Source organism: Dermacentor albipictus, unplaced genomic scaffold, assembly GCF_038994185.2.
Source record: "Dermacentor albipictus isolate Rhodes 1998 colony unplaced genomic scaffold, USDA_Dalb.pri_finalv2 scaffold_28, whole genome shotgun sequence".
NCBI lineage: Eukaryota > Metazoa > Arthropoda > Arachnida > Ixodida > Ixodidae > Dermacentor > Dermacentor albipictus.
The window spans coordinates 3,186,365-3,258,453 of NW_027225582.1; the positions used below are offsets into that span (position 1 = coordinate 3,186,365).

Here is a 72,089-nt window from a genome sequence, read left to right on the forward strand (position 1 = left end):
CTGATGCGCGGCATGTGAGATCTCGCACAGCAGAGTGAGCTTGCTCGTTAGGATTGCAGCCACTGGGGCTGACCGAGTGGCCCTGATGAGCCGGAAACCAGACTAGGTGTGAGCTATCCAGTTGGTCGTAATTATCAGTATTAATACTGTGTTTAAGTAACTTGTGTGCTTCCGCTGAGATGAAGCCGGCTGAGTAATTCCTAATAGCTGTACGGGAATCGGAGAAAATTGTGGAGCCTCTCCTCATTGTAATTGCAAGTGCTATGCTTGCTTCTTCGGCGGCATGAATGGAGCTCGTTCTTAGTGACGCCGCACTTATTAATTTACCGCTCTCATCGACCACGGCAATAGCGTAGCGGTTGCCCGATCCATAACGAGTCGCATCGACAAAAAGAGCTGAGCTGTGTTGTTGGTGCAGTTTACCCAGAATGCATTTGGCCCTGGCGTCCCTTCTGCCTTTGTTGTACACAGGATGAATATTTCTAGGTATGGGGTCCACAACTAATTGTGTCTCCACCTCCTTGGGTATTTTGAGCTTAGAGACGTCTCCTCCTCGAGGCAGTATTCCGACTTCATCTAGAATTTTACACCCTGACTTAGTGTTGGAGAGTCTTGCAATTTGTGACATCGAATGCGCCTCAATGAGCTCATCTATAGTGTTATGTAGTCCTAACTTGTTGAGGAGTTCGGTACTCGTTCCGTGCGGGAGTCCCAGAGCCCTTTTGATCCGGAGCGTATAAGTGCGTTTAGCTTAGCCTTCTCTCCTTTTCCCCAGTTCAGGTATGATGCAATGTACGTCACATGACTGATGAAAAATGCATGATATGCTCTGATGAGATTGTCCTCCTTGAGGCCTGCATTTCGGTTTGAAACCCTGCCCAGGAGCTTTAAAGTACTGTTGGCCTGACCTGTGAGCCGGTTCAGGGCTGTAGCGTTACAGCTCCTTGCGTCAATGAGAAGACCCAGAATTTTTATTTGCTCTACTCTGGGTATGACCCGTCCTGTGTTGTCTGTGATTTTTATTGGCAGAGTTTCTAAAGGCACAAGGTTTCTAACACCTTGTCTCCCCTGTCTAAAAAGCAGCAGCTCAGATTTACTAGGTGATAGCCGGAGTCCGGTGCCCTTAAGGAAGGATTCTGTGGTGTCTACCGCTGCCTGTAGTGTCTGCTCTACTGCTGCGAGTGACCCCCTTGGGACCCACACTGTGATATCGTCAGCGTATATGACGTGCCCCAAGCTCGGAATTTTGGACAATTCCTCCGAGAGCCTGTGCATGGCAATGTTAAAGAGGAGTGGGGACAATACTGAACCTTGTGGTGTGCCGTTGTTGCCTAAATTGTATGGACCGCCTGTGACTATCCCGAGTTTGACCCGAGCTGTCCGATTAGCTAGAAAGGACCTCACATAATTGTAAAAATTGCTTCCCAGGTTCAAGGTTGAGATTTCATGTAGGATATGTTTATGTGCAACCGTATCAAATGCTTTGTTAAGATCCAGACCCAGGATGCCCTTTACGTCCCTGCTAGGGTCGTCAATAATAGCCCGTTTGATCATGAGCATGGCGTCCTGTGTGGATAATGCCTTCCGAAAGCCTATGAGATTGTGCCTGAAAAGCTCCTGGTTTTCTATGTGTTCTATTATCCTGTTATGAATAGCATGTTCGGCTACTTTGCCAATACAGGATGTAAGTGATATGGGCCTGAGGTTCTCCTTTGTTAGTGGTTTCCCGGGTTTCGGTATAAACGTCACCTTGGCCTCCCTCCATTCCGGTGGGACAGTGCCGGATCTCCAGTGACTATTAATTTTGACCGTGATTATGTCTATGGCATCATCATCCAGGTTTCGCAAAAGTTTATTTGTGATGCCATCCAGACCCGGGGCAGATCTCCCATTTAAATTAAAAAGTACATGCCTTACCTCAGCTGCAGTGAAGTCACTGTCCAAGTCCGGTTGCGATATTCCGGAGTAAGGTTCGCTTACTTCTTCTTCGTTTTCATATTCATCTTTAAGTGGCAGGTACATGTGTGCGAGGTCGTTTGCGACCTCTCTTGCTGTCCGCCCTATAGCTATCTGTTTATTGACGAGTCTGTTTATGGCGAGGTTTGTAGTACCTCTGGAGAGCTTGTCATTAAGTAGGCTCTTCAATAGATTCCATTTGCCTCCTCTGCGCAATCTGCCGTCTGTTTCTGAGCAAGTTTCGTCCCATTGTTGACGTGAAAGCTGAGCCGCGTATGTCTCGATATCACGATTAACTTGGGCAACCTTGGCTCTAAGTCTTCTATTGAGTCTGTGACTCTTCCATCTGGTTAGGAGAGAATTTTTCGCTTCCAGCATGTGAGCTAGCTTGGAGTCCATTTTTGGGACTTCGATTTCTGTTGAGACTGCTTTAGTAGCTTTCTTAATCGTTGCCTTTAGTTGATCTAAGAGCTCCTCATAAGATTCGTCATCTATGCTGGTTTCCTTACGCAACTTACGGAAGAGATCCCAGTCCACATACTCATATTTCCTTAGTGGTGGTGGTTGCGTCTGTAAGATGACTTCAATTATGTAATGATCACTTCCTAAATTCTCCTGCAGATTGTCCCATGAGCCTTCAATTCCCCGAAGGAATGTAAGATCGGGGGTTGTATCTCTGGTAGTAGAGGTACCAGTTCTCGTGGGGAAGTTAGCATCTGTAATAAGAGCAAATTTTAATTCACTTGCCGTGGTTGCTAAATTAGTACCCTTGACGCTCTGATGACCATAGCCCCATTCTTTGTTAGGAGCGTTGAAGTCCCCAGCCACTACAAGTGGGGCTGTATCTGCCTTACTGGAAATGCGGCCCAAGAGGGTCTTAAAATCCCTTTTCCTATCTTGCGGAGAGCTATAAACGTTAGCTATATACACGTTAGCTGCTTTTTTGTTCTTCAGAATGAGTTCAATCATTTGTGCTTCTAGACCAACCTTGTACTTGGGAAGCTCGTGAGTTTCATAGGAGGTACCCTTTCGAACCAAAGTCGCTATTCCCCGACCCCCTGGAATGGTCAAGGTTTCGGAGTTGTAACCCGGTAGAGAGATATCCTCCTTAGCTAGTGTTTCCTGTAAGAGAATAACGTGCGGCTTAACTTTGGCCGATCTAATAAGCTGCTGCAGGGGAGCCTTGCGCCTTCGGAAACTCGCACAATTCCACTGCCATATTTTAATGTTATTGTTGTCGTTTGAAGCCATTATGATACCACTGGTTGATTGCCCGAACCCCTAGAGTCCGCGCTCGGGCTGCCGTTTGTGCCTCCGTGGACTGCCGATGCAGCCGCTGCGCTTGCCTTTGCCTTAACTTTGGGCCTTTCTAGTTGACCCACTCGAGCATCTAGATTAGTGATGAGCTCCATGATTTTCGCCAGAGTCCTGTCTATTGTGGCTAACCTTGCGGCTATTCTGACTTTTTTGTTCTTGGGGGGTGCCTCACCCTCTCCCATCTCCTCTGCCTCAGAGGTTTCTAAATCTTCTTCCTCTGTTTCGCTAATGGGAACGGGGTGGGGGGCTTTACGTTTAGGTTTGCCGGCCAAGGGTTTTGGAGCCGTTGTGTCCATCTGACTACGGGGTGTTTCGGACCTTTCTTTAAAGGATTTGAAAGCCTCCCTGAGCTCAGACAGTTCTTGCCTTAATTTCTGGTTTTCTGATTCTAATGCCAATATTCGGGGATTTGACTCACGTTCCGGCTGTGCCCTACCATTAGTACTCCTGGACCTTGCCCTTGTCGGTTGTGCTGGTTTCCCAAGGCCTCCGTTCTTGACTCGATCGGCCCAGGTTGCTCTTGGGGTCGACTGTGAACGGGACCTCGATCTTGACCCAGGTCCTCGGGGTTGCGGGTCAACACCAGAAGATTCTCCAGAGCTGGGTTGTCCTCTGGATCGAGAACGCCCCCTGGAGTGGGAGCGCCCTCGTGAGCTGGAGCGTCCTCTCGTGCGAGAGCGCAAGTTGGCGTCGTTTTCTAGCATGACCCCTTTGCGCTGGGAATTGTTGCTGTCTTCAATGTCTTCGGCCACCTGTGTACAGCGTGCTTGCTGTCGTTGGCGCCTACGACGCCTTTGCCTCACAATGTAAGGCATCTGGAATCTTCGGCTGCATTTTCGGTCCCCAGTTGGGTGTGCGCCACCGCAAATAGCGCACTTGGGATCGCAATGATGATCTTCAGGTGGGGAAGTGATTCCACAGCCCCTACACTTTCTAACACTTGCCGGATTGGGACACACGTCGGATCTATGTCCGATTTCACCACAGCCGTAGCACACATCTATCTGTCGTCGGTAGAGATAACAGGGCATGAGTACGTTACCACAAATAACGTGGTTTGGCACTCTTTGTCCTTCAAAAAGTACCACCACCGTTGTAGTCTGCTTGATCCGACGTACCTCGACGAGGCCCGGATTTCGGTGATTGACGAAAAGGGTTTTCAGTTCCGCGTCGCTAATGTCCAGGTCGATAGCGCGAACAACACCCTTACATGTATCTTCTCCTGCTGCGGTGTAGGCCGCCACTTCGAAGGGTCCATCCCTCGTATGGATCTTGCGTACCTTGGCGTAAGCTCTTGCGTTTTCTTCCCGCGGAGTTGATACCACCAAGATGTTCTGACAGCCGTTCGGACAGTACGTGTCCTCCGTCGTGTCTTCCGGCGCTAAGGCTGCTGCCATGGCCAGCGCTCTGGAGAGATGCACCAGGCTGAACTTTTTAACGTCGAGGCCGCCACGGGGGCGGACAATTATCTTGATGTGATCCCTCGGTAGCATCGGGATCCTAGAGGCGGTAGCGACGCGCTTAAGCACGTTCTGCGAGGTGGCCGTGCGGCGACTACCTTTCCCGCCATGGTTGGTATCCTTTATAGCCACGGATTTCCCGCCAGCGGCTAATGCGCGTCTCCTTCGGCGAGTGATGGCTGTCATCCATCCAATATCTTCCTCCGGGGTGATCTCCATGCCTTCAACAGCTGAGCCGGAGGCCATGCCTACACTCCGTCGTGCGCGTGAGGCCTAGGCCTGCAGCGCGAGCCAGGGGCTGGCACCTTTTCTACGTGGCACGCAGAAAACAGTTTCCAACGAAGCGAAAAATGGACCCACCGGTAAAAAATGGGCATCCACGTAATCCTTGTGATACGACGCGTCGATCGCCACCAGGTTCTCAGGGGTGGCACAACAATTCGGCGCAAGAACATTGATCGAAGCGGGAGCCGATGTTTGCACGACCGCACTAGTCGGCTTCTTCTTCTTCTCTCTTCACACCAACAGTCTTGGAAATTTTGGGGCACAAAAGACAGGGCAACCTAAGGTGTGGCTGTATCAGTAAGGACGAAACTTGTTTATTGCCCAGACAATCTCGAGACATTCTTTTTCACTTACCGAGTAGTTGGAGTCCGCCTTGGTAAGGGCACGGCTACCATAAGCTACAACATAGTCAGAAAAACCTCGTTTGCGTTCGGCGAGTACTGCACCAAGACCAACGCCGCTGGCGTCCGTGTGTATGCTTTAGTTGATGCAGTTGGGTCGTAATGGCGCACACTTGCTAGGTAGGTATAGCAGATGCCGTAATCTAGTGCAAGCGTGGTCGCAGGCTTGAGTCCAATTTGAAAGGTCACCAGGGCCAGCAGGTAATTTTGTAGGCAATGGAGGCAAAGTTCTGGACAATGCGACGAAAATACGAGCATAAGCCCACAAAGCTGCTCAGTTCATTTACGGTTGTCCGCTTAGGAAACTCCGCGATGGCGCGATGTTTGTCAGGGTCAGGAAGAATATTGCGTTTTGCGACTACATGGCCGAGTAGTGTGAGCTGGTGAGTCCCGAAGTCACAATTCTTCAGGTTGAGTTGAAGGCTTGCATTGGTAACGCACTGGAGAATCGTGCGCAGATGGGCGAGATGTGTGTCGAAGTAGGGGGTGAACACGACAATGTCATCTAGATAACATGGACATATCGGCCATTTTAGACAGCGTAAGATGCTGTCCATCATTCGCATTGCATTGCAAAGTCCAAAGGCATGACTGTGAATTCGTACAGACGATCCAGGTTGACGAATGCCGTCTTTGGACGATCACAATCGGCCATCGGGACTTGCCAATAACCCGAGCCCAGGTCGAGTGAAGAGAAGAATTCGGCATGTTGTATACAATCGAGGGCGTCGTCTATGCGGGGATGAGGGTAAACATCTTTTCTAGTAATTTAGTTGAGAGGCCGGTAATGCACACAGTACCTAATTGAACCGCCTTTTTTCTTGACCAGCACAACGGGGGATCACCGAGGACTAGAGAAAGGCGTGATGACTCCACGCTGAAGCATGGCGTTAACTTGCTCCGTAATTACACGAAGCTTCGCTGGTGATACATGGAAGGAACGCTGTCGCAAAGGGGTGTTCGTTCCGGGGTCAATTCTGTCAGCAACGGTGCTCGTTCGACCTAATGATGCTTGGTGAAAGTCAAACGAACGGCATGCGCACGTTGATCCGGAGTGAGGTTGCTGTCGATGGAAGGGAAAAATACGTCCGAGGACACGTCAGCAGATGCGAGGCGCGGTGTCAATGCGTTCAACTCGGGCTACGGAATTGGCTCGAAGGAATCAATAGGCACGGTAACGTCATCGACGAGTGACTGAACGTGTCTAAGCGTCTCAGTATAGCGTAAGGTAAGAGGGCATGAGGAAATAAGTATTCCGGTAGCATCCTGGTGTAGCACTAGGATGGCGGCAAATGGCAGCCACGCATGGTGGTGGTGACTGAATACGTCAGACGGCGTGAACCGAACTGTAGTTTCAGAAAGGGCAGCACAATAAACAGGAACAATGACGGCAATGAAAGGGGGAAGGGTAGTGCCAGCAGCTACGACAAGCTCGTCAACACCAGGCGCGGACACATGGGCAGAAGGTGCATCGTGAAATACAGACAGTTCCACCTGAGCGCGAATGCAGTCTGTAACGGCGTGATGACGCGATAAGAGATCTCTCCCAAGGATCGCATCATGTGAACACGAAGTCAACAGAATAAACGCAATTTTGTGCGATACGTCCCCATTCACGACTTTGGCCGTGCAGGCTCCAACCGGCGCTTGTCCTGTGTCGTTCTCCCCTCTTGTGATCGTCTTAGTTGGCGCTGTTCCTTCCTAATCCAACCGGATGATTTCGCTGTGCGCTTGCAGTACTGAGAGAATACGCTGTAGGTGGCGTTGTCACTTTACGAAGAGAGCGGCAAACTTTCTGGCTAATTACGGATTTATTGGCAGCGGTACCGACGAGCGCAATAGTACGAGCGCAAAAGTTTGGAAGGGGATTTATTAACGTTGGACGGCAGGCGGAAGGCCCGCACGACGGGCATAGCAAAGACAAACTCAGCCGGCGTCCACAGCTCGCGATCTGCGCTCGCACCTCCCGCCCAGACAGTGTCCCACTGCTGCGTGCGCTGCTTCATCCCCACTACACGAGGAACTGTGGCACGACGAATGTCGGCTATCAGAGTGCACGAAACCATAAGTGGGAGGCTGCAGCGAGCGCTAAGCAGCACCCCCCGAGGCTTAGGTCACCCGGCGGGCAGCCAGCGCGCTGCGACAGCGAGGTTTCGGTTGTGCGCGCTTGATAGCCGAAATTTGTCCTGCCAAAGATCCTCGAATAATGGCAAATTCAAAAGTTGACGTGGCTTGTACGGGGAGCTCGCTTCAATCTTCGAATTACGCTGAGCTCGCTGAAACGAAGCGTTTAAAAGTTAAGGAATTGATTTTTGTTAATTAACGACTAATTACCCCGCATCAACCATGATCGCCACCACTGACGGCATGTCTCCGAAGGAAGTGTCATTTTTTTTATCAACACCACTATTTTTAAATATTACATCAAATCTTCTTATAAACACCCTGTATGCAAAGTGTCTCAGTTAACGCTAGCCAAGTTATCAAAAAAAAAGAATGGTACAATATACAGTTATGAGACCTACGATGTTGGGTCATGCGTTCTCTTCTGCCCCTAGGATTATTTTTGTGCGGTAATTTCGAGGCTAGTTATAGAAGGTTAATTAAATCAGTATTTAATTTATAAATTAGGGTGTGACCTGTTCCGGAAAAGCTGTTAATTCGTCCTAAAACGCCCCGGGCATTCAGCCCTTTTCAGTGCGCCGTGTCCTGCATACTTAAATCTCTTCCGCGCTGTACTGGTAGTGCGCGAAACACATGAAATGACGCGCGTTTCACGTCCGCGCGCCGCGGCACCAGGGGTCGACGTCTCAAAACAGATTTGAAAGAACTACGTAACTCCGGTCGCAGCCTGAGTCAGCAACACCTGCCGCCATTCCGGCTGCGATTGTCGCGCGGAACACGCTAATCGCGATCAGCGGAAGCGGGCGCCAACAACGACAGCTTGCCACTTCCAGGTGGTTGACGAGTCAGGGAGTGAGCGGAGTTTTGGGTTCCTGCTATTTACATTTCGTGCCAGTGGTGTCGCGGCGCGCAGGGACGCGTTGTCGCGCAACACTTTTTTGTACTTCACGTGCTTCACGCTCCAGTACTGCGAGTTAAGCTCAGAAAAACATGATTACGCTGGACCTAGCTCGCAGACAACGACCGAGTGTGATGTTGTGGAATGCAATGGCAACTTTTCGCTGAAAGTGACGTACTTTCAGAATAAAAAACAAAACATGCGTAATAAACCGTGTCTAATCAGCTAAGTGATTGGTACGCAACAATTATTCTGGTGGCAAAAGAGAACTTATAAGAGAACAACATTGATGCCATAACCGTATATTGCATCAGTTTTTTTTAACGCAGTGGTTAATCTTGGAAGTCATGTATTTGTGATTAATACATTATAGTCAGTAAGAGCCACGGCTGGCGAATGGCTTACCGGGGTTGTGCCGCTACTGCACAGCCATATTTGCTTGCACAAACAAGTTGCACTATACACCTACTCTCCTTGTTCACAAAACGGTTTCAGTGCGCTGTATATAGGTAGGTCCAGAAATTATTAGATCGAAAGTCTAAGCTCACGTTTGAAGTTTAATATGCAATATAAAGGTATGTAAAAGCCTCTCAAGAGAGCGGGATTTTATGACTGGCATTTAGCGTCTATACTCTGTGCAAGAGTGCGTTTATTTATGTCAATTAGTCACAGTGGACAAGCATCCGGTCACGTGGAGGAAATATTGCAGAAGAATACAATAATAAAAATACATCTTGCGTACGGAAGGCACTACGAAGTCATGAGCGACAGCGTACCGCTATCATTGGAAAAAAGGCGTACACTCATTGCCTTCTCGTGGTACTTACATATGGGTCTGAAACTGCAAGGTTAACAAAAAATTCTGCAAAGCTAAGGGCTGAGCAACGAGTCATTGAACGAAAAATTATTGCCGCAGCGTCACGAGACAGAAAGACAGCGGTGTGAAACAGAGAAGAAAAGGGAACAGCCTATCTCCCAGTGGACGTTAAGAGGATAATAACGGAGCTCAGGAGAATATTTAATGCAATAAGCAGTGGTGTATTAGAGTTGCAGAATGGGTGCCAAGGTGGGACGGGAAGCGCAGTCGAGGTTGGCAAATAAGTAGGTGGTGTGATGAAACTGGGAAATTAGCACTCCGATATAAGGAGGGGTGAGTTGGAGCAAGACAGGGGAAGTTCAAGATCCCTAGAAGGGCGGTCGTCCTCATTGTACATAAGCTAGGCTGATTATCATCGTGAGTGTGGCCTATAGGTTTTAATATGACTTGCTTTTTTTTCGCTTCCGTTTGGCTACAAAATTAAAAGCGTGTCCCGACCCGCCGTGGTTGCTCAGTGGCTATGGTGGTGAGCTGCTGAGCGTGAGGTAGCGGGATCGAATCCCGACCTCGGCGGCTGCATTCGTGTGGGGGCGAAAACACCCGCTTACTTAGATTTAGGTGCACGTTAAAGAACCCCAGGTGTTCGAAATTTCCGGATTCCTCCACTACGGCGTGCCTCATAATCAGAAAGTGGTTTTGGCACGTTAAACCCCTTAATTTAATTTTAAAAGTGGGTGACGAAAATCTCTGCTTGAATGCTGCAAAAATTGTCCTAAAACGCTCTTGGTTATTGCCACAAGCGTGCATACTCTTCTCGAGCGAAAGAAAACACGGAACTGGGCACGTGTCATTCACGATAGCGCGAGTATGTGAAACATACGGCTGAAACTGGTGTACTTTCTTTTTTTTCGACCCGAAGCGACAAGCGTAATCGTTCCTCGAAAGCGGAGCGGCACTTGACAGCCATCGCGCGGATGTCCCGCTGAACGCGGCCGTCTGGAGAGAGTCTAATCTTGGCAAAAACCCACCATCTCAATTGTGGGGGAGGAAAGAAGAAAAATAGCGCACGTCTGAGTGCTTTCATCGCCTACCGACCTCGGGCATTCGCGCACGGCGGAACATATAAAGCTGCCGCGGGAATGGTGCGCTCTCGCATTTCGGGAACAAAAAAGCGTTGACCGCGCTGAAGCACCGGCGCTTAGAGATGAGAGGTCCCAGTCTATTGTGCGTGGTGCTGCTCGCGTCTTCGCTGGCGCTCACGGTCGCAGCCGATCGACAGCGTCGTTCCAGTATCTTCGGCATGGCGGCATGTGTGACGAGAAATGCGGCCTTTCTCCTTCCCGCCGACGGCCGGTGCGCTGCGGGAAAGCTTCAGGCTGCCTACAGCGCCTTGAGAGACGCTAACTGCATCCCGCTAACTGCTAACTCCATCCCTGTTTAGAAACTTTATATCACAGTGTGCCATTCCATCTGTCAGCCCCTTTCTTGTTTTTGGACTTCCATGACAGCTGACGATGACGGAACAGGGTAAGTGCCCCTTGTTATCCTTTGCCCATGTAGCAGTCCTTGGAGACAGCCAGTACAGATACCTGAAGGAACATTTTCCACCAGGCCCACACGCGCCATACATAAAACACCTTAGTGGGGCACAAACATCAGATATTCTACCACTAGTATGTGATACGCCAACTGACACCACACACTTTATTATCAATGTAGGTACAAACAACCTAAGAACACAAAGCGCCGCGGACACGATAGAGTCCATGAGCGACGTAATAAGAACCATTCAAGCCGCTCGCCCAAACGCACATATAACCATAACGACTGTCGCTCCCCGCCTACAAAACAAACACCGCCCACTAATCTACCAAACTAATGCACTCATGAAACACAATGAGGAGATTAACAAGCTAAACTCACTAATTTTCAACTTAGAAAACGTCCATAAGAATGTTGACACCATGCACCACGCAGAAATACACGAAGCACCACACGAACACCTAGCTTGGGATGGCTTCCACTTGAACCGCAGTGGAATAGAGCTAGTTTCCCAACACATCAAGTCCTTTATTAAGGACAAGTACAGAAAAACTCTTTTAAATTCCACCTCAAATACCACCTCCACCAACTCTGCGGAACATGCAACCGCGAACAATACAACTGCGACAGTCACTTCTAGAACACAGGGAATACAGACAGTGGAATGTGAAGCAAGCCACTGCACAAGTGAAACAGTCAACACAAGAAGAGTTGGAACACAGACAGTGGAATGTGAAAAGAACCAGAAGGCACACATAACACCAAAAATGACATCAACCACCATGCAAACAGACACAATGGCAGCAGACAACAGAAAACCCACCACCGAAGTCTACACACAGACCCCCACACGCCTGCCTGCACACACACAAACTCAAACAGAGACCGAGATCGAATTAAGCCAGGCATACGATAATAAACCGGCCAAGCAGAAAAACACCCCACGCAAATCTACCCGCAAGAAGACAAGTAAATGTCAGACAGCGCAAATCAATAACTCTTCAATGCCACGAAGCACCGAATTCCTACAGGCTAGAAAACTTACCAAAAAACATGTGAGCTACACCTCCCATCTGAAAACCTACACAAGCTGCACAGAGAAAAATATAATTCCTAAAGGCCTAACACTCAAGGCTGTACCAGCTCTAGGAACACTCCCACCACACCATCGCGCAAACTGGCAAGCAACATTACATAATGCCTCACTTTCACTTTTAAATATTCTCAAAGAACACTGCGAAGAGCAAATCGAAACTTTTAACCACAGACATAGGAACATAACGCTGACACCAAATGAGAAGAGAGATTTAGAACATTACGGCGAAAAACAATCTAGAAAATTGGTTCAAAAACAAAGGAAAAAAGCAAATTTTAATAGAAAAACAACCTTCCAGCCAAACAGCCACCACACCCAGACAAGAGGGACCTCGAGCTTAGAAGTACCAGACAGGAAGGAAATTTCCACAGAACAAAACCGCTCCAATGTTATAGACATTTCCAAAACATTAAGTCAAAAAGAAATAGCCGTACTCAGCAAGGGCTTAAACTTTTGCCCCACGAACAACACAATAAATGAATTCGAGCTTCACAAGGACCTCTCAGAATTCTCCCGACGAATGCGTATCCGACACTTTTTTGCAGACACACCAGACACCAGGACGACACCACTTAGAGCCCAATCCACTTGGACTCCCGAACCAGAACAAGCCATAGAACTTGACATATACCTTAAAACTATCACTAAAGAAATTATAAGCCAATCCAAGACATCTAAGCGACCTAAAAACATAACTGCGTCGGAGAGTCATATCATTTCAAATCTGAGCTGCCGGAATGACATTGTTATTAAGGAAGCAGATAAGGGTGAAAGTATAGTTATTTGGCCAATAGAAAAATACAAGCACGAGGCTTACAGACAACTAAACAACCCAGAACATTACCGCAAACTAGATAACGATCCGACATTGTCCTACACAGTGACAATTACCAACAGGCTGAAATCACTTTTGGCTGACGAATTGATAACACCATCAGAATACAAATTTCTTAAACCAAACAACAAAACTGCCGGACGTTTTTACCTCCTTCCGAAAATTCATAAAATTCCATCCGCTGAACTATACACTGCTATTATCCCAGGCCGTCCGATAGTATCAAACAACAACACCCCGACAGAGAGCATCTCCACATTCCTTAACCACTACCTTGGTGACTTGCCAAAAGCACTTCCGTCATTTGTACAAGATACGCCCCACCTGCTGAGAATTATTGAAGACATTAATACTAAAGGCACACTACCCCACAACACAATTCTCGCAACACTAGACGTCACGGCGCTGTACACCAACATTCCAATCCCTGATGGTTTATCTTCGATAAAACAAACGCTGTCTAAACACAGTGCACAACACTCTACTGAAGTCTACCTGTCTCTCCTTGAATTAGTTCTAACACATAACTACTTCGAATTTGAAGAGAGTTACTACCTACAGATGCATGGTACAAGCAGGGGTACGCCTTTTGCACCAACCTACGCGAACATATTTATGGGGATTCTAGAAACAGATTTCCTATCGCACTGCACTACCAAGCCCCACACATACCTACGATACATAGACGACATACTCATAATCTGGGGACATGGTCAAGACAGTCTAGATAAATATGTAGCCTTTCTAAATTCTGTTCACCCAACAATAAAATTCACATCAGAATCCTCAACTGAGCGCATAAACTTTCTGGACACAACAATATACATTGACAATGGTGAACTAAAGACAACGCTGTATAGGAAACCTTTCGACAAACAACAGTACCTAGAATATACCAGCCACCATCCCAGACATTGCAACCAAGGCATCTTTAAAGGCCAAGCCAAACGACTACGTCGCATTTGCGTTGAAAACCAAGACTACATAGATAGACTCGATCACCTTAAAGAAACGCTATCAAACAGGAACCACCCAAACAGTGACCTTCAAACAGCTTATATTGCTGCAACCAAACTTGATCGAGCCGAGGTCCTCAAGCCCCGCCCGAGGATCACAAGAACAACAACGCCTCTTCTTACTACTAAATTCTCAAACGCACTCCCAAACGTGAATAACATCCTAAGTAAATACTACCCAATTCTCACCAGCAACCAGAAACTTAAGAACATTTTTCCCGACCCTCCCAGAGTGGCCTACAGACGCAACACTAATTTTAAAGATGTCCTTGTGCACGCCAAACTACAGAAAAAGAAGAAGTTGGGAACCAATCCCTGTGGCCGCCCCAGGTGCTCTACATGCAAACACATTCAATCCACTACTACAGTAAAAAGTACACCGTCGAATTACACACACAAGGTAACTTCGGCTTTCACCTGCACATCAAGCAACGTAGTCTACTGTCTAGAATGCGCCGCTTGTAGCAAACAATACATAGGTGAGACTGGACAACAAATCAATACAAGACTCAATGGTCACCGCGCGGACACAAAACACAATTTACCCAAAGCAGTAGCCAGCCACTTTAATGAACATGGACATATGTTTGACAAAGCAAGGCTCTATATACTACAAACAAATTTCCGTTCCCCTCGCGAAAGGAAATATACGGAATCATACCTCATACACAAGTTTAATTGCCTACACCCGACAGGAATTAATTTGGCACGCGGCAACTTAGAATCTTTAAAAGATGTAACTTAAATCTGAAACTCTCATATCATCAACCAATACACAAAACACATTAGGCCACCAGCCAACTTTAATTCTTAACCTCACCTACTCTTCCATTTCGAGAGAGAAAGAAAAAAGGAAAAAAAATTCCTGCTTACTACTCAATTTAATGTACTCTTTCAGGTTTTTACGTCTATACCAACTGTACGATCCCCTTCTTCCATGTACACTTGCCCCCCCCCCTCTTCTGCACGCGTCACCCTCCTGTTTGTTATACCGATTTCGGCCCCCCTCCTTCCCCCCCCCTTTTTTAAAATCTTTTTTCTTTTTTGAAACCCCCTCGACAACACATTCCAAAGTCAATATGCCTTTTTCGGCGCCTCAACCCAGAATATCGCCTTCTGGAGGCCGCCGTAACGACACCTACGTTAAGCGCGTGGGGCAGTGCCCCTTGAAAGACCATGCCGCTGCCTTTCAGTCACCCCATACATTGCACCGCAGACTTCTCGTCGCCACCTTAACTATTTCAAAATTACTCGACCTATTACTACTATGCTACTCAAGTCACTTTCAACTCATGTTTTTTTTTTTTTTGTGTGTGTGTGTGTGTGTGTGTGGGTTTTCTCCTTCTTTTCTGCCTCTTGTGTTACCCGCGCCTGGCGCACAGACCGCTTGACCGGCCGTTCTAATGCCTCAAAAACATGCCGCCAACGACTCCCCCTGAATACCTCCTAACCTTTCGCATCCCCAACACGCACCCGAGGCCCCGTACTTCTTAAAGATTTCATTTTTCTCTTTCTTTTTCTTTCACTCCCCCCCTTTTTGTGTCTTGGTGCCGCGCTGACTCCCCTCCCTTTTTTTCCCTTTTTTGCGCTTTTTTCTGTTTCTATTTTATTTTATTTTTTCTTTTCTCCCCGCGTGCCCACTCTCACGCTCTTGTCCCCTCGTCTTGAGAATGAGGCTCACAGACGACGGACGACAGCGCCTGTTCCCTCTTGTAATCTCTCTCTTTAAAACCAGCCGCCAGCGACAACACCCGAACGTGACGTCACTGCACTAACCCTTTAAAACTAACACGCCGAGGATGACGAGGCCGCCTTTGACGAAGATAGGTCCTCCTAACGAAACGTTGGCCAGCCTGTCTGAGGCACTCCATCCCTGTTTAGAAACTTTACATCACAGCTAACTGCATTAACTGCGACAAGTGAGTACCGCTAAGAGTGGCAGCCCTGAACTTGTTTCTTTATTGTTTTTTTCTACCTTGCGGGCTCCTAATTCAATTTTAATGCTGCGCAACCGTGTGGGAGAGGATGATGTAACTTAAAGGAAAATCCTCAACAGCTGCCTAGAAGACAGTGGAAAGGTAAAAGAAGCGATGTTGCTGGAATCTACCGAAAAAAAAAACTTTGGCAGAGACGCCTAAGACTCTTTACGTATGGGAATGCGAACACGTTAGAGTACCTTTGGGGAAATGTTTTCGATTCATGTTTTCGACATCAATCAATTAAAGTTCTTTCTGATGATTTGGTGTATGTGTTTGCGTATATGTTGGCCACAGACCGGCTCATTTTACGCACTCATGACGTGGCGTCGAGAGTCGATCGCAGTAGACAAAGCACCGATGAAATCCGAAGAGCATGCGATGCGCCGAACACAGCGCGCTCACTCTATGTACTCACCGAGACCGAAATGTACCTAATTTTATTTTCGGCGACATTGATTTGTGTTGCTCATGGGAACCTCCATCAGAAATTTCACGCCAATCCGAGCATTTTCGACGTGTTTTCACTCTTTGCCCCATCGGCCATATTTGGTACCATCGATCGGTAACGCCGACGACGCCGACGGATTTAGTGCGATAAAGCATATTGACACGTGTACTTGTCTTTATCGGACGACACGTTTTGCCGCCTAACAAATGTTATCGCACAGCGCGGGACACGCCTGCATGTATCCGAAGTTTCTGGAAAGTTATCGATGCTTCTATCCGCTGTCTGTTGTCGCCGAACCTTGTGTTATCTGATTTCATCGCTTGACACGAATGGTGTAGAACTTTGTAGAAGGCATGCGGGTCCCAACGATTAATCAGGAACATTCGATGACTGCTGTATAAAAGCCGACGCGCTTGACCCGCTGATCAGATTTTCGACGATCGCCGACCGTGTTCGCCGCTATCGTTGTGCTATAAGCATATGCTATAAGTGTAGCCTCTTTTGTGGGCAGAGGTTCGCCTAATAAAAGTTAGTTTTGCGTTCCACAGTATTGCTACTGTGTTCTTTGACGTCACGACCACGTGACAAATAATATATTGCTTTCGCATTAATAAATCGATGGTGTCGTAGCAAGCGCCATGGTGATTTTGAGCAACATCTACACCGCATAGGGAATCTGAACCTCTTCACTTATCTGTCGCGTCCCTGCACTACACTTAGATGCTGTACTCGTTTCTTAACGATTTCATTCCGTTTGCTATGAGTGCTTGTTGCGCCAGTTCCGTGATAAATTTTTCGTTAGCTCACGTGCTGTGTTAATTTGCCTTTGTACAGCCCTTAAAAAACAACTCTTTTCCTCTAGTGGTCAACTGAGCTTTGAATGACATGAGCGGGAGAAATTGTAGCCTTTAAAGTGTACCGCTGGTGGTTCGTGCTACCAACATTTAGCTCGTGTGGCATACCAACTGCTTCTCTGATATTCCCCACCATACCATTTCCTCTAAGTCATGGACGTAAGATCCGTAGAGAATCTTTTGCTAATCATTCTCAACTTCAACATGTGACACCTGGTGACGTAGCGACGTGAAATTTTAGGACGTCTCCCCCCTCCCCCAAGTAGCTGTGTCTTTTTAGATAATAAATTCAAGCACCGTAAAGTCGGGAGCCGGTTGTATTGCATGTTAGTTCCTTAGTTCTTGCCTTAGTTTTTACCGCCTCAAATTTAATAACATGTTGCAACGCTTCCGTCTATCAGGAGCGTTGGCCGACTTTCTACTTTAACAACGCGCCACAGAGAACTGTCCGTTCCATCGTGTCTCTTTGCTTTTACGACAACCTTTATTTCGCAATACGTTAGCGCTTACTTTGAACATCTGTAGCCTCCAAAACGGAAGGAGATTAAGCAGCACAAGCTGCCGCAAAGAAAGTCTGTGCAGATACACGTCACTCAATTTCACTTCACTTTAACGGCTCCTCCCGTTATCAGGCCACTATATTTGTGAATTGCAGGTTGGCAGAACGTAGAAAGTGTTGTTCAGGTGCACAAGACATAAAGCACAAGGTTCTCAAAGGTTAGTAGAGGACAAAAACCTGTCAGGTTGGTCAAACGATAACAAAAAACAATTGAGCACCAACCAAAACTTCAGTAAAAAATAAAGCGTTTACTACAGTATACCCAACGTTTCGGGACCATCTTGACCTTGTGCCACTGCTGTCAACCTCGAACAAGGTGCTTAGTTGGTCACAAACTTGCTTTAGTAACGTCACTTACTTAGTAAATTACTCACTTACTTAGGTCACTTACTTTAGTAACGTTCTTGCTTTTACTCAATCGTATCAGTAACCTTACCCGAGTGCCAGCGCTAAAGACACCAAAAAATAAATAACTTCAGCTGCATTCGTAAATACGCATCTATGATATCACAAACCTCACTGTTAGCGCGAGCAGAGAATTGGTGAGGCATGGAAAAACGCAGGAAAAAAGCCGGCGCTGGTGACGCCACTTTCGAGTTCCGGCTCCCCATGACGGCATAACTTTTCGTAGTGCAAGCGCGGGTCTAGCAACTGCTTATCGATAACGAAGGATTACATCACACTCTTAAAGATAAAAATGACCCAGCATAGTGAGGTTCGGTAACTTTTTCGCTGTTGCACCGAGAAATCCCCAAAGGATACTTTAAAATCTGTGACGTCACAATAACCTGTGGCACTGCGGTGTGAGCGCGAACAGTGTACCTCGATGGTAGAAAGGTGATGTTAAGTCACCCTAAGCGCGAACTTGATGTGTAAATATTTCGCCTTTCTTTTCTCTGTCACTATAATCAACCGTTATCCACCAGAGTTTTGAAACAGTACTTGTGTAAACGAGTTAAGTGCTGATATTTAGTTCCTCTATATAGATGAATGTAAAACCACAAATTATTGTGTGTACGTCACCGAACACAGGCAGTGGGAGCTGACTATCCCACTATCCCACCCACTATCCGCACATTCATGGGCACCCACCCATCCACGCACCTGGTGGGTGGATGGTTATATGTATTTGTGTGTGTGTGTGTGTGTGTGTGTGCGTGTGTGCGTGTGCGCGTGCGTGCGTGCGTGTGTAAGCGCACACCCACAACCGGTGGCGGCGGATACTACCAAGGTCTTTCTTCTGCGCCTATTACCGGCTCTTAAGTCCAAATAGAAATTGATTGCCCTAAATTTGCTCCTTACGTTCCCTGCTTTAGCACTACCATTACTCCAACCGTATTTCGCGATTGTTCACTGCTATTTAACTTTTCCTTTACTATCCCTATAGCACAAGGCTTCCCACAGGGTTACTATACGTTTTCATTCACTTTTGTATGGGTAGACCGACATGCCAACAAAATATGCCGTATGGTTTCCGCGCTATGTGCTCAGGTGGGGGGGGGGGGGGGCAGGCGGCGCAAATATTGGATCTTCAAAGTTAAGCTATCGTCAATTTTAATACAGAGATAATGATAGCTACGCAAATGCTGCTTGCCCAGGTGGTTTATGCGCCATGGCGAACACAATTTTCCTAGTGAGTCAGCGAGTAAACTACTTAAAAATTTTTGATTATTTCTTTTACATTTCGGGACTATGGGGCCCTATAACGTAACACTATCCCAGTTCCAATCTCCTGACGTCAAATTTGCGTAACCGCCGACGCAAGTACCGGGCGGTGACACGCAGCGTTGCCTCAACAGCCCAATCAAACACTCTCTTACTTTAAAGGAGGTCACTTTTGTTTGTTTGGAAAACGAATAACATTGCCTACACTAAGCGGCTTGTCTTATCTAATTGGCTCACGCGAGGCGAGGAGCACGCTCAAGTGGAGAGGGATTCGATGGGGCCGAGCCACTGCACTGAATATTGATAACCAGGTGAAGAGGGTGATGCCGGCTTCGGCGATTGGTCCACTTTCGCTTACTTAGCTTGCGGTGGCTCGTCGAAAATCGCGGCGGCATGCAACGGAAGCTTAAGAATGACGCTGAAATGGCTTCTCAGCAGAGAAGAGTTGTCAGAATGAGGTTTAACAAGGTTGTAAACTGGCCGAAAGTGCGCGAAAACGTTGCACGGCCACGCAAAAGTGTTTACTGCGCGCAAATAAACCCATGCTCTCCGGCAGATGCAAGTAGCCAGTGCCTGAGCGATCGGCGGCAGCCATCTTTTATTCTTTTCGAAACGGGGCAGCCTGCGGCTATTCAGATAAAAATTCAGTTTTGCTCGGCATATTATTCCATCTTTAACGCGTACACGTCACTGACGCGGTGATTTTTTGCGGTTTTGTGACGTTGCGTGATAGGCAGGTGCTGTGGGTGCAGCCCGAAAACTTTTTACCTATAGCAGAGCGCTAATGGCGAAAAGGCGTCGAATCAGAAATAATGATTTTTCTTTTGTTCGATCAAATCATGCATAATCAGCGTGTACACGTCATATCAGATGGGGAGCTACCAATTGGAATTGAAAAATTTGGAATAGTTTACGTTATAGCGCCCATGGTATACGAGCTGTGTTAAAAGAAGTATCAAACCTTTCGTCGGCAGAAGCACACTTATTTATTAAGAGGCACAAAACCCTAATCCGCTTGAATGCAGTCTCTTTGGTAGTGCACACCGGGCCGTCGCATTCTGCATGACGTAATCTCTTGACTTAAATTGGGTCGCCTTCAGCGGCATTTTCAGCTTGGGAAATAGCCAAAAGTCACACGGACCGATGTCGGGGGAGTAGGGTGCGTGACGAACAACAGGCATGTTGTGTTTTGTGAAGGAGCTCTGAATCAGGTGTGCAAAAATGAGTGGGGGCGTTAATGTCATGGAGCTGCGAAGTTATTGCCACGAAGGTGACGAAGGACTTCCTGGTAGTATTCTTTTGCAATAGTTTACCCAGGTGGTCCTTGCCCATGATGCACTTCTCCACGGGAGTCGAAGAAAATGCTCAGCGTGACCTTGACATTGCTGCGGCCCTGCCATGCTTTTTCTGGCTTCGGGGGGTTTTTCGCTCATACCCATAAACCCACGACTCATACCCTGTGATCGCGGTGTTCCGAAAGTTTCCACGACTGTTTGCGTTGTCCAGCAGGTCCTGTGCGATTCACAGACGGAGTGGCTTCTGCTCCTTTGTTAGCAGTTTTGATACTAATTTCTTGGACTCTCTCCTCATGCCCAAATCCTAGATCAAAGTTGCCTATACTTATCCAGGGCTTATCCATATCTCGTTCACAAGTGATGTGACGGTCCTCCATGACCAAAGTCCACGAGTACCTCAATGACATTCTCATTTCGGCTTGTTGAGGGTCTGCATGAACGCGGTTCGCTGTACACTGACCTGTGACTATCTATGAAGTGTTTGTACCGCTCCTTTATCCGTGCTGTGGTCACCGCATCGTTCCCGGTAACCTGTTGAATCTTACGAATCGTTTCCACTTGTGTATCGCCTAGGTTTTGGCAAAATGTGATGGGATATCGGAGCTCACGTTGTTCCGTCATTTAACAACTTACTGGAATCCGACAATTGCTCATGACATTTGCTCACCCATAGGTCGACTGCCAGCAACTGAGGCTTTCTGCGGGCGGAAAAAAATTCACGCATTCGCATGAAGGTCCCCTCCAAATCTTCACCGAAGGAAGCCTCCCGCACTTCATTGTTTTACGCGGGAAAGAAGAAGGTTCGATACTTTTTGAACACATCTCCTATGTTTATATTAGAAACTTGAAGACGCTCATATTGGACGACAACTTCATTTATTTGACACTTTTAACGTCCCTGTATTCCAAGATATTCATCATCAAGTTTAAAGCTCAACAGGAAAATTTTGCGTTCAGAGGCAGGTGCCCCAATCCAAAGATGAGCACCCCCCTCTCTCTCTTTCTCACGCAAACACATGTGACTTAACTGTTTTCGTGTAGGTGCCACATGGAGCCGTTAACAGCTGGGCTCGAACTCTCGCCTGGCTGGCTGAAGACTGAGTTCCTCGTTTCGCCTGAAATCGGCGGCGTTCCCTTGAAATTAGCGGACTGAACGTTAAATTTCATGCTAAATATCTCGGAACACCAACGCTTTTGAAGTGACAGATGAAATCCAGTAGTCTTCGAATCTTCAAGTGTCTAATATAAAGATGTGGCATAATCGTGAAGCTAAAAAAGTCAGGAATTTTGGGTTAACTTGCATTTGTTCATTTTACTTTTTCACGAGAATTGTGTCCACCAGAAATCGTAAACTGACTGTGCAAGCAAAGAGAGAGAGAGAGATGCAAACAAGAGAAAGGCAGGGAGGTTAACCAGATTTAAAACGTCCGGTTTGCTACCCTGCACTAGGGGAAGGGAAAACGGGAAGTAAAGACGGAAAGAAGAGCGTGACAAAAATAAAAGCGTGAGAAAGAAATATTAAAAGGGACGAAATGGGGTCATTATAGTCTTTCTAATAGGCCACTGTCACGTAGAAAAGTGAACAAAGCCTTGACCGACTTTTCCTGCGACGACAGTTCACGTCGGCATTCCAAAACTGACTGTTCTGAAAGTGGCCAGTGACATCCGGTGCGCGCTGTATCGAGGACAATGGCAAAGCACGTGTTCGGTAGTCTCATCGCTTCCGTAGTGTCTGCAAGCCGCGCTGTCGTCCATACCGACTCGGAAGGCGAAGGATCTTGTGTAGAAAATGTGGAATAATTTACCTACTCACGTGAAATCCTCACCTACATTATCATCATACCAACGTTCACTGAGAGCTTATATTAATACCCTGTAAACTGTATCTATTTCTTTGAAGCATGTTTATGTTGCTTATTGATGTAATTTATTTTTGTTGTGATGTGTTGCCATAGGTTATATTACTTTAACACTGTAGAAATTGTGTAATTCATTCTTTGTTTGTAACCGCAACTGACGCCTTTTTATTTATGTATTATTATGTAACTAAGAACAAGAGGTCCCGCTGCAGTTTATAACTGTGGGACCTCTTTCTGTATAACTTCTACTGCATATATGTACCACCTATGAATGAAGCAATAAAACTTGAAACTTGAAACTTGAAACTTGAAGGTGACACCAAGCCACAGTCGGCAAAGTACTGCTGTTTCGAGTCGAGGGAGTCCAGATGGGGGTCGCAGTCGAAGGGATGGGTCCAGTCAGTGTAGACGTGTATGCTTTAAGCTTGGTGTGTTTCATAAAGTTTTGATGGCTTCATTTGCAAGCACACGAATTTTCGTTGCAGCGTCTGTTCTTGAGAATGGAATGGAGTCTTGCAAGCCCTCCTGTTGTGCACATCGTGCTGCTGCGTCGGCATGTTCATTGCCCATTATGCCACAGTGGCTTGAAATCCACTGCAACGTGATGTCGTGTCCTTGCTCGACGAGGTGGTGAAGCAGCAGTCTGATTTCTAGAACTAGTTGTTCGTGGGGTCCTCGGCGTAAGGCAGACAACCAAGCAATGAAGAGCAGCCTTGGAGTCAGTGAACACGCTCCATTTCTTGGGTCTTTCTTCAGAAAACACGAAGTGCACAATGAATAGCAGCAAGCTCCGCGACAGTCGATGTAGTCTGGTGAGATAGTCGAATCTTTATGGTGGAAGGTTTTGCAGGAAAGATCACTGATCCTGCAGACCCATTCACCGTGGTTGAAGCGTCAGTATAGACATGATGATGCTCGTTGTACGTCTCGTACAGCAAGAGGAGTGAAAGCTGCTTGAGGGCTGGAGACGAGAGTTGGGCTTTTGTTCGTATTTCTGGTACCATTAGTCGAACCTTTGCTTGAGCCTAGCACCATGGTGGAAACGGAACTTTCGCTGGAGCTGTATAACCTGATGGAAGGTAGGCACGATAAGGCAGGACTGTTTAACAAAAGGAAGCACGTGGTCGATCCTCTGGCAGTGAGGCTAGATGATGGGCAGGGGCTCGAGCAACGTGTCTTACGTGTGCTGTGAGCGCTTCCATGACTATATGGGTCTTGGCTGGGAAATCGTGTGCAATGGCAATTGTTTCAGCCGTTGACGAACACTGCGGCAATCCAAGACACACTCTAAGTCCCTGGGCCTGGACGCTTTCGAGTGTACGGATATTACTTCTGCAAGTGTTGGTCAGCACAGGCAAGCTGTATCGCATATACCCAAGAAAGAGCGCCCTGTACAGTTGCATCATTGCATGTACTGAAGTACCCCAGACATTTCCTCCAAGAAACTTAAACACGTTAAGATATCCGTCAGGCGCTTCTTTAGGTAGGCCACATAAGGACTCCAGCAGAGGTAACGATCAATGATTACGCCTAAGAATCGGGGCGTCCTGATATAAGGTATGCTTTGACCGTCGATAGAGACATCGTATGATCTCATTGGCTTTCAGCTAAACGCGACCAATACGCATTTTTCTGGCGAGATCGTGAGGCCTTGTTCATCTAAGTACGCCGATGTTGACGTGGCAGCGTTTTGAAGTCTGGCGCAAACTTGCGGCCGTGTCACACCAGATGCCCAAACGCAGATGTCATCGGCATACATTGATATTTTAACTGTGTTCGGAAGTCGTTCCATGAGACCAATGAGTACAAGGTTGAAAAGCGTAGGACTCAATACATCGCCTTGTGGAACTCCATGGTGCGTATAATATTGCGAGGTTGGGCCAGCTTCAGTGTTAGGAAATAGAGACCGCCTATGTAAATAACTGCGAGTCCAACAATATAATGGACCGCCTAGGCCCACCGATTCCAATGCTTCAAGTATGGCGTCATGAAGAACGTTGTCTTAGGCTCCCTTTATATCTAAGAACATTGCGACAGATAACCGCTTGCACGTCTTTTGGTGTGGAACATAGGTTACCAGATCGATAACTTTGTCGGTAGAACATCGGTGACGTCGAAAACCAGCCATGGCGTCCGGGTAGATTCCGTTATGTTCAAGGTACCACTCAAGTCTGGCGAGGATCATTCGCTCCATGACCTTCCCAATGCAACTTGCCAGCGCAATTGGTCGGTATGAAGTAATCTCTAAGGGAGACTTGCCAGGCTTAAGAAGCGGTACCAGGCGGCTGATCTTCCAATCTTCGGGAACTTTGCCCTCCTGCCAGGACTCGATATAGGTATTAAGGAGCGCACTTCGTGCCCGTTCACCAAGGTGACATAGCATGCGGTAAGATATGTCATCCGGACCAAGCGACGACGACCGATTACATAGGGCGAGTGCCGCGCCAAGCTCTTGCGTCGTGAAAGGCAGATCCATGCGTGAATCTCGTGAATCTGGAGTACGGTTCAATATAAGCGAACCTGTGCGAGTTGGCTGACCCGCAATCATAGCACAGAAGTCTTCCGCCAGATCAATGTCTTGTCAGCGCTGGAATAGTGCTGGGGCCTTAAACGGGAAACGCTGTTCCGGAACCGAACGTAGACCTCGCACAGTTCTCCATATTTGAGATAGCGGTTTGCGGGGATCTAGCGACGCACAAAATTTCGACCACCGCTGAGCCTCTAGTTTCTCTAGAACAATCTGAAGGATGGTCGACAGATTGTTCTAGAGAAACTGGCCACCCTGTATACGCAATGCCTCATGACCTCGAGCGTACCCGAATCTTGGAAGAACGCTAACATAATCCTAATCCATAAGAAAGGGGACGCCAAAGACTTGAAAAATTATAGACCGATCAGCTTACTGTCAGTTGCCTACAAACTATTTACTAAGGTAATCGCAAATAGAATCAGGAACACCTTAGGCTTCTGTCAAGCAAAGGACCAGGCAGGATTCCGTAAAGGCTACTCAACAATAGATCATATTCACACTATCAATCAGGTGATAGAGAAATGTACGGAATATAACCAACCCTTATATATAGCTTTCATTGATTACGAGAAAGCATTTGATTCAGTCGAAACCTCAGCATTCATGGAGGCATTACGGAATCAGGGTGTAGATGAGCCATACGTACAAATACTGGAAGATATCTATAGCGGCTCCACAGCCACCGTAGTCCTCCACAAAGAAAGCAACAAAATCCCAATAAAGAAAGGCGTCAGACAGGGAGATACGATCTCTCCAATGCTATTCACAGCGTGTTTACAGGAGGTATTCAGAGACCTGGAGTGGGAAGAATTGGGGATAAAAGTTGACGGAGAATACCTTAGCAACTTGCGATTTGCTGATGATATTGCCTTGCTTAGTAACTCAGGAGGCAAAGCAGAAGGTTGGGTCTGAAAATAATCTGCAGAAAACTAATGTTTAACAGTCTCGGAAGAGAACAGCAGTTTACGATAGGTAGCGAGGCACTAGAAGTCGTAAGGGAATACATCTACTTAGGGCAGGTAGTGACGGCGGATCCGAATCATGAGACGGAAATAATCAGAAGAATAAGAATGGTCTGGGGTGCGTTTGCCAGGATTTCTCAGATCATGAACAGCAGGTTGCCATTATCCTTCAAGAGAAAAGTATATGATAGCTGTGTCTTACCAGTACTCACCTACGGGGCAGAAACCTGGATGCTTACGAAAAGGGTTCTACTCAAATTGAGGACGACGCAACGAGCTATGGAAAGAAGAATGATAGGTGTAACGTTAAGGGATAAGAAAAGAGCAGATTGGGTGAGGGAACAAACGCGAGTTAATGACATCTTAGTTGAAATCAAGAAAAAGAAATGGGCATGGGCAGGACATGTAATGAGGAGGGAAGATAACCGATGGTCATTAAGGGTTACGGAATGGATTCCAAGGGAAGGGAAGCGTAGCAGAGGGCGGCAGAAAGTTAGGTGGACGGATGAGATTAAGAAGTTTGCAGGGACGACATGGCCGCAATTAGTACATGACCGGGGTTGTTGGAGAAGTATGGGAGAGGCCTTTGCCCTGCAGTGGGCGTAACCAGGGTGATGATGATGATGATGATGATGGTGATGATGAGTCTCTAGTTTATCCATGCGGCGTTGTATCTTCTTTTGCACTCGCCTGGCTGTTCTTAGATCCTGAATTGACTTAGTGCATCGATATCTTCTTTCGGCACGACGGCGGATCGCACGAAGCCTCCAATTCCAGGTCGAATTCAGAATACCTTGTAGAACACGTTAGTGTGCGCGTGGCTGTCTGTGCCATTTTCTTGATAGCTTGTTAAAGTCCACAAGAGAGGCCTTTGTGACAAGCGTCCTGAATCTGGGATTTAAAGACAGTCCAATCTATTCTTCGTATCGTGGTGGACGAATACGGATTAGACATTCCCTTGATCTTGAGGTAAGTGGGGATGTGGTCATTTCCGTGCGTTTCAATGTCCAAAAACCACTTAACATGTGTGGCGAGGCGGTGGGAGACGAAAGTCAAATCGAGGCAGCTGCTGTACGTTATTCCCCGCAGAAATGATGGACTCGCATCATTCAGCAGGTAGAGACCATTGTTGGAAACTAATGAAGCTAGTCGTCTTCCCATCGCTTAACCTTTGAGCTTCGCCAAATGGTATGGTGTGCGTTGAAGTCCCCGGTGATAATCCATGGACCAGGTTGTGTTTTTAAGATGTTTTCTAGTCTTTTGGCGTCAAATCGACTTGATGGAGACAGATACACCCCCAAGAGTGCAAAAGTCACTTTCCTATTTTTAACAGTCATGCACACATACTATGGTGAACGCGCATGTCACTAGAGTGATATCATGTGCTAACAGAAGCCTTGGTTTCCTAAAACGTCATCTACGTCTAGCACCACCAAACCTAAGAGTGCTGGCATAGAAGTCACTCGTACGCTCTAAGCTGGAACAAACTGTCTAGAATCAGTGCATAATCGTGCCACAAGATTCATCCATTCATGCTATTCATATAATGTCAATATATCATCGTTAAAAGCAGAATCCGGCTTAACAAGCCTGACTTGTCGGCGTCGTATCGCTACTGTGTACTTATTTCATAGGTTTTTTTACAGCTCACTTCATCATCCACCCTACATCAGTCGTCCTGCACGCATTTCACTCCGCATTGGTCATCCCTTTCAAGTCGCCCGTCCACGTACGCACACTACCACTTTTGCCACATCATTCTTCCCACGTTCAGCCTCGGACTGGAACGGCCTTCCACACGACATCGCCGCAATCACCTGCCCATCGACGTTTTTGAACTGTATAATTAACATATTTACCAGCGAGCAAACTTGTACCTAAACATCTTTCCCTTGTGTATATAATTTATTCTGATTGCTACCTACCCCTTATGTAATACCCCGAATACTGGGGGCCTTTAAGGTAATAAAGTGAAGTGAAGTGAAATATTGTCATCATGAGATTGCACCGGTTGGACGACGTAAGTGAGTTCACGACGAATAAACACGACGACCTTTCTACTTTTGATGTCGCTTGATGAGAATATTGTCTCGTAGCCGGATAGTCTTATTGGATGGGATCATGTTGGTTCACAGATGACAATGATTGGAAATCGGTTAGTGAGAACAAATTGACGAAAATCGGCGATGCGAGATCTTAGACCTCTCGCGTTCCACTGAAGGATCGACGCTTCTCTGACCTCCTTGCGAAATGAATGGTGATTGTCAGTCATGGCTTCACTCAAGGCTTGCTAGGACGGGGCTCAGCGCGTCGAGCACTAGTAGTCCACTTCGAGCAGATGGAGTGTCAACGCTTGTCAGCATGTCCCTGATGACATTCACAATGTATCGCAGCACCGGGATCATTTGGCAGTCGACTGTTGAAGCCTCACCAACAGAAGCGGGCTTCGATGGGAGCATCAAGTGTGGAGGCTCCTTAGAAGATTGAGAACTTGCAAGCGCCGGCCACTCTTCCACGGGGGCAGCCTTTCCCATTTGAGGCCTCCTTGTGCTCTCGAGCGTTCTGTTTGAGGATGATGGCGTTGACGCAAGCGGTGCACGAACTTCACCCTGTCTTGGGCGTTTCCGTCAATGACGACGTCGACGCCGGATCTTTTCTGAGGCTTCTCTATGGGTTGTGTAATCCCTGACCATTTGCTTCAGAACTTCGAACTCTTTTTTGATCCTTGGGAATTCTTTAGATGTCGCTTCATGGGTGCCTTCACAGTTGCCACACCTAAAGGTTGTTGCACGGCAGACATCTACAGTGTGTGGCTCCGCGCACCGGAGGCAAATTGGGGAGTTTGCACAGGCGCCCTTAACATGCCCGATCTTGAAGCACTTGTGGCATTGAAGCGCCTTTGGGACCCGCCGCACGACATGTCGGAAGTCACCGACCTCTACGTGCGAAGGGACCCCTTGAACACAATCTTCACACAACGGCTGTTGCCGAGTCGGCATACGCGCGTGATGACCACTCCTTTGTATGCCAGTTTGATCAGAATTGGCAGGTTCGAGTTCGAAATAGCCAAGTCAACATCGTAGATCACACCTGCAGTGCAGGCCCCATCCCTAGGTATGACCGGTCGTACTTTTACGTTGCCCAAATCTGTTATCTGTCGTAGCATCTCCAGCGTGGCTCCACGGGTTGTGTCGACAGCTAGAACATTCTTTCGTGTGTTCAGCCGGACTTCCTTGATTTCGTTTGGCGCCTTCCCCTCAAGAAAAACAGAGAGAGATTGCCTGTTGAATACTCAAAGGTTGACGGAAGAATCCACTGGCATGAAGAGGATGGTGTGCGGCCAACGTTCGCTACCTGCCTGCATGCTTGACGTACTCGCTGGTGACGACGCCTTGATAAGCCTCCTTTTAGCCCTTTGGCTCCTCACCGACACGAAGCTGTCATCGGATGAGTCGTCACCTGTGATTGAGTAGACCTCTGTGTCTTCGCTGGTGCTGGACCAGGTGCCTCGTTTCCTTGAGGAACTTGTCAATGTAGTATTCTGGCCAGACGGGCCGGGAATAGGCTCTGCATCCATGGCCACAGGAGTAGGAGTCTCTCTTGAGCGTTCACTGGTGGTTGACCAGGTGCCTTGACTCATAGAATAGCTTGCAGTTGCAGACTTCTGGCAGCATGAGCCTGCTGAACGTTCCGCGTCCATCGCCTCACACCACGACGCGGAAAGCGCCCCAGAGGCTGATGAAAATTTGACGAAAACTGGCTAGCTGGGACAGGTGCGTTCTAGCACTGAGTAACTTCGTCGTCTTTTTCTGTGCAAGCAACATTTTCGTAGCTATAATAGCCTTTTCAATAAAGTTGATGGCGCTTTAAATTTGAAGGAACTTTGCATTCGTCAACGGCAAATTAATTTTGTTCTGTTACGCTGCTCTTAGACATTCCATGTTGCTTAGGCCAGTAGTGCAATGTCCTTAGAATTATCGTAAAATTGTTCTTTTTATTTAATTCTTCACTGCGTGACGTACTTCAATCGTTGGCTGCTTATCCATCTCGCCATTCCAGTATGCTGTTTCTTCCTTTCTAACTTTACGTCTAACGCCATTTTATTGTTTTAGTGTTGCGTTGAGGAGGCATACTGCACACTCTAGGATACGTGCAACAGACGTGCACTGGAATCGCAGCAGCCTCCACCCATAGCAATAATGTCTGCGTGCGTGCCCCCCCCCCCCCCTCCTGCATTTAGCGACACTTGTAACAGTAAGGGCGTGCGTCGGCTGAAATACAAGCGAAGCACATAACTCTTCAGCATCCAATGTAATGAATCAGGCGTTATGAATCTTTAATCACGCGCTAGCTGTACGCAAATGTACACTGCTTGCAAGTTGTGGTGCGTCTACGCAAATGTACACTGCCCGCAAGCTGTGGTGCATCTCCAGCGGCGTACGAATGCAACGATTATTTGTATTGCGCTGTGCTTTTACCTCGGGGCACCCCTACTATCACGCAGAGACGATGCCAGACGCTTAGCCTCGTTTAAAAGCTCGGGATAACGGCTATCAGTTTCATACCCTGCGGCGAAACTGACCTGTGCAGGTCGACACATATTAGGTCGCAGGCGCCACGCCAAGCAATGAGCATCGCACTGTCTTGAGGCTGCGAAATACAAAAGGTTTAAACATGGCTAGTTCACCGTAAGTAAGGGTGACTGCTGCATCGAACCGCAAAAGCTTTTTTGTTTTCGTTTTGTCGGGAACGTATTCCAGGTTAGCGTGGCATCATGAGCACTTGCATTTTCCTTTCAAACGACATTTTTAACGATACGAACAAGTTGGTGTCGAGCTTCTTTTCAGAAAGTGAAGATGCAAGTGGGGGGGGGGGGGTACTGCGCACACATGTTTACTCTGCATATTGTAAACGAACAAAAAGACAAATATCCACGCGACGAGCTTTAAAGTGAAGTGAAATATGTGGGAACAAGGGAGAAACGCCCGACGGGGCAGCGACACCGGCGTGCGTCCCCTTCTCGGTGTGTATCACGACGGCTTTCATTAGAGAGCCTGACGCTAAGGACAAACCACTGCTTGAAGTATAATTCCTTAACTCTTTCCTTGGACTGTGAGGAACGTTACTTGGTACCAGACGATAGTATTCATCATGTTTGGTGATGCATTCGTAAAATAGTCTTGCTCACTAGAGGTGCTGGCAAAACTCAATTTGCGTATTCCAATTCAATAAATAGTTTGTTATATCTCGAGCACATTAAGCAGTGCACTAAGATTAGTTGCATCCGAGCTGACGTATCCTTAGGGTGCTTCGTAGCTCCCCACCCTCCCTTCCTTCATCCCAAGCATCAATTTATTTTATAACACAAGCGTGTCATTTGCATATAGTGCGTACAAATGGCAAGTATTTTTTGAAATGAAAACAACTGTGCATTTAAACATTTGTTTTGTACTTGAATATGACCCCATTGTACACAAATGATGGCTAAAAGGTTTAATTATTAAAATTTTTCTGGCCGGATTTACGTGCAAGTACCACTATTTGATTACGAAGCGCGCCATTGTCGGAGACTCCGGAATTATTTTGATTACCTGGTGTTCGTTGAAGTGCCGCTAAATCTAAATACACTATTGTTTTTGCATTTCGTCCCTTTGAATTGCGGCGGCCGCAGTCGGGATCGAGCCCGCGACCTCGTGCACTGCCGCGCAGCGCCTGCCAATGAGCTACCGCGACGGGATTGCTACAAGATTGATGTTGAAATAAAGCTTGACGATGCTCTATTTAAGATGTTCGGCTTGTTTCCCAAAGCAACGGTATTTATATACTTGAAAAGTTTAAAATAGTAAAGTACCTACCGAGGTGGCGCAGTGTCTAGGACGTTCGGCTACTGGGCATGAGGTCGACATCCAGTCGCGTGCAGCCGTGTTTTGACGGGAGCAAAACGTAAAAAACGCTCGTGTGCTTATGTTTATAGCAGCGTGGCAAAGAACCCCAGTTGGTCGGAACTAACGCGGAGCCCTCCACTAACGAGTCTTTTGTAACCCCAGGGTTGTTTCTTCTTTAGTTTTTTTGGAGGGGGGGAGGGGGCGTTGAATTCTATGAATCAGTTATTCAAATTTTATAGCCCAGATTCAATGACGTGTCATGATATGCTCTTTTGTTTCAAGTCATATGACAATAATCGCTCCATATTCGTGCCTTTTTTAATTCTTGAACCCTAGACCTGATTATATACCAATAGAAAGTAGGTAGAGTGGTTATATGTAATGTGCTATTGATTCTCAAGAGCATTTTATATACTGGTGAACCCCTAATGGGAGACGTCCCGAATCTTTCCATACTGCTATACTAGCGTCTTCTTCATCGCATTGTAGGCGAACAGATAAAAAGTACCTTCTTAGATTTTGGAAAGACCTCCTCATGCATAAAATTATTTTTGCCGCATGATATTCAAGCTTCGTGTGGCACAAACAGCATGACTCGCACTGCAACGCTATACCGGACGATTTGCACCTTTGCAATAAAGACAAGTGCTCATTGTATAGCGAGAAGAAGTTGAAAACCTTCTCTGTTGTTTGGTGTAATACTAGTTATAAAGTGGTTTTTATATAATAAGTATGGCAGTAGTAGTTAGTGTAAGCATAATCTGCATTGATACATTTTATTGCGATAGCAATTATATGGACAATCCACGCGCATTTCTGCCGTCGCCGTCGCCGTGATGTTCTGTATACAGTCCAAGGGCGACAACACCGCCGCCGCGCGTCGTGTGCTGTGTGTGCGAGTGAAAGCGCGCGAGGGGAGCCGGCGATCACGGTTCAACCTGGCGCGCGCGAACGAAGAAAGCGAAGGGCAAATGGGCTGTTTTTGGTCGCACGAAAGGCCGGGGGGGGGGATGGCAGGGAGGGAGGGTGGGAGAGGGGGTTGGCGTTGTGCTCCGGCAGGCAGTTGCATTTCGCGACCGCGCGCAAGCGGAACTGATGATTGCGGTTGAATCTAGCGTGCCACATATAGAGGCAAGCGGGAAGGCAGCGCGGGAGGGAGGGGGCGACTTCGACTCGGCCAAGTCTACACTCAGTACCGCTGCGCGGGGTCGTGCGCGCCATATCTTGAGTATGATCTGCAGATGGCTGATGCTTTTGTGCGTGGTGTGTGCTCGCCGCTCTTACGTTGAAGTGGTAGACCCCATGAAGGTCACTTGGCTCACCGCTGCTGCTGCGTTCTTCACACCAGCGTTTCGACAGCGAGATGCCATGCTCATCTATTGTGACGTGTTCATGTTTGCTCGTGCACGCTCACGCCATATGCTCGTTAGTTCAGTTAGCAAGCGAATGTTTCCAAGTTTATACGGTCGCTAAAAGTAATATCCTTACTTCATGCAACTGTGCGCTAGTTTGCGATCGCAATCGATGCTTCGCCTTGCCGGCGGAACTACGCCTGTTTTTTTATATAGAAACAGTTTCACAGGCGTCCTTGTTATCAACAGAATAATTTTAGACTCCCGGAAGGTTGTGCAGACTGCGTGGCGTTCCCTGATACATAAAAAAAAAACTAATGATGTACTATGTGGATATTCAGAGAAACGCGCTTGTTATGATATCTGATAAACTCTCCTATGCACTGACCATGACATTTCAAACCATGTCACTATCTCTCGAAATCAGCTTTTTGCTGCTCAAAGCGATTTTTTACAGCGAAGGTGTATATGGCTAGGCTTCCATGCATTTTTATTCTCCGTTAACAAAAACTATCATCATCAATGGCTCATACCCCAGTAAGCATTCATGCTCCTGTAAGCACGCAAAAAATTCAATGGTTCACAGTCCCATATGGCAGAGCCTACAAGCACACAGAGAAGTGAAGCGAACAGTTCTTAAATTCTTTCTAATCACGCATAGATCACAGAGAAAACATAGCATGTCGAAAACTGTCATCATCAGTGGCTCATACCCCCCAGAGCAAAAGCTCATACCCCGGTAATCGATGGATGGGTGCAAAACTTTAATGAAGGTCCTGAGGTACGCGACTCAGTGCGCTGCGGGCCGCTCCCACGTTGGGACAGTCAGGCCATGCCCGACGGCCGCATCGTGGGCCCTCTGGACAGCCCATAGTTGCGCCACGGCATCGGGGCTCTTGATAGCGGAGAGCCACTTGTGCTCACTGATTTGTTCTGTGCCTCGTAACTAGGGGCAACGCCAGAGCATAGGGTCTAGGCTAGCGATGTCATTGCAGTGCCTGCAAGAACTAGTGGCATAGGTGTCGGGATAAAGCTTGTGGAATAAAGCCGGGTTGGGATATGAGCCTGTTTGCAGTAATCTGAGGGTCAATGCCTGCGCTCTATTTAACTTCTTGTGTAGAAGGGGAGAGTCTCTCCTGCTGAGGTAAAAGTGTGGCGCAATTTTTTTGTATGTGGTCGGTTGATCTCTGTTCTCCAACACTGCAGGCCGGCGGTGGAGTTTTCCATGGTCGCAGAAAGCGAGACCTCGCGCCTTGGAGTGGGCCAGCTCGTTGAGGTTTGTGGGGCCTCCCATGATAGATCCCATGTGAGCGGGGAACCACGTGAGAGTGTGGGTGGCGATGCTTTTGCCGTCGAGGATGCGACAGGCTTCCTTACACACAGCGCCAACGCTGAAGGCGCGGATGGCTGCCCTGGAGTCGCTGAAGATATCGGCATGTCCGTCGTCCAGGAGGGCCAAGGCAATGGCCACTTGCTCGGCCGCACGCGACGACGGTCTTCGCACCGAAGCGGCGTTAATGGTCGAACTCCTGTGGTTGATCGACACTACCGTGAAATTGTTGCTGTTGCCATATTGGGCCGCGTCAACGAAGCAGCTGCCGCCAGGGAGTTCTGTAGCGCGGCATAGGAGCGCCACCGCCCTGGCCTTCCTTATTTCTACGTTACGCTCAGGATGCATGTTGCGCGGGGCGGGCGATATGATGATGCTATCTTTCTGCTCTTTCGGAAGGCCCAGGTAGGCGTCTTCGACAGTGGCCGGTGGGACGCCCATCTATGTTAGGAGTCGTCTGCCTGCCCTGGTGCCGGAGAGCCTGAGAATCTGTGCCCTTTCTTGTGCTTCTGCAATTTCTTCCAGGTTATTATGAATACCCAACTGCAGGCGTCGGTCGGTGCGTGTGCAGTTTGGTAGTCCGAGTGCGCTCTTGATTTCCCTCCTTATCATGGCATTTAGCTTGTCTCGCTCGGCCCTCTTCCAGATGTGCATGGCCGCTACGTACGTGAAATGGCATAACAAGAAAGCGTGGACTAGCCTTATCCGATTCTCTTCACTCAGGCTTCTTCTGTTAGCTACCCGCCTGATTAGACCAATGACGCTATCCGTCTTCTTTGCTAATTTGTGAATGGTGATGCTATTCGTGCCCACCCCTTCGAGTGTCATTCCCAAGATTCGAATTGACGCGACTTTGGGAATAGGATCTCCGCACTTGGTGTAGAGATTATTGTCAATTTCAGTGGGGGGGGGTTCCAGTTCTGTGGCTTGCGGCCCTTTCTAGTTGCGGTGTAGAGAAGGAGCTCCGATTTCTTTGGGGAGCACCGGAGTCCCGTGTCGCTTAGAAAGCGCTTTGTAGTGTCGACAGCTTCCTGGAGAGCGGCTTCGACTTGTCCGTCACTGCCACCCACGCACCAGACAGTGATGTCGTCTGCGTAGATCGTGTGACCGATGCCCTGGACGTTGCCTAGGTATCTTGAGAGGTCAACCATTGCGATGTTAAAGAGGAGCAGTGAGATGATTGACCCCTGGGGGGTGCCTCTTCTGCTCAGCTGCATTTTCTCCTATTCCAAATCTCCAGCCTTGAGGGTGGCGCATCGTTTGTTCAAGAAAGATCTGACGAAGGCATGGAAGGACGAGCCTAGGTCGAGTTTGGAGATGGCGTCGAGAACGAACTCATGACGGATTTTATCAAAAGCCTTCTCCAATTCCAAACCAAGGCTCTCGTGTTCCGAGTGCAGCGTTCCAGGATTTGTATCTTGATAACCTTCATGGCATCCTGGATGGAGAGGCCTGGCCTGAAGCCTATCATGTTGCGAGGGAAAAGGTCGTTGGTCGTGATATACTCAGCGATTATGTTATGGATGGCGTGCTCGGCCACCTTCCCTACCCACGACGTCAGTGAGATGGGGCGGAGGTTGTCCAAGCTCGGCGGTGTACCGGGCTTTGGGATTAGTATGACCTTCGCCAACTTCCATTCTTCCGGTACAATTCCCTCCTCCCAAATTCGATTTATCTCATCTGTGAGAAACTCGATCGATGCGTCCTCTAGGTTTCTGAGAGCCTTGTTGTTAATGTGATCCGGGCCGGGCGCTGACCTACTATTGAGGTCGTGTAGGACGCGACGGATTTCACAGACTTTGAAAGGCTCGTCCAGCGCGGAGTTCAGCTTCCCTTTGTATACTGGGTATGCCGCATCATCGGCCACAGTTTTGAGCGGCAGGTACTTCTTAGCTAGCATCACCAGCACGTCCTTTCACGAAGACGATTTCTTATCTTCGTGGAGCACTTTAGCGAGGACACTTCTCTTGTTTGACTTGGTGCCGGAGTCAGCAATAAAAAAAATGCAATGATTCATAGTCCCGTGAGGTTCATGGCTACTCACTATGCGTGAATTGAATGAAGCTGCAATGACATTACCCCTGCTGTCGTTGTCGGTGATTTCAATGTGCATGCGTCGTTACCGAAGCGGTTTACGCGTTGCGTGTGCGGACATATTCATTACCATTCCACACCGATCCGGCCCAACCGACCATCCAGTGGCATACGTGCATCAATTTGACATTATCAAGGAATGTGATTGGAGTTGCGAGTAAAATAGTGATCACCGATCAAGACAGTAGATGAGCGTGCGTACCTTTCTTCACAATGACCACCCATGAAGACAATAAATGAGTTAGCACCTACGTTCAAAATTATGTGTCACCTCTATCTCGTGTGCTAAACAGCTTCGCTGGTCAACCACCTTCACAGAGTGTAATGGCTCATGATTTTCGCTTTGCAACTATGCCTTGAAGTTGGGAAGTACAGCTGCGTGCAAGTTTTTTTTTTTTCACGTGATACGGCGTTAGCAACTGCTAAAGGGGGTCACTTGCTCAAAGCGATGTAACGAAAATATGTTATAGAAGTATCACTTTTACCTTTGCAACCATACTACCCATGCACCTCTTCTGGTATCGTTGTGTAGAAGAAAAAAAAAATTACACGACTTTATATATGTCGCGTGCGCAAATGGCGCTGTTGCAGCGCCGCACTCCACACAAAGGGAGCCAAATTAAGCCTCGCACGCGGTGTGCAGAGACTCGCAGCTCAGCAGTACCTTTGCCATCCGGGCAGGAATGGTCACGTTTTAGAGAGCTCAGTGCGTCATAGTATGTATAATTTATCAAACGTAAGCTGGTGCGCATCAGGAGTTGTAAGACATACAAGTGTGGAATATAGTGCAAATCTTTCATGCTTGTCGGCCAAATTTCCTTGAATACATATTCTGTGAACGATGTTGTTGGCAACCAGGTGCTGCCTCAGCGAAGCCTTTCACTATCCTTTCTCGCTTTTCTAACGCCTAGCAAGCTGAAAGCTGTGCTGACGCAGACAGATGCCTGCAATAGTCTGTCCTATATAAACTAAACAATGTTAAACTTATAAAGCTGCGCAAGGATATGCTTCGTTGCAAATAGCGCAGCAGCAATATCGCTAACGATTAAAAAAAAGCCGAATGTCTTGCACGCCGGCATGCGTGTCTGTGCAGCTTGACCCATTTATAATAGAGTGTACGATCACAATCGCTATACGAGACAACCAACGTACCATATTCAGACTATTTACGTGTTTTATTTATGCACGAACAAAAGCTTTGGTCAATAAAGCGTGCGCTAAGTTACCGTAATGAAGACCAAGGGTACATTTGGACTCGGGCGCTCGCACTGCGGATGCGAGCACATAAGACGCAGAACCAAGGCAGGCGTTCGGCGAAATGGTGCCTCGCCTCCTTTCGTTTGCATTACATTACGCCAAGCAACGATACATGCACAGAATTCGCACATGCAAAAGCTGATGATGAAAGAAAAGATGAAGGAAAAGTGATACCTTGGCTATGGCATAGGTGTCGTTTGTTAACGTTAGCAGCAAATTTCCATTTTACTACCCTTATTCAAAGCCGGAAATGCAAGAGCATACAGCACAATCGCAAATATTACACCATCTAGAGCGAATTAGATGTCGAAACACCCTGTACGGATTCATATTTTCTTTAGAAATTCCGGAAATGCATGCACTCGTTAGTAGAACACCCTTTGTGACAAGGACAATTTCGTTAGCATAAAGTTGCTAAAGGCATGTTTTTTGCGAAACATGCACCTTGCAGTATTCACGGGGGGCTAGGCAACTTCAACATTTCCAGCAAGTAAAAAGACAAAAGTCTCTATGTCCCAGTGGTTCGCGTCGCGTCATTGTTCGAGCACGGGTCGCACTAGACTACGGTCGCCAACCTGCTACTTCATGTGTACACGACATTCCCATTGGCGAAGGGGAAAAACATAGCTTTTCCTTTTATTTCATACCCTGCTTCTCGCTTTTTGCCACTTGCTTCATCTGTGTCGTTTCACCGTCGTGTTGTTTTATAGGTCAGCTGACAATGGTCAGTGAATCATAACGCTTAAGGCAGTCATAATTCATCACGCGCATATTCTTTCAGCGCCGGCGCCAGCGCTATGTTACGCACAGTAAGTATTGTGCACTTTGATACAGTATTCGCTGGAATAAACATTCGCAGGTGCATGGCAGATGAAACTACTATCGAGAAATATACATAATTTATAATGGAGGTGGAGTGGCTTGGCCGTAAAGTGAAAAGGCACAACTGCTTTGTCCTGTTTTCTCCTTGATGCCTTTGACGTCTTATAGCAAGCTTCGCTTAAATTGTTTCTCTTTGCTGTGGATTTGTAGATAAACTGAAGTACTGAGAAGCAAAACATCATCCTATCAGTGGTACTAGAGGCGCCTAAAAATTAAAAATAAGTTATTGGATCTTACTTGCCAAAACCACAATCCGATTATGAGGTCGCCGTAGGGGGGGGGGGGGGGTGACTGGAAATTTGGACCAACTGAGGTTCTTTAACGTGCACACAAATCTAAGTACATGGGTGTTTTACCATTTTGCCCCCATGAAACCGCAGCCCCATAGACGTGATTCGACCCCGTGACCTCGTGCTTAGCAGCCCAACACCACAGCCACTAAGCAACCGCGGCGGGTAATAGAGGAGCTCCTGCATTGTTGAGGGGCTGTTATTCTCTGCGTTTGTGTAGGCAGGGGGGTTAGGAACGTTTGCCTTTGCATTGAATTAGAAACGAGGGACACTAATACAAAAGAGAAGCGGAGCGGTGAGGTAACACTTCCGACTGCCAATCTGTAGGTAAGCAGTGCACACCTAGCCTGCGTGGTTTTATTTTTGTCCACCTTATTTTTGATAAATGTCTCGGGGAACAATTCAATATTACTTCGGCGGGTGGTCCGAAAAACTAAGGTAATTACAGAATAAAAGATTTCATTGTGAAAATAACACGTAGAGTGCATTTCAACAAAACACACATTGCGGGAAGGTGCTATTCAAAGAAACCGCCCTTTCAGATGGGTGCATTAGTTCGTGTAAACCATGAATGTAGGGATGATAAGTTATAGATGCACGAAAACACCTTTAAGGGTGCGACTTTCCGTAGTGCACGGTTCACTGCGCTTTTTGGGTTACAGCATGCACAAAAACTAAATTTTGTACGAAAATCACTGAACTGCAGTAATGACAGTGCTGAGGATGTTTGATGTATTTCGTGGACACTTATGAGGTGTCACAATGAAAAGTAATCCGTTCACTAGTCATCATGCTTCATGCATTCTCAAATTGAGCACGAAATGTAGCAGGCATTTCAATAAGCAGCTGGACAGGGCAGGTCGCATTTCGAGTGAAAGGATTGGCTATAACGCTGTGCGTACAAGAATAATGTCTGGCTCAGTTGTCAATAACGACATCAACTAACTGCTGAACATTCTCTGCTTACCGTGTTTAAAAAGTATTCCTACGCCTCTGCAAAACACTACAACATAGCGGCATACGCGGCGCACACAGCATTCCCTTTCCGTTATCTGCACGGGCCATTTCGGGGAAAGACCGCAGGTACTATATAGTACAAACAAACCACATCCTGGTCAGTTTTATAAGTTATTATTTGCCCCACTGCTTGTGAAATTACAATTGGTAGTGGTGAATTTCCCACAGGTGAGGTCAACCAGACTTCGATCAAATCTCACGCTTGCAGCGTTTCCGCAATTACCACGCTCTCGCAATTGCGTTGACATCGCAAAATGCCATTCCTCACCTGCAGGCAAGTTATGCGGTGAGGAATGGCACCTATAGAATTATAGCACCCAACCTATAGAATTCTTCCCCAAAATAGCATTGTGCAAATTGTGCACTTTGCACAGTCAAAGAATAGCAGCGGTTCACGCTATCTGCGTGCGCTCGCGTTTCATATTTCTGCTGTAATTTTCTGCCCTGCGTTTCATAAACTATTGTCTTGTCCAGGTACTTCCACTGCATTGGCAACTACCGCGCCGTCTATGAGTGCAACAACTCGGAGGATGCTCGGCGCGCCGCTGAAGCGATCAGCGACTGCCCCGAGGAAGCCGACAACGCGGGAGCCGACAGTGCTGCCGACCAGGAGGCCAACCGCTACGGCCGAGGCGGTGGCGACTGTGCCCACCGGTACCTGGCTGCGGTGCGTTGCGCTTACAACGCGCAAACCAGGAGGTGCGGATGAGGCCGCGAAATCAAGCTGCGGAGTCATGCATGTTGCGATCTCCTTGAGCCATTTGAAATAAGGCCACTCTAATCTTTCAATTTCATTTAACGAAGTGTACAATCAGATCAATAGAGCTGTTGCGTTTTATTTATTTTTTTTACTTTTAATTCGCTTCGGCTGTTTATTTCCCAAACCTATAGTTGCCTTATGAGAGAATAGGCTTACTGGAGTCCTGAAAGAAAAGGCGCGCTAAAGGAAGGAGTGGTTGCTCTTCATTGTTTTTGTATAAGAATGGTAGGCGGCTGCATGGCTGCTGTGGAATCAGAATTGTAGGGAATTGTCGCTGGACCCTTGTTGGATTCTACCTATGCCCGGAAAGTAATCTTGGGGGATTTAAATCTTGTCCAGCTAGTGGCTATAGGTTACGCCGATAGGCATGAGCGTTTCTTGTATCATACGAAGGTTCTAGAATTCAACATCTGATTCGCACTTAGTAGTAAAGATAGGCTGCTACGCCGTGCGTCCCACGAGGCCAGATCATCAAGTCCCAACATCTTACTTTTGACGCAGGAAGATCAGCGTTCCAATTGACAAAGCTTCTGATCTTTCATTCAAAGCTTCAATTCACAAAGTGACGTTAGCCACTGGTCGGCTGCCTTCACTAACGATACGCCTAGCGTCAAGGTTCGATGCCATCCGTTCTTTCGAACTGCCCTATACTCGCGGACAACTTTCTGTGGCTATGAAGGGAAAGCTATGGGGGCACTGCTTCTGCGCATGTGTTACCGCGCCAAGTAGTCCGCCAGCACTTCACACTGCTTCTGGTTGCTAAGAACAGACGCTGAATCGGCGCAGCATCCCCATGTAACAGTTTCGCGTTTACCTAGACGCGGACGGGAAAAGCCGCAGAATTAATAAGCTTACATTCAGTGGAGTGTTTTATCTTAATTAGCTGTAGCTAATAAGGTGTTTATATTTTCTCTTCCGCAGCTTAATCTAACGTCGATGAAAACTCGGGACACTATTCAGAAGCGCTCTCACTTGTGCGCACTTTGCCTACGTGGGTTTCCCTTCATAGCTACACAAAGTTATCGGCGAGTATAACGCAAGAACATTTTACAGCGAAGGTGTCGCACTTAAAGTGAAATGACAGGGTCTTATATGTGTGCACACGAATAATGTTTGACTCAGTGTTTCACCCAGCGTGTGGCTCAATGCCTGTCGGCGGTCGGCATTTGTCGTGCCCGTCCGTGAAGAAAAATTATCATCACCAGCAATGGCTCGTCACCCTCATAATGCAAATGACCCAAGTACTCGGCAAAGTGAAGCGAACAGTGCATACATTCCTTGGAATCACGCATACAACGTACAGAACAGCGTGCGTTTCAATAAAGAACAAGCCCAAAGCAACCATCTGTCATCAGTAAGGACTCGTACCCCCGTAAGCAAGCAAACATTCAATGGCTCTTATGCCCCCTAAGGCAGAGTCTACAACCGCTCAGCAAAGGGAAGTGAACAGTGCATACATTCATTGAATTCCCGCATACAACACACATAACAGCATGCATTTCAATAAAGAACAAGCTCAAAGCAGGCATCCGTGCCATCAATAGAGCATTGCATATCGCCCTTAGCAGTCGCAGTGATGGTATTGCAACAGCTTCACTGGACATCGACTTTCGCATGGCTGGGATGGCGAGTCAGTTTTCTCTTGTGACTGATGATGATGTATGGATGTTATTGGCGCAAGTGCCAGATACGGCCAAACAGCACCAAGCAAGAGATAATGAAGTGTTGGTGGTAGAACGTGACAAATGTGGGGGTTGTGAGTTCGGATGTGAATGGTGCAGCCAGCTTGGCTCTAGAGAAGCCCTAAAATTAGTCGTTTTAGAGTGAAACTGTAAAGGTATTCAAATAATGACAATGACTAGTGGTGTATCCTATTGTGATGATTATAGAAGTTCGTCACTAGTTTGTGTGTCTTAAGAAGAGAAAGGATGTGCAAGAAACCAGGCACGTACTCAGATGGGGGGGGGGGGGCCGGGGGGGCCCGGGCCCTCTTCCCCGAAATCAAGTGGCACACCTCCCCCCCCCCCCTCTCCGCCCACGCCACCACTCCTCACACATTCCTAAAGCGCCGCCATATCAATGTTGACACTTGGGAGCTGTTCATCGGTCAGCATTATGCTGCCATTTTTCACTCCTTTTAGATGGTGGTAGTTATCGGCATCTCTTGTAATGTGAAGGACACTTTTCTCATAGATTCCGCACCCGCGCGATTAACTGGACATGCGTTCAGTTGTCACCATCCATTCAACCGTCACGCGCATAGCTGTTGCTTTTGTTAGTTCAACTTTCTTTGTTTAGGCTGGTGCTGCGAATAGGAGAAGGATGCGGCTGTTACTCAGCTGGTCTGTACTCTCATGGAACGAGTTGCGGCCGGAGAAAACGCCAATTGCGTTTAACTTATCCTTTGCTTCATTATTTCCTTGAGTTACGGCTTGCCGCGACGCTGGCAGATAGATGCCCGGAACTATATACACGTGATATGGGTTAGATAAGGTGGGAAATAAAATAATGTGAAAGAGCGTCCATTATGAAACCCTGCAATAACCCTTAAACCCATAAGCAAGATGACTGTCACTCGTTACCTTGTCAGTGTTTCCCTAATTGTATAGCACTTCTCGTGCAAAATTGGCAACTGGAAAAAAAAACCGCAAGGAGTTGAGAAATTAAGCGATCTACTAAGGGAGAGAGCCAAGGCAACAATCAAACTACAAGCAAAAGCGAATAATAAAAACGTTAACCGTTGTTTATGAGAATATTTATGGATTAACATCTTTTTATTTAAAAAGGAAGTAGAGAAAACGCCGCCGGAAGTGGAGAACAATTACTTGTTTTGAACGACGCTTCTACAGTTATCGGTCGAACCGCCTCATGTAGCCACTTCTCTGTTGTGCTTATGTGGGTGTTTTTCAAACCTTTCGCGGTGAGCGCAGTACGTCTAGAATCGCAGAGTCCTGCGCTCTACGCGGTTGTATGGGACTGGCGGCCGCACAGCGTTACGCAATTCGCGGAGCTGTCAAAACTGATCAACAAGCGAAAATACCTGATATTCGAAACTATAACATGAGAAAGACTGAAGAAGCCGTAAAGAATGAACGCAGCCTGAAATAAGTAAAAAAGAAACCTGGCATAGGACAAACCATGATGTATGCACTTAAAGATAAGAAGTATAATATCATCAGCAATCTCGAAGTTATAGTGAAAGCAGCGGAAAAATTCTAAGCTGACCTGTATACAGTACCCGGAGGAGTCACGATACCTCACTTAGAAACAGTAATGAACAGGACACAGAAACTCTCCCATAACTAGCGATGAGGTCAGAAGGGCCCTGCAAGACATGAAACGATGAAGAGTGGGAGGAGACGGTGGAATAACACTCGATTTAATCAAAGATGGAGGAGACATAATGCTTGGAAAACTGGCGGCTCTTTATACGAAGTGTCTATCGACTGCAAGGGTCCCAGAAAACTGGAAGAATGCAGATATTATACTAATCCACAAAAAAGGAGACGTTAAAGAATTGAAAAATAAAGGCACCATTAGCTTGCTCCCGGTATTATATAAAATATTCACCAAAATAATCTCCAATAGAATAAGGGCAACACTGGATTTTGTCAACCAAGGGAACAGGCTGGCTTCAGCAAGAGATACTTTACAATGGATCACATCCATGTCATCAGTCAGGTTATCGCGAAATCTCCAGAGTACAATGAGCCTCTCTATGTGGCTTATATAGATTACGAAAAGGCATTTTATTCAGTAGAGATACCAGCAATCGTAGAGGCACTGCGTAATCAAGGAGTACACAACGGTTACGTAAAAAGCTTGGAAAATATTGCTACATGCGTGTGGTATTGGTTTGTTTGAACGAGGCGCGTAGGCGCCATAACTCCGGCAAAGAGAAGGAAGAACTGGGCTCGCGCTGTGAATCTAACCGGTCAGCGCTGCAACCGTTGTTGTAAATATAATCTGTAAATAGTTTGTCGTCTTACTGACTCGTCCTTCGCGTGAGAATACTACAGAGGTTCTACAGCTACCTTAATTCTACACAAGAAAAGCAGGGAAATAGCTATAGAGAAAGGGGTCAGACAGGGAGACACAATTTCTCCAAAGTTATTCACTGCGTGCTTAGAAGAATTCAAGCTATTAAACTGGGAACGCTTAGGAGTAAAGATCGACGGCGAATATCTCAGCAACCTTCGGTTTGCCGATGACATTGTTCTATTCAACAACAATGCAGACAAGTTACAACAAATGATTGGAGACCTTAACAGAGAGAGTGTGAGAGTGGGGTTGAATATTAATATGCAGAAGATGAAGATAACGATAAATAGCCGGGCAAAGGAACAAGAGATCAGGATCGCCAGTCGGCCACTAGAGACTGTGAACGAGTACGTTTACCTAGGTCAATTAATCACAGGGGACCCTGATCATGAGAAGGAAATTCAGAGAAGAATAAAAATAGGTTGGATCGCATACGGCAGACATTGCCAGCTCCTGACTGGAAGCTTACCATTATTATTCAAAAGTAAGGTGTGCAATCAGTGCATTTTGCCAGTGCTCACATATGGGGCAGAGACTTGAGAGCAAGTTAAGGACCGCGCAAAGAGCGATCGAACGAAGACTGCTAGGCATAACGTTAAGATAGAAAGAGAGCGGTTTGGATCAGAGAGCGAACTGGTATAGACGATATTCTATTTGAAATCAAGAGGAAAAAATGTAGCTGGGCAGGTCATGTAATGCACCGGTTAGATAAACGTTGGACCATTAGGGTTACAGAATTGGTACCAAGAGAAGGGCAACGCAATTGAGGACGACAAAACACTAGGTGGAGCGATGAAATTAGCAAATTCGCGGGCGCTAGTTGGAATTGGTTGGCGCAGGACAGGGGTAATCGGAGATCGCAGAGAGAGGCCTTCGTTCTGCAGTGGACATAAAACAGGATGATGATGATGATGATGATGATGATGATGATGATGGAGGTGGTGGGCCCCACCCGAAAAAATATTCTGGGTACGTGCCTGCAGGAAACGCTAGTAGGCAAAAACAAATGTTTATCTTTACACAAGTGATGGGCAAAGGAAAGAAAAAGAAAACAAAACAGCATCACAGATCAAGCTTCACGCGCAGACAGATGTAGGCGACGCTCAGTCCAAAGAAGGACAGGGAGTTAAGACGACCAGTCCAACGTTCGACGCGTCAAGTGTTCAAAAGGCCATCTTCACAGTATGAGTCGTGACAGCTCGCTTGTCGTTGCGCGGTACGGTTGCTGAGGCGAGCCGAGGAGAGATGGCACGGTTGTTGCGGCTGGAATGGTCGCCGGCACACGGCTGCGCTACCGTATGCGGGGGCTGCCTACGTTCAACACACCACTGCGGTGACCGGCCGCAACTCACAAGGACCCCGACCCAAGCTCGACCCACGCGGGCAGCACCTCTGTCGGCCTCGGCCCGTTTCCCGTTGGTGTCGAGCAACAAAAAGCATTTCTTGCTCATCTGTGTTGTCCGTCTGCACAGTAACTGCGGTGTATGGCAGGACGTTAGCCGTGGACCCCCTTTCCTCGCATTTCTTTAGGAGGTTGATATGAAATAGGCTCATTCGATCCCCAAGGTCTATCAAATAGAGTGATTACGTTTTTCGACGACTGTGAAAGGCCACGTCCATGTCAGAATCAGCTTGTTCCTATCTGATGGTAGGAGCAGCAATACTTTGTCACCTGTCGATAGCTGTCGAACTCTTGTTTTTTGATCAGAATACGTATTTTGCGTAACTTTTGCCTTTTGTAGTTCTTCATGGGCTACCTGGCACGTGCTATGCAGGCGCTCCTGGAGCTCTACAACGAATCCATAATTTGTCTTCGTTTCGGCATCGACGTTATCGCCTGTCCACAATGCCTTCAGAATGGACATTGGTCTCCGGCCGATTCTACCGTAAATGTGGTCGAATGGCGAGAATCCAACACTTTAAATACAGTTTGCATCTATTGGGGTGTATGTTTGCCACACAACAATAATCGTCATCTGTCCTGCCCCCATTTCCTTTCTTGAAAACGCTGCGCTCGTTACTTTCTGTCGACAATGCTCTGTCATGCTGATAACGCGCATGCCGTTCGTGAGTTGGACTTACCGGGCTCGCAGCGTTAAAGAAAGGAATTGCGGGCAAGACAAATGATGATTATTGTTGTGTGGCACATATACACCCCAAAGGGTGCTACTGTTTTTAGAGTGAACGCTTGCTTGGGGAACTTCACGGTTTGCGAAAAGCAAGGGTGCCAGGTATCTATCCCATTGTTTAGGGCATTATTGGCATATGCGGCGGACCATTTGTTTGAGAGTTCCATTGAACCGTTCTACAAGTCCGTTTACCATGGGATGATAGGCAGTTGTGGGAAGTTGACGAAATGAAAGTAGTCGCTCGAGTTCATGCATAAGGTTGGATGTGAACGACTTTCCACGGTCGCTCACTGTCTCTCGTGGGACTGCCACCCGGGAAAGTATTTCTAACAGCGCTTCTGCCACCCGCTCGGTCTCAATGCTCGGTAGCGCTACCGCGTCCGGATAACGCGTAGCAAAGTCTACCATCGTTAGCAGTATCTGTTTCCCTTAGCTGAATTTGGGGACAGGGGGTCAATAATGTCGACGGCGACCCGTTGAAACGGTGTGTCAGTGATGGGCATGTTCCTCAAAGGGATTCGACCAACGAGGTGTTTTGGTACTGTCCTTTGATATATGCCACAGCTATAAACATAAAGGTACTGTTACAAAAAGATGATGTACTAAACATGTGAGTAACAGTAGCACTTGTACCTCAACAGTGAGACCTTGAACGCAAGCGCTGGGAGGCACGTGCTTTACAATAATACTATAGCAGCAGCAGCCTCTAGTGAGAGGATGCGTTACGCATACCTTGGTCTGATAACTTGCCATATGCCAACATCTCGTAAAAACGTTAAAACTAACTGCGTATCTAATTGTGGTTCAATGCCGAAAAACATGGCGGGGTGGAGGGCAATAGGTTGTTTGTATGCCGGGCAAAAGTGCTTTTTTCGCTGAGCTTCTATTTCTCGACACTCTAACAAAACGTGAAGGACAGTAAGCGCCTCACCACATTTATCGCAGACAGGAGAACCAACACCGCTTAATAGGTAATAGTGAGTGGGATAAGCATGACCTATGCTAAGACGTCAGAAGATAACCTCAGTCTGTCACATTTTTGTTATTGGTGGCCATGGTTTCCTACGTTTGGCCTAATACCTTGAAGTTTATTAAATGTTTTAGTGACCCACGTACGTTGTCAACGATCCCTCCGTTTCTTGCGCGGGAAGAGCTTTAAATCTATCACAGGTACAGCTATGGAATAATTACTTCGTTTTGTGTTAGGGATGTGGCTATACGTTTGGCAAACGTATTACCCTCCATGCCTCTGTGTCCAGGCAGCCAGCCTAATATAACAGGTTGATGAGATGCATACAAAGTGCAGAGGATGGAATAAAGTTCAGTAAAGGCTGGATTATTATTCTTTTGAAGCAAAATTTAGGGTTTAACGAAGCTTAATGAATCTGTAAATATTATTTACTTTTGAAGTTTTGTTTTTCTAATGTGTCATACAGCCGAAATGAGTGCGTAGGTGTCCATTGTAGACACTTGTTTCCGGGTAGAAACAACCGGATTCCGAGAAATATGGGCTGACTGCAGCATAACAAACGTCGGCGTGCGGGGTTGAAGCATCAGAGTGGAATTCTGGAAGTGACCAATCATTGGATTTTATATAGAGACTTCGTATTGGGCTAGTTATGAAAGCTCCTGTGGCCAGGCGTATGCCTAAATGATGAACGGGATCAACCATTCTTAGGGCACATGGTGAAGCAGACTAATAGACGACAGCCCGGTAGTATAAACGCGATCGTATAAGACTTTTGTAGAGATTCATTAAGCCGCTTCTGTCACTGCCCCTATTTACCTGCGAGAGAATTTTCGTTATGTTCATTGTATTCACGCACTTGGCCTTGATGTATTTGATGTGGGGGATGAAACTTCATATTGAATCGAGTATGACGTCCAAAAATTTGTTCTTTGTTCCCAGTAATGTGCTGTCCTTACAGTTCGACAGTGGGAAGTGGGATCAGGGAACAGAACTAGCGTTCTTGAGAAAAGGACACTGGAGCTTTTATGTGGATCGACTTGAACCCATTTTCTTCTGGCCATTTGGATACTTTCTTCAGCTCAAACCGAACTTGCCTCTTACAGTCTGCAAAGCTACAGCATTTAAAACCTATCTCTACGTCGTCTACGTAAACAGAATAGAAAACGGCTGGAGGTAGTGAATAACGGAGCATGTTCATCTTTACAATAAAAAGTGTACAACTGAGGACGCCTCCCTTGGGGTACCCCAGTTTCCTGCGTAACTGGACGCGAGAGTGTATTGCCTATCGCACGGAACGTACGTTTCGAGAGGCAACTCTCAATACCACTCAGCACGTTCCCCTCGATGCCAATTCGTGACAGGTTTCGTTTCATATCGCCACGTGGTGTCGTAGGCCTTTTATATGTCAAGAAATATAAATAAACGGTGTTTATCGACAAAGGCATTACGAATAATACCCTCGACACGCACGAGGTCGTCGGTTGTTGACCGGATTTTTTCTAACCCCGCATTGGTAGGGATCAAGCATTTAGTTCGATTCAAGGGGATGTGGAAGGCGACGATTTATAATTTTTTATTTCTAACAACTTGCAGCAGCAAATTGTTAGCGCTATCGGGCGATAGCTTGTTACTGAGCCAGGATCCTTACCCTCTTTCAACACAGGGATAACAATAGTTTCTTTCCATGAGGATGGAAGATGTCCATCTGCCCATAAAATATTAGAGTGTGAGTAGTGTGATTTGTGTGTCTTGGTGAAGGTGTTTCTCGGAGAAGGGACCCAGAGCAGAGTTCTGATATTCATTTAGAGCAGCTGTCCGCTCGGCAACGCAGAAAGGCCAATTAAAAGGCTCGTTTGGGCTACATTTACGGTGACTTCCGTTCCTCCGTTTGTTTGAATTTCAGAAACAGATAAGGAATAGTGCATAGAGCTTGCGACCCACAGAAAGTCCTAACCAAGAGCGTCAACCTGGTCCTTCAGACTGTTTTCTCATTCATTAACCAAGAACAGTGGGCAGCTGCTGCCCCTTCAGCCCTCTCAGCCCGTCCAAAACCATTACCTCTTGCGTGTACGAAATAATACCGGAGAGAAATCTCTCCCAGCTTGCCTTTTTTGCTTGCCTTCGCGTCGTCCTTCCATGCCATTTAATGTGTTTGAATCCAGTGATGTTCTCTGCATTAGGATATGGACAAATAATACCCCATGCTTTATTTTGTTTCTTACGTGCCTTTCTACATTCATCATTCCACCAAAAAACTTGCCTTTTGCATGAGTTACCATTTATCTGAAGAATGTGCTTTTCTAAATCGGTGAAATACGCTACTGTGTCGTCTATACTAAATTCGCTGATAAAATGGCTTGATAAAAAAGTCGATTCTTTAATATGTTCCCAAATGTTGGAGGCTAGTTTCCACCTAGGGGCATGTGGAGGGGAGTCGTGTTGTCTAACCAAGTTTAAGGTTACTGAACCTCACTTCCGTGGGGTTCTTGAGTATATTCCATTTTAAGTCAGAGAAGAAAGAAGCAGAGCCAACGACATATCGTGATGAATATGTGTTATGATAAGATTGCAATAGGTTGGCTTCTTCTAATTGAACAAACATGCACCTGAGTTCACTTTGGAGTTTCCTTTTAGCCGGCCTCTCGTGTCGCACCGGGAGTGTCCCCAAAGTGTCTGATGAGCATTAAAATTACCGGTGATCATATGTGGTTCAGGGCACTGGTCAATGAGGCTGCGAACTTCTGTTTTTGCGAGTTGACAATATTAGCTGGTATATAAATACTACAGACGGTTATCAACTTATCGAAAATAATCACTCGCACGGACACCGCCTCGAGGGCTTTCTGGAGATAAAGGCTCTGACAAACAACGGATTTTATCTACATTTACAGCTACACCCTGGCTAAGAATCCCTGGCTTCGGACAGGCCGTCATTGGAATATGAACCTGGCAACGTTTAACGCTAGAACGTTATCTAGTGAGGCGAGTCTAGCAGTGCTATTGGAGGAATCGGAGGGCAGTAAGTGGAATATAATAGGGCTCAGTGAAGTTAGGAGGACAAAAGAAGCATATAATGTGCTAAAAAGCGGGCACGTCATGTGCTACCGAGGCTTAGCGGAGAGACGAGAACTACGAGTCGGATTCCTGATTAATAAGAATATAGCTGGTAACATACAGGAATTCTACAGCATTAACGAGAGGGTGGCAGGTCTTGTTCTGAAACTTAGTAAGAGGTACAAAATGAAGGTTGTAAAGGTCTACGCCCTTACAGCCAGTCATGATGACCAGGAAGTCGAAAGCTTCTATGAAGACATGGAATCGGCGATGGGTAGAGTGAAAACAAAATGCACTATACTGATGGGCGACTTCAATGCCAAGGTAGGCAAGAAGCAGGCTGGAGAAAAGGCAGTGGGGGCATATGGCGTAGGCACTAGGAATAGCAGGGGAGAGTTATTAGTACAGTTTGCGGAACAGAATATTATGCGGATAATGAATACCTTCTTCCGCAAGCGGGATAGCCGAAAGTGGACATGGAGGAGCCCGAACGGTGAGACCAGAAATGAAATAGACCTCATACTCTGCGCTAACGCTGGCATCATATAAGATGTGGACGTGCTCATCAAGGTGCCCTGCAGTGACCATAGGATGGTAAGAACTCGAACATAGTCCTGAGGAGGAAATGGAAGAAACTGGTACATAAGAAGCCAATCAATGAGTTAGCGGTAACAGGGAAACTAGAGGAGTTCTAGATCAAGCTACAGAACAGGTATTCGGCTTTAACTCAGGAAGATGACCTTGGTGTTGAAGCAATGAATGACAATCTTGTGGGCATCATTAAAGAGCGTGCAGTAGAAGTCGGTGGTAACTCCGTTAGACAGGATGCCAGTAAGCTGTCGCAGGAGACGAAAGATCTGATCAAGAAACGCCAATGTATGAAAGCCTCTAACCCTACAGCTAGAATAGAACTGACAGAACTTTGGAACTTAATCAGCAAGCGTAAGACAGCTTACATAAGGTAGTATAATATGGATAGAATTGAACATGCTCTCAGGAACGGAGGAAGCTTAAAATCAGTGAAGAAACTAGGAATTGGCAAGGATGAGATGTATGCGTCAAGAGACAAAGCCGGCAATATCATTACTAATATGGATGAGATAGTTCAAGTGGCTGAGGAGTTCTATAGAGATTTGTACAGTACCAATGGCACCGACCACGATAATGGAAGAGAGAATAGTCTAGAGGAATTCGAAATCCCGCAGGTAACGCCGGAAGAAGTAAAGAAAGCCTTGGGAGCTATGCAAAGGGGGAAGGCAGATGGGGAGGATCAGGTAACAGCAGATTTGTTGAAGGATGGTGGGCAGATTGTTCTAGAGAAACTGGCCACCCTGTATACGCAATGCCTCATGACCTCGAGCGTACCGGAATCTTGGAAGAACGCTAACATAATCCTAATCCATATGAAAGGAGACGCCAAAGACTTGAAAAATTACAGACCGATCAGCTTACTGTCAGTTGCCTACAAACTATCTACTAAGGTAATCGCAAATAGAATCAGGAACACCTTAGACTTCTGTCAAGCAAAGGACCAGGCATGATTTCGTAAAGCCTACTCAATAATAGACCATATTCACACTATCAATCACGTAATAGAGAAATGTGCGGAGTATAACCAACCCTTATATATAGCTTTTATTGGTTACGAGAAAGCGTTTGATTAAGTCGAATCCTCAGCAGTCATGGAGGCATTACGGAATCAGGGTGTACACGAGCCGTATGTAAAAATACTGAAAGATATCTATAGTGGCTCCTCAGCCACTGTAGCCCTCCATAAAGAAAGCAACAAAATCCCAATAAAGAAAGGTGTCAGGCAGGGAGATATGATCTCTCCAATGCTATTCACAGCGTGTTTACAGGAGGTATTCAGGGACCTGGATTGGGAACAATTGGGGATAAAAGTTAATGGAGAATACCTTAGTAACTTGCGATTCGCTGATGATATTGCCTTGCTTAGTAACTCAGGGGAACAATTGCAATGCATGGTCACTGACCTGGAGAGGCAAAGCAGAAGAGTGGGTCTAAAAATGAATCTGCAGAAAACAAAAGTAAAGTTTAACAGCCTCGGAAGAGTACAGCAATTTACAGTAGGTAGCGAGGCACTGGAAGTGGTAAGGGACTACATCTACTTAGAACAGGTAGTGACGGCGGATCCGGATCATGAGACAGAAATATTTAGAAGAATAAGAATGGGCTGGGGTGCGTTTGGCAGGCATTCTCAGATCATGAACAGCAGGTTGTCATTACCCCTCAAGAGAAAAGTGCATAATAGCTGTGTCTTACCAGTACTCACCTACGGGACAGAAACATGGAGGCTTACGAAAAGAGTTCTACTTAAGTTGAGGGCGACGCAACGAGCTATGGAAAGAAGAATGATAGGTGTAACGCTAAGGGATAAGAAAAGAGGAGATTGCGTGAGGGAACAAACGCGAGTTAATGACATCTTTGTTGAAATCAAGAAAAATAAATGGGCATGGGCAGCACATGTAATGAGGAGGGAAGATAACCGATGGTCATTAAGGGTTACGGACTGGATTCCAAGGGAAGGGAAGCGTAGCAGGGGCCGGCAGAAAGTTAGGTGGGTGGATGAGATTGAGAAGTTTGCAGGGACGACAGGGCCACAATTAGTACATGACCGGGGTTGTTGGAGAAGTATGAGAGAGGCCTTTGCCCTGCAGTGGGCGTGACCAGGCTAATGATGATGATGATGATGATGATGACTCGTACACATTCGGACGAGGCAACAGCGTCGTGACGGTCTTTCCGGAAGATAGCATATTGTCTGAGGAAATTTGTGTGTCTAGGTATTATAAGGGTTTCCCAAACCCGCAGCACCTGTCGAGCGTAATTTCAAAGGAGCTCTTTACCGTATTCAAGGTTATGGATAAATTCCATAGTGTTCCATTGCAATATTTGAATGTCCATATTGAAAAAGAAGTTTCAGCTGTGCGTTTAAGGTGTTTTCGATCATGACGCTACCCATGCCTACTGTAAGCTGTATCGCGCTTGACTCGGCTAAGGGGAAAGAAAACGCTTTTAACTATGTTCGGACTCAGAACGGCAAATGTCAAACAAGGAAAGCAAAAAGCAGGCCTGCGATGCGCGTTGAAAAAAAAAAATCGCTCACTTTGAGAAAATTGCCTAAGCATGGACGTGTGACAAGTCCTCAGAAGCGCTTCCTTTTCCAAAGTTAAGGAACGTTTCACACAACAATTCACAGTGTCACTCGGTTCGTAGCATTTGTAACTATTGGGATCGTTTTAGTGCTCTTCGCTTCGCTTCCTTTTTTATGTATTTCTGCTGACTGATATTATTGTTTCTTTCGCTGGTCTATCCAAATTTAGCATTCCTTGCTTTAAAAGTTCTTGTAAATGTCGATCTACTGGGAAGAATGGTGGGCTCGCCGTGTTCATTCAAGAAATATGGGCCGTTTCACAAAGTGACGGTTCATTGTCTAAGGCCGATTCTCCCTCCACATTTATCCGCATATTTTCCGCATTACATTTATCTTTAGTTGGTACAGCGAAGCTGCACCTAGCCGATTCTTCCGTCCATACGTCTGTGACCTGTACGCCGTAAACTCCTGGGGCGCAACCCCATGCGCAAGCGCGAAAGAAAGAGAAAAGAGGCGCGCGATTGGCTACGCCAGTAGTTACGTCATTGCTCTTCGCCGCAGCCGAGCTCACGCGCAGCAATTTCTTTCCAGCTCCGAAATGGGTAAACCACACGTCATGGGTACTTCTGAGAAGCAGGCACCTTTCGATCAGAAACGCTGCGAGCAAAAGCAGGAATGAGCTCGTCTATGGCGCGCCGATGCTGCAGCCCGGGCACAAGAACAGGCTTGTGCAACCGGGGGCAAGCAGAAACTGCGTACTGAATCAGTAAAGGCAAATCGCAAAAGACCCGGACTGAAGGACACAAACGACAGGACCGGCGCCGGTCCTGTCGTTTGTGTCCTTCAGTCCTGTTCTTTTGCGCCTTGCCTTTACTCATTCATGCATGAAACAAGTAGCCCAAGCAAGAGTTTTACTTGTGTACCGAGGATCCGCCAGCCTACCAAGCCATCGTTTAATGAACCGTCGGGATTAACCCAACGATAAACACCGGTGCCGCACGTTTCAGCTTGACTGGTTAACCATCTGTACGCAGTGCTTGGAAAGTGATTTTTCTTACCGGTTTAATGCCGCTATGGTGCAACTCACGCCTTTCTTTAAGCGAACTAGAAAACACCCATTCTTTTATACTTTTGGAAGAGCACCTGTACCTTTTCGTTGACAAATATCGATGTTCATCGTCCGACTCAGTCCTTCGTTTCAGATTTCCTTAATGTTTTATCAAAATGGGGCTCGGAAAATTTAATTCAAAGGACGACCCTATAAAGGAACATTTTTGCTCACGTTATTTCCTGCATATATCATACCAATATTCGGGCTCGGAGTCTAATAGCGCTGTACACGGTAGTAGAGAAGAAGTCGCTGGTCATTACTTTGTGAACTGTTCCTTAATGCAGCCATGCGCAACAATCCACTGCACAGAATGGTGCTAAAATTGCATCTGTGCGGTTGTCCCCGAGCGCTTCGATAACAAGGTAGCAGACTGCCGTTGGGCTCACTTAGTATCAACTCTTCTTTCCATCGAGATGTATGATTGCCTGTTTCAAACCTTATATGAGTTAAAGCATATATCTACACGCTGCTATAAAATCTGTCTTCAAAATAAGGAAACCCAAAGGATGTCATGCGAAGTATTACCAGCAATTCATGAAAAAGGCCTTCTTTGGGCAAGAGTAAAGCGCACACGTAGGCGTGAAGAATTACGGGGCAGGCGTAAACAGCCTTAAAATCGAGTTGATGCCATGATACGCCCAGCCAAGTGGCTCTATTTTCGAAATGAATCTTAGGATGCTCGTAAACACAGTGGAAAACATTTGGGCATTGGTTAACCAACTAAGAGGAAATAATAAGCAAGTTAATAGTGGTAGCGCATTTTTGCCTGATATTCAAAATAATGGCGTATGTATTGCTACTGAAAATAACAACACTTTTCCAGAATATCTGGTGTTGCGAGGTCTTTCCATGAACCATGCATGTTATCATTTAGTGTGTTATTGTCTGCTCAGCTTCCATCTCCCTCACAATGCAATCTTAACTCTATTCTCTTCTATATTAAGGCGAATAAGTCTCCAGGTGTAGACGGAATTTCTGTGCCTGGTTTGCGTAGAAATTTCGAGTCCATTAAGAATGTTTTGTTGCGCCTCCTAAATAAAATAATTGCTAACGGTGTAATTCCACTCAAATTGACAGCAGATAACAATATTCCGTTTTTTAAGGGTGGTTAACATACCAACATGGAAAGCTATCGGCCAATTTCAATCTTGCCGTCTTTCTCGCAGAATTTAGAAAAGTATGTATACGCTACTGTGATTAGCTTCTTAAATGCGCATGTCTTAAATGCGCATGTCTAAAACCCAATACCGTTTTATTTAAGGCAGGGGCACACAGTTCTTAGGAGAGGACTTTTCAGGCACTTTACATCTGGCTTTCGAAAACAACGAATTAGTCTGAACTGTCCCCCGATATCAGAAAAGTATTCGGCAGTGGTTGCCATAACCTTCTTCTACCTATACTGTCGTTTGTTAGATTTCCGGGGCTCCTTTTTGTCATTGTTGAGGTATTCTCTGTCAGACAGACAGCAGTTCATTGCTATTGGCCAAGGTTGCAGTAACCTCTCGGCGGTAAAGGTAAGTTTACCTCAAGGTTCCGAATTAAGTCCTTTATTATTAAAGGTTTTTGTTGAAAATCTGTCTGTAATTGTTTACATTCTATTGTTCCACTATGCTCGCGACACTGTCTTACTATCGCAATCGAAACATTACTCGAACGCTATGTCTATACTATAGGAAGCATTACCCCCTATTACCCCCTCTTCAAAAGAAAGCAGGAAAACATACATAGCACGGACGAGAGAGCGCCGAGATGGCCTAGGACGAACACATAGGCTATAGTCACAATCACTGTGGTGTGCGATATAGTCACAAGGCACTGGGGGACGAGCAACAACAAAAACTAACCTAAGCGACTGAAAACGTCGAATATTAGGGTCTATAGTACGGTTTCAACCGCACAGCGTGCACAATCTCAGATTGCAGTTGTCGATGTCGGGGAGGCTGGCTTCCGGTGGGAAGGACTTTGTAATTCACGCCACCGATTCGCTGCAACACTCTGTAAGGTCCGAAGTAGTGATTCAAAAGCTTCTCGGATAGTCCTTTTCGGCGCACGGGAGTCCAGACCAAAACTTGAACACCAGGTTGGAACTCGACTTGTCGATGGCGGAGGTCGTAACGGTGCGCATCGATGCTCTGTTGTTTCTTTATGTGCACTCGGCCAAGCTGACGGATTTCTACTGCACGTTGCACGAAAAGTTCGCCATCTTGGGCGAGGTCGAGATGATCGATGTTGTCGCACGGGAGCTTCCTTGAAGCATAGTCTGCACTTCACGGCCGTAAACGAGTCAAAACGGCGTGAAACGTGTTGTTTCTTGCGTAGCAGTGTTGTAGGCAAACGTTACGTAAGGGAGTATCTTGGTCCCACGTCTTGTGCGGTACGTCTACGTACATAGACAGCATATCAGCCATCGTTTGTTCAGTCGTTCGGTCAAGCCGTTAGTGGATGATAGGCAGTTGTCCTTCGATGTGTCGTGCAGCTGAGTTTAAAAACTCCTTCATTGAGCTCTGCTGTAAAGGCTTTGCCTCGGCCTGTGCTGACGTGCGATTTGGCGCCATGCCGTAGGACGATGCTCTGTATGAAAAACTGGGCAACCTCGGAAGCTGTGCCTCGATGCAGCGCCTTTGTTTCACCATTCCGTGTTAAATGGTCTATGGCGACGATTTTCCACCTGTTGCCAGAAGATGACAGGGGGAAACATACCCAGAAGATCCATGCCGACCTGGTCGAAACGTTTTCCAGGTGAGTCAATCAGATTCAGCAAACCCGCAGGCTTCACATCTGGTGACTTTCGGCGCTGGCATTCACGGCAGGCTTGGACGTACCGCTTAACACACTCGGCAAGTTTCATCCAGTAGTAGGATTTGCGCACCCTATCAAGCGTTCGCGTAAAACCAAAATGGCCAGACGGAGGCTCGTCATGACGGGTGTTACGTTTCGCCTACGATGCGCGGTATAGCCGGCGCGGATGCAACGGACGCCGGGGCTTTGTTCAAAGCGGCGGACATTTTGGCCCGTTCAGCGCTGCCGCAACGCTTCCTGCCAAGCGGGTCTAGGCATGTTTCAATGCCACGTGTCTTCGTGTGTGTGTGTGTGTTTGTGTGTGTGTGTGTACATGTTGGTGCCCACGCTTGTCAAAGCGCGGTAGCCGGGGAGAGAAGCTCTCCATCTGTGAAGCGAGGAGGTCTGACCGGCGCCGGCCCGGCGGATGCGTCACTTGTCGTCTCAACGTGTCCGTGCGCCGCCGTCCCGTGCGCCTCATCCCGAGCCGTTCCTTCTTGCCCTCGACTCCGAGAGTATAAAAGCAGCTGCCCCCGGACGCCGAAGAGAAGCTTCGAATTCTTCCATCGAGTAACGTGCTCTCCCGTCTCTCCACTTCGGTCGACCTGACCGGCCGCTCTTTTGCGATGCTATAATAAACAAGTTGTTCTGTTAGCAGTCGACTCATCCTTTGCCAGGACCTTCGGATGCTTCCAGCTGTGCCCCAGCCCTCCAGGCCAACGCTACCCTTGGGGCTTACGACCCATTTGCAACACAGGCTAACAAAACTTCGGCACGGAGGTCTGCTGGAACGACCAAAAGGTAGGTCTTGTTGGTGGCAGCGGAGTTCTTCTTGTATAAGACGCCATGTCGTAAACAAAAAGACGAAAAGCCTTGAGCGATATGCCGGGGTATTGATGGGTTTCGTCCTTTCAGATGTTCGAATATAGGGCGTAGTGCGTCGTATGCGCGCTGCCGTGTGGACAAGTCAGTAACGCTTATGGGCGTCTTGCGCTGGAGTTTGAGGTATAGTAGCGGCGCCTGGTGGCGGTGCGGGAAACGACGTCTGGGTCGTACCAGCTTGGGTCGTATTGAGCCCTGGCAGTGGCAAGCACGTTTCTAGGCCGAGTTTTGCATCGATTCGCCCTTTTTTTGTGCCCTGTTGCGAGTGCGAAAAGGCTCGTCACTTCTCACAGACCACGCCGACCACGCTACGACCTCGCCGCAGCCTATTGTTTAACGAAAACGGACTCTCCGTGTGCTGTGGGACGTTTTGCTGGGAGCAGAAGGAATCGGTGATGCCGATCGGGAGAGACCTAGCCCAGCCTCGAAAAGGCGTCACCGTCTTTACTTCTGCGTCGTGGGCTGCCATGAACAAGAAGGCCTGAATCCCAACATCAGATTCTACCGTTTTCCTTCAATGCCTCACGAAGTGGAGCGTCGGGTGCGCTGCATAGCTGCAGTTCGTCGCGCTGAGTAAGCGAAACTTCGTGCCATGCTGACTGCTTCGCCTGTCTCGAAGCTTGCTTGATTATCTGCGCTCGAAATTTCGGTCTTTTGCACCTACAGTCCCGACATCAGACCGACATAGCAGCAGGCACGGCTGGTAATTCACGATTCCAGACCCGGCCACAGCGACAATTAACAATTCGACCGATGGGAAGTGGTGAAGTGTGTGCAAATGAGCACAAATGGTCTGGCTCATTCGATGACAATTCACAACTCCACTACAAGCAGCACAGGTTAAGAGAGTTAAATGCACTTATCCTTGATCTCAAGCCAGCACGTTGAGGCAGCGCAGCAAGGCAGTATTGATTGCAGCACATCGATATTCGAGCGCTGTAATTAAAAGCAACATCAAGCGAGCAGCGCACAAGCTCGCGCTACAGCGCGATTCGCACGCACGTCCGAGCTCATATCCATTGCATCAGTTTAGCGGCATGCAGTCAACAAAAATTGCAGGAGGCCTGCCATTTGGCGGCATCCCGAAATACCGCTGCCATCGCGGCGCGTACGATCGTGCGCTCGAGCAGTTCGTACATCGCGGCGCGTACAGTCGTGTGCTCGAGCAGATACACATGATGTGATACACATTGCCGTACACATGATGTCTGCTTATCGCTGCTGTGGATTCACTGTGGATTCATTTATAGCACGCATTTCCTCGCGTTTGTGCGCCTGAATCTAGCAGCTAGCGTGCGAACCTTACCTGTAGTTCCACTTCGTACGCGACTCGCTTCACTTGCGATTGACACCGTGCTAAAACTTCGCCGCCTAATTCTTTAACGGCGTACACGTATTCGGCACAGCATAATTTCTTGCCTTTACGCAGCGTGCCACCCCTGAAAAAATCTTCGGCGCCCGATATACGCAGCAGGCCGTGCTACAACAGAACCGAAAATGGGGGGTCCATTTTGTAAACGTGCTTTCCGAAGCAGACGACCGAGCTTGGTACGACCCATTTTAGGACAGAGAGCGTTTTTTAGCACCTTTCTCGCAGCGCCCCCCGCGCAATGCAAGAGCCCCATGGCCCCAAGGAAAGCGCCGGCGTCCTCAATGTCGTGGTTGGTATTGTCGATAGGGGCGCGCGAGAGTGCTTCAGCATCTTCGTGTATGCAGCCCGACTTGTACACGACGGTCACGTCGCACTCCTGCAAACGTAGACTCCACCGTGTCAGTCATCCAGAAGGGTCCCATTGATTTGCAAGCCAGCATAACGAGTTATGATCGGTTACAACATTGAATCGGCGGCCATAGAGGTAAGGTCGAAGTTTGGCCAGCGCCCATACGACGACAAGACACTCTTTCTCCGTGGTAGTGTAGTTGGTCTCTGCACGCGATAATGTGCGACTTGCGTGGCGATCACTCTATCAATACCTTCCTGCCGCAATACAAGCACTCGAACAAGACCAACGTTACTGGCGTCTGTATGAACATCCGTGTCCGCCTCCTGGTCAAAGTGGGCCAAAACTGGTGCTGACGCTGACACCAGGCGCTGTCGAAGCTTGGTGAAAACATCTCTTGCTCTGAGGCCCAGACGAACGATACATTGCCCCTCGTGATGCCAGTCAGCGGCTTCGCTTTCTTCGAAAAAATTTCGATGAAACGCCGGCAGTATGCGCAAAGGCCAAGGAAGCATGGGACACCTTTCTTGTCGGTGTATGTTGGAAACGTGGCTACAGCGGCAATTTTCGCGGGATCGGGGCTAACGCCTCCCGCGCTGACCACGTGTCCCAGAAACATCAGCTCCCTGTTGCCGAAGTGACACTTCTGAGGCTTAAGGGTGAGGTTAGCCGATCGGGTGGCTTCGAGAACTTGCCGCAGTCATTCCAGGTGGTCGTCTAATTCGCTGAAAACACAACCACGTCGTCGAGGTAGACGAGGTAGCTTCGCCACTTCACACCAGCAAGAACAGTGTCCATCATTTGCTGGAAAGTTGCTGGTGCCGAACAGAGACCGAAAGGAAGTACTCTGAATTCGTAAAGGCCATTTGGAGTGACGAAAGCAGTTTTTTCGCGGTCTCGTTCATCTACCTCTATTTGCCAGTAACCGCTCCTTAGATCAAGAGACGAAAAATAGCTCGCCGCAACCTGTCTAAAGATACATTGATACGTGGTATACTGGGTACACGTCCTTCTTGGTGACATCGTTGAGGCGTCGATAATCAACACAGAAACGAGAGCGTAAACTTTTATTTTAAATCAACAAGATTTGAGTCCGGCGTCTTTTTAGTGGGTCTGGGCACCCGCCGCGGACGCGGTTCCGAGACCTTGTCTCGAAGCGGCTTCCTCGGCTCGCTGGACGGCCCAGAATTGTGCTGTCAGGTCAGAGCTGAGCAGTGCGGTCATCCAGCGTGACTGGAGGCTGGCGGTGGAAGAGACGGAGGGGTTGGCACTGCCCGACTTGTTTGTTAGGTCCCGACACTCCCATAACATATGATTTAGTGTGGCAACCTCGCCACACGATGTGCATCTGTCTGTAGTGTACACGTCTGGATACATGGCGTGCATGAGTCTGGGGTTTCTGTAAGAGTCTGTCTGTAATTGTCTGAAGTGTACTGCTTGCGTCCTGTCTAACCTAGCGTGAGGGAATGGGTATATGCGTCTTTGTAATTGGCAGTGTGCCGTGATGTCGTGAAAACTGGTCATAGGATCCTCCCATGCCCAGACGTTTGCAGGACCCCGCGGGGGCTCTTCCTCCGATGCTGCTCGGTGAGTCAGGCCTCGAGCAACGCCGTGAGCCGCTTCGTTGGGGGTGCTCATTCCAGTGTGTGCCGGGATCCAAAGCAAATGCCTTCGGTTATCGAAGTCGGCCTCTCCCTGGTGTGTGTCATACGCCTCTTGCGAGATGCGCCCATTTGCAAAATTGCGAATTGCCATTTGCGAATCGCAGATCACGTATGGCGCTTTGGTTTGTGTGAGGGCCAGTGCTATGGCCGCTTCCTCTGCTGCTTCGGCATGTGCCGTGTTCACGGTGACGCTCGTGAGTAGGTTGCCTCGGTGGCTAGTAACTGCCGCCACGAAACTCCTCCTGTCTCGATAAAGGGCTGCGTCGGTGAAGGCCACCTCCTTGCTGTTGGAGTTACTTTGGTTCATGTTTTGTGCCCTGGCTATACATCTCCGTGTAGTGTTTGGGGTGCATGTTGCCAGGCAATGGGGGTACGTATAATTGCTCGCGTATGGTTCTTGGAATTTCTCCTTTGATGCCGTGCTGCGAGTGGTACGTGATGCCGAGCTTTTCGAGCACGTGTCTGCCCGGGCGGGTCTTGGATAGGCGCTCGAGTTGGGACACTCGTTGTGCCTCCACGAGTTCCTCGAGCGTATTGTGTAAGCCTGGTTCTAAGAGCTCGGTGGTGCTGACTCCGGGCCCAAGTCCCAACGCACATTTCTACGCCTTGCGTATGAGGGTGTTGAGCTTGTTTCTTTCCGCCACCGTCCAGTTGTGAAATGCTGCCATGTACGTTATTTGAGAAATGACGAAGGCTTCTATGAGTCGTATGACGCTACCTTCGCGCATGCCCGCGTGTTTTTTGGTGATGCGTCGAATGAGCTGCATCGTGCTGGTGGCCTTTGCCGTTATCGTGCGAAGAGAAGTGTTTCGCCATGGCCGCCTTTTTGTTCGATCACGATTCCTAATACCCGGATCTTATCTACCATCGGGATATGTAGGCCGTTTGATGCCGTTAATTGGATCGCTTCCTTTTCCGGGGGGTTGTAGCATTTAGGTGGGCGCCCCTTTCTGACTGGTCTATATAGCAGCAGTTCGGATTTTTCGGCCGAGCAGGCGAGTCCCGTGCCCACGAGGTAGTTTTGTACGCATTGAATGGCCTGCTGTAAACGTTGCTCGATCGCTCCGTCGCTGCCCGTTGTCGTCCAGATCGTAATATCATCCGCGTATAGCGTGTGATGCAGTCCTTCGATTTGAAACAATCGGTCGGGCAACCCCAGCAGGACGAGGTTGAAGAGCATTGGCGAGATCACCGAGCCCTGCGGGGTGCCCGAGCTGCCGATCTTGATTTGCTCTGACTGTAGTTGCCCCACTCGCATGCGAGCGGTTCTTCCCGTGAGGAAGTCTCGGACGTAGTTGTACGTGCGCAGGCCGAGATTTAGCTTGTCTATTTGTCGCAATATGGCATCGTGGAGAACGTTATCGAAGGCCCTCTTCAGGTCCAGCCCGAGGATGGCTCTCGTCGAACGCCCCGGATCGTCTATGATTTGGTGTTTTAGTTGCAAAAAGGGCGTCTTGCGTGGAGAGATGTCTTCTGAACCCAGTCATGGTGTGTGGAAATAAGTCGTTGTCCTCGAGGTAATCCGTGAGTCTATTGAGAAACGCGTGCTCCATTAACTTGCCCACGCAGGACGTGAGGGAGATGGGGCGCAGGTTCTCCAGCTGTAATTTCTTGCCGCGTTTCGGTATCAGTGTGATATTTGCTTCTTTCCATTGTCGGGGTAGCTTGCCGTGTGTCCAACACTCGTTAATGTATTTTGTTAGTTTCTCGATCGACCCGTAATCGACATTGCGTAGTGCCCTATTGGATCTTCGATCGGGGCCAGGGGCCGACTTGGTGTTCAGCTTTACGAGGGCCGCCTGGATTTCGGCAACGGAGAATTCCTCGTCTAAAGTGGCATTGCTTTCTCCTGAGTAGCCTGGATATATTTGCGGTGGCGTTTGGGATATGTAAATGCGTTCCGCATCCCGTAGGAATTGTTCTTCCGTTCCCCCGTAAGCGTGTATAATTTTGTATATGCCTTGCATGTGTGTGGTCTTGGTGTTGGCGGGGTCGATCAGGTACCGCAGTATCTGCCACGTGCAACGCGTGGCGAGTTGACCATCCATCTCCACGCACTTCTCTTCCCATTGTTGATGTTGCAGGTTAAGCGCGTGCTTTTCTATTTCTTTGTTGAGCTGTGCTATCCGTTTACGCAGTCTCCTATTGTGTCTCTGTTGTTTCCATCGGTGCTGCAGGTGAGTTTTCGCTTCCCACATGTGCAGCAACCGGGAATCTATTGCCTCGAGCCCAGCTGTGGACGGCATCCTTTGCGTCATGCGCTCGATATCCCACCGCAGTTGGTCGGTCCATTGTTCTATATCTTTGATGTCTTCCATCTGTTGCTCATCACGATGTTTGCGTAGCCGATTCCTGTTGGTGATCTTCATTTGACGACCGGTATTGTGTTCCTGCGGACCACCTTCTGCTTCTATGGAAATAATGTAGTGATCGCTCCCCAATTCTTGCATGGTGTTTGTCCAAGTGACTTTGCGTGTGTTGCACGTGAAAGTAAGGTCCGGCGTCATGTCAGTGCTTACGCTGTTGCCCTGCCTTGTTGGTGCCGCGGGGTCGGTGACTAGCTCGAGTCCGGCGTATTGCGCCGTTGCCCATAGATGGGTGCCTTTGGGGTGATCGTGCTTGTAACCCCACGTCGTGTGCGCCGCGTTAAAGTCCCCCCCAATGAACAGCTGTTGCCGAAGAAACGAAGTGTTCCGTCTTTTTTCTTGACAATAATGACCGGGGAGGACCATGGACTGTGCGAAAGGCACTCATGCAGGACCTTACAAAGGCTTACAGAACCCACTCTGATAACATTAACAGACGTCTACGTGTGATTGACCCAGACGGTAAATTCTGTTTGCCCCCGAAGCTTACACGGAGCAAAACATCATTGCTACACAGGATTCGGCTCGGCGTTGCTTTCACCCGTCGCTACGCACACCTCATCGGCCAATCGAACAGCCCTGATTGTGTACACTGCCAGATGCCCGAAACACTGCAACACGTACTGTGCGACTGCCCAGCATATATGCTGGAGCGAAGGACGTTAGACAGTTTCCTAGCCAGCGTTGGCAGACAACTACTGTCGGAGGAAGCTATTCTCGGCCCATGGCCTGACACTGCAATTTCAATGCGTGCCACAAAAGTATTGTTGAAGTTCCTGAAGGACACCAAGCTCGACGAGCGGCTCTAGCGAGGCAACTGTCTCATGTACATAAGCACTCACCACTTCTCTTATCATCATCATCCATCCCAATACTTTCACTCCCCTTCCCTCTTCCCCAGTACAGAGTAGCAGACTAGAGCGCACCAGCTCAGGTCGACCTCTCTGTCTTTCCTATCAATAAATTCTATTCATTCATTCAATGACACCATCATCTAGCATCTGCTTGACTTGGGCTTGAATTGCCTCACGTTCTTTCGGCGAGACACGAAAGGTTGTTTGATGGGGCGTGCGTCGGTAGATGTCGTTATTCGGTGCTTCGTGATTGGCGTTTGGCCCACCTCAATTTACCGAGCGAAGCACGCGCGGAATTCGTTGAAGAGTTCCTGCAGTGCACTCTTTCGGTCGTCCATAAGTTCGTAGTTTACACTGATATCTTTGAGCGAACCGTCGTCTGTGTCCACTTGAGTATCAAACACTCAATGATGTCCGTGATGGTTCGGCGTAGGCGACGGCTGTGCCACGAAAAATGTGCCGATGCTCAAAGGTAAAGTTGGTTACGAGGACCGCTGTCTGGCTATTACGAAGTTCCACAAGGCTTCGCGCTACACAAATACCTTGGGTGAGCAGCATAGAAATGTTGCCTTCTACAATGCCTTCACCGTCTTGAACCTCGTCGCACTTGACCGGCACCAGAACACTCGCAGCGGCGGTATCGTGAAGCTGTCATCCGAAACGCGAAGTGCGGATCTGTGTCCAATGGCGTCGGTCTGTGCTGTTGCCCTTTGTGTTGAGAAAGTGATGCAGCACTCGCGGAGGTGAATAATGGTGCCATATTCCCGGAGAAAGTCCATCCTAAGAATTAAATCGTGGAAACACCCGCGCAGAACCAGTCAAGTGGCGAGAAAAGTAGCACCGCGAATTTCTACTCCGGCCGTGCATAAGCCAAGTGATCTGACGACGTGGCCACCTGCCGTACAAACTGATGCCCCATTTCCCGGGCAACGTAACTTTTTTCATAAGGCTCGCCAGTTTGCCACTAATATTAGAGTAATCGGTGCCGGTATCTACCAGTGCATTCATTTTTCTGCCGTCGGTCAACAAGGGTACGTCCAGCGATATCAGCAGCACCGCCTCGGAAGGTCGCTGGCATCACTTTTCCCGGCGGGGACTTGGTGATCTCCCTTGCGTCGTCCTCGAGGTGGTATCGTGAGCAGGGAAATATCGCCGTAGTGTGGGTGAGCGTGACTGCCGCTGCGATTTGCCCTGCCTGCGCTGCTGTTCGAGGAATTCGGCGTTGTCGGGTGGCCTTTGGCCGAACCTAGGTCGAGGCGAATCGATAGAAAAGCCCCGCAGTCGGAGTCGTCGGTAGGGGCACTCCCGATACACATGACCAGCTTCGCCGCAGTGGTAGCACAGCGGTCGCCCATCGGGTGCTCGCCAAACCTGTCATTACCTCGTGGTGTTCGGTGGTGTTTGGCGGTGGTTGAAGTACGGTAGTGAAGTTGTCGGAGCGGCTTTAGCCAATTGCAACGTGACTGGCGGAGCAACATAAGTAGGTGCGAAAGCTTCGGCTGGGCTCAGTAATGTTTCTGCGTAAGCCTTGCGCCGGGACTCGCTTGGCAGGGGTGGTGCTTCACTTCTGGAAAGAGATGCCTGTAGTGCCTGCTGTACTTCATTGCGTACGACGCTGGCGTGGGAGTTGAGCGGAGGTGGCGACGTACCGGGGTGCTTCTGCAGCTCGTCGCGAACAACTGAGCGAATCAGCTCGTAAAGATAGCAACCCGAAGCCTACCGGCGTATCTGTAGTGCAGGCGGCATTTACTTGTCGGTTGTACATGCTCAACCATTGCTGACGCTTTCTTTTTTTGCAGCAGAAAAAGAACGCTAGGGCAAGAACAAAAAGCTGCAAAGCAGCAGCTTGACTTCGCGTTCGCTTACATCGTGTTCATTTTTTTATTCTTCTAACCTCCCTGTGTATAAGAGCCTATGAACACACTCGACAAGGCAATGCAAACAAAGGTTTAAAAAACATAACCATCCTCCATAACATGATTAAACACCGGCTAATGAACACAACAGGTGGTGCCTGACAACTTCGATCTAGTTGACCGTTGAAAGCTCACGCGAAGAGAAGCGCACTTCTGTGGATCTGGATGCCGTGAGCATTTAATGCCGTTAAAATTACTTTAGTTTTTCTGTTTTATACACCGCGTTCATTTCTTTTATTCTTGTAGCCTCCCTGTATAAGAGCCCATTAAGATACTGGTGAAGGCATTGCGAACAAGGGTATAAAAACATAACCAGCTTGCATCACCTATATACGAGGGCGAATCAGAAAGTATTAGCCCTTATTTTTTTGTCAAATTACGGCTCTAAATGCAAAGTCAACATATTCATTCCCAGAGGTGTACCTTTCTTGGACCGCCCCGGCATTACCTGCCGGTAGCTCCGCGACACGGCGCTGCTGTCAGTTGTTGAAGATGGCGGTTGTGCTTCAAACGTCCATGCCATGCGAGCAACGCAGTGTAATTCGTTTTCTTTGGAGCAACGGACGAACACCCATCGAAATCCACAAGGAAATGGAACACACTTATGGGGAAAGCTGTGTCGCTTTGAGAAGTGTGAGGTAGTGGTGTTGTGAGTTCGCAAACGGCCGTGAATACATGAATAACAAATGAGCGTTCGGCGAGTCTGCGTGCATCGCTGGCTGACGAAATTTCTCAAATTTAGTGCTGCGATGGTACAAATGGTGCGAACAAGTGTGGGAACAATGTGGAAAAATAGTGTAAAGTACGTGGAATAGTACGTATATTTGTAATTACGTGTATGTACCTGATTTTGGCTAATAAAAAAATAGGGGCAAAGGCTCTCTGATTCGCCCTCGTATCTTCAGTACCACGAGGAACAAACTCGGCATTAGTGCTAAATTTGTATTACAAATATTCGTGTAAAGGAATTTCACTTCCACATACTCCTATAAGGTATGAGTTGATTATGTAAAACAATTTTATTCAGCTGTAAATTTGGAAGGATTACGCGAAACAAATGTGGTATTGCTGTTGATCACGGACAGGCTGACATATCCGGCATTGAATTAGCGGACTCTCTGGCAAAATCATTTCAGGAAGGTGTGGCATTTCACCTTGTATACCAATAACACTAACGGATACGCGATGCATAATAGTACTACTAAGTGACAGAATTGTGTATGTTCATCTGGTTTACAGGAAAGACTAAGAAATGAATTCTCTACGAAGTGGACCCTCTTATTAAATATTAGTTGAATCTATAGAGCACTTAGGTGCGGAGACACTAAAGCACCGAATGCGTCTGAAAGCTGCGTACGCAAAACATTCCCTATACTTCACAAAACAGATGTCACATTCGGCTTGCCCCTGTGGCAGCGACTGTGAGGACGCTCGTCATCTGCTGCTAGATTGCAGAAGACGCCCTAAGCGCAGGCCACATTAAGTAAAAGTACTGCCCCGCCGACTTCAGCTAAAATAAATTGCTCGGCACTTGACCAGCCAGAACAGCACAGCAAAAGGTATTAAAAGAACATGAACATTTCTTCAAAAAAACTAACATCAAATGTGGGCCAGGAGGTGCAACTGGTACAGTTATGAAAACGCAACTCATGTGCTATCACTTACATTCATGTGCAGTTGTTGTCTGATAAGTGTGTCGCACTCATCGTAACCCGCTTTGTGTGATGAAGCTCGATTTTTACTGTTGTGTCGCTGCGTGTGCAATATGTTATCTCTGTATTATCTTCGTCTGTACGCCTGTTCAACTTGGATCTCATTGCGGCGTTGCGCGCGTTAGAACTCGGTATATGCGTAGGTGTGCAGATTCAGTGTAGTGGGTGACGGTACTTATATTTTTCGCCGTTTGTCTCAGATTGTTCCAGTGTGACAGGGCCCTATATGTAAACTTCTTTTACTCTCTTATCTGATACGGCTTTAGATTTTACGAACATATGACGTTACGTCTTGCACAGCAATATTTTCTTATTATTATCACTATTTTTTCGAGAGGAGCAGCCGCCGCCATTATATGCGGCCGAAGATTTTCCGTTTATTTTCATTTTGGTGAGAGGAAACGGGGAATATACATAAGACACCCTGCCGAATTATTTGTTGTTACCACCTGCAAAGGTGTGTCCAAACAAAAAGTCGCCACCACGCAGAGTAACTGCAGCCTCTCATTTACAGTGACCGAATGATACGCAGTAGAGAAAACAGGCATGTGCGCTTTTTATAAGGCCTGCTGCAGTATGCAAGTCCTCGGCCTCCTATGCTGCGAAAATAATGAACAGGAATTCAGAAAATGATTTCCCACAAAGAGCAGTGGAAGAGTTATCTCGGCCAGCCGACTCGCCGCGGGCATGCTGACGAAACGTCTTGCCGGCTGTCAACAGAATGGGCGAATCACTACTTGAAGAGCGCTAGCTCGGGCCGGTTGGTACACGTTGCATTTAATAGGGATAACATCGCGTGGGACAGGATGAACAGAGGGAAAATGGCCAGAGCGCTGTCCGTTTTCCTTCTGTTAGCCCTGTCCGGTCTTTTCTCAAATAATATACAGTGACTGCCTGCATGCCTAATTCCGAACTCATTTTCGAGATGACGTCTCATGAATCCTGCCCGCCCACCCATTGAAATGAGGTGACCTTCCCAGTGAGTGCTTTTTTTTTGCTATGATTTACGTCAATGCTTGCGTCATGGCGGGAGTATGAAATCCTAAATGTTAGTACGTCACGTGATGCAGAAAACAGGAAACTGAAGTCGTTGTTCAGGCCTAAACAATGAAACGTTCCTTTCCTTCGAGCGCTTCCTTATCTTACGTGAGGCCTCCTTACAGCGAAGCAACGATGGAGGAAGCAAGCGTACTCTGAAAGCTCCCTTCGCCTGCCCTCACGTAAGGAGCGGTTGTCGCATGCCTGGGTTCGAGATTATCTCTTCAAATCTTTCCGCGAACACCATTATTCAATAAAAAATGTTGTATCGTCACACAATTTTTAAGTTGAAGAGCTAATATAGAGATGCGTGGGTGTTTTTTTTTGTAGTTTTGTCCACTAAACGTACAAAAAGTACCATATTTCAGTGCAAAACTTGATGTGCTCCAGCAACGCTGACACGCCGGCGTCGTGCAACGCCCATCAACGCCTAGCAACGCTTTCATGCCGCATGCGTGACTGAAACGAACATGCCTGGCGAGATGCACCGTGCTCGCGCTTCTGCGCAGGTGGACGACAGCGCGCATTCGCAAGGAAACGTCACGTGGCTATGCGTAGACGTGAAGCGCTCGTTCAGGGCCAGGCGTGGCGTAAGGACGCATGAAGGTAGCTTCGAAGCTACCTTACGCTGAGGAAGCACCAAGGAAGCCTTCACCCAGGGCCCCTCAGTAAGGAAGCTTTCAGAGTGACATATGGTGGCCTCACCGCAATGAAGGCTTCCTTACTGAGGTAAGGAAGACATTGTTGTTTGGCCCTCAGAATTCCTGACTAGTCTTTCAACAGGAACAATCCGGCTATGAGCCTTAGAGCACCGCATAACTCAGTCAAGGACAAGTGGCACTGCCGAGACTTTTAAATCGAGGGGACCCTTGTCTCTTTCCCTAAAGCACTGGTAAAGTACAGTTCCATAACACTGTGAGTTGTTGAAAACATCGGGACGTAACGCGACCACTTGTAGCGGTTGACTATAGAAAGGCGGAACCAGTTTGAACTCGTAATTATATCCGGCCTTTATTATACCACATTTATGATCATGATTAATCAATGATCCAATCGATCAATCTTAATTATTACGCTTTTGGTTAATAGCATTCCAACATAGAAAATATACATGCGATATAACGGGCGCATAGAAAGCTAAACTTTACCAAGAATGGTAAAAACAACATTCACTTGTTTCTACTTCTATCCCTCTTCTATTCGCGATCAGTAATCCTTATCAGTACGATATGAACCAACTAGCCCAGCTACTGGCAATCTTATATGTCTCCTATAGTGTTGGGCTGCTAAGCACAAAGTCCCGGGATCAAATCCGGGCCACGGCAGCCGTATTGCCGTTTTTCGATGGGGGCGAAATGAGAAAACACCCGTGTACTTAGGTTTAAGTGCACACTAAAGAAGCACACGTGGTCCAAGTTATTCCGGAGTCCCTCACTTTATCGTGGCTCTTAATGAAATCGTGATTTTGGCACGTAAAGCCCCGCAATGTCATAAATTTCAATTTAAATGTCTCGTAACACTTGTCGCAGGCGTGTCGCTGTGGTAGTCTTTGTAAAATATCTCAGTTTAGTTGTTCCCGTACTGAGAAGAAAGAAAACAAACAAACTAGAAAATGGAAATTCCGTACTAACTTCAGAACAACATTCATTTGGGATAGATGGCGCATACTTGAACTAGGAAAGAACAGCGCCAACTAAGACGATCCCAAGCCGGAGAACGACACAGGACAAGCGCCAACTTCATCTATCTTTATTCACTGAAAAATTCGCACACTGAAGTCTGGTAACAAGCAACGACCAGCAGTGCAAGCAGATTGGACAGTGTGTCCCACGTGTTTGCACCGACAGTCGGCGTTGAATATGAGCAACTTGCATTGCGAAGCAATCGGGTGGCGCAAGCATCTGCGGCCACAGCCAACAGCGACATGGAGTGCCCGGCATTTTAGCGTTACCGCCTTTCCAACCTGCATGTTT

At 47.5% G+C, this 72,089-nt stretch overlaps 1 protein-coding gene across 1 annotated transcript; it reads left to right on the plus strand.

Moving 5' to 3' along the window:
• Positions 1-15,163: 15,163 nt before the first annotated feature.
• LOC135897593 (serum amyloid A-5 protein-like) lies at positions 15,164-40,793 on the plus strand. The gene is made up of 3 exons (XM_065426274.1): positions 15,164-15,230; positions 15,645-15,666; positions 40,480-40,793. The coding sequence occupies exons 1-3, from the start codon at positions 15,164-15,166 to the stop codon at positions 40,712-40,714; spliced, it is 324 nt and encodes a 107-aa protein (XP_065282346.1). The 3' UTR covers positions 40,715-40,793.
• The last annotated feature ends 31,296 nt before the right edge of the window (positions 40,794-72,089 follow it).

Coding starts and splice junctions, on each gene's coding strand:
- LOC135897593 (XM_065426274.1), top strand. CDS start 15,164: ATGCCGCCAACGACTCCCCCTGAATACCTCCTAACCTTTCGCATCCCC. Junction 15,231..15,644: donor CAACACGCACCCGAGGCCCC/GTACTTCTTAAA, acceptor TTTACATCACAG/CTAACTGCATTAACTGCGAC. Junction 15,667..40,479: donor AACTGCATTAACTGCGACAA/GTGAGTACCGCT, acceptor TGTCTTGTCCAG/GTACTTCCACTGCATTGGCA.